The 72,089-nt window shown below is 38.3% G+C and overlaps 2 long non-coding RNA genes across 2 annotated transcripts; one reads left to right on the forward strand and one right to left on the reverse strand.

The window, feature by feature from the left end:
• The first annotated feature begins 1,585 nt into the window (after positions 1-1,585).
• LOC147994894 (uncharacterized) lies at positions 1,586-2,568 on the forward strand. Its single transcript, XR_015686663.1, has 2 exons — positions 1,586-1,672; positions 2,330-2,568. It is a non-coding gene; the product is annotated as an uncharacterized LOC147994894 (long non-coding RNA).
• Positions 2,569-29,438: 26,870 nt separating this feature from the next.
• Positions 29,439-36,880, reverse strand: LOC147994895 (uncharacterized). The gene is made up of 3 exons (XR_015686664.1): positions 36,495-36,880; positions 35,809-35,954; positions 29,439-32,113 (listed from the first exon to the last, which is right to left on the reverse strand). It is a non-coding gene; the product is annotated as an uncharacterized LOC147994895 (long non-coding RNA).
• Positions 36,881-72,089: the final 35,209 nt, after the last annotated feature.

A 72,089-nucleotide genomic window follows, 5' to 3' on the forward strand; every position in this document is an offset into this window, starting at 1 on the left:
CTTTCTCAGATGGAGTGAAGCATTGCACTTTGGTCATCCTTCTTTTTGAGCTTCATGTATTCTGTGACTTTAATCTTGGGTAATTAGAGCTTTTGGTCTAATATCCATTTATCAGTGAATGCATATCCTGTGCTTTTTTCTGTGATTTTGTTACCTCACTCAGGATGATATTTTCCATGAGCATGAGATGTATGTCCATCTTCTGAGATCCTCTTCAATTTCCCATGATCTTCCTTATGGATCCCTTTCTTTGCTAGGACTAAAGGTCAAATAAGATACTATGAAATAGATTTCTTGACAAATAATTATATATTAATAAGGTGCTAAATTCCCATCAATATCTTGACTTGCTGTGATGGCAACACTTTCTCCTAGAAGTGCACAAATGGAGGATGTTAACTGTTTCTCTGAATTTTATACCATGCAACTTAAATTGTAAAATTATTAATAAAATGTTACATAATTATTCCTGTTATCATTAAATGTAATTTAAATTTGAATACAATGTAATACATTTTAATGTAATTGTACACTTAAATATTTTCAATAATATCTTTTCTGTATTTAGAATGATAAAATTTCCTTTTTCATTTAATTATTGACAATAAGGTATACACAAATGTGTATATGGTTCCATAGATAGATAGATAGATAGACAGATAGATAGATAGATAAGTAGATAGATACATAGACAGATAGATAGAAAGATAGATAAATGATAGATAGATAAAAATAATGTCTATGTATTAGTTCTCTGTTATCCAAATTGTTTATTAGCAGAGTATTTCAATTATTTGTCATGAGAATAGAAAGATAATATGCATGACAGTCAACAGTTTGTTATGTTTTGTTTTGTTTTTGGAGGGAAAATCATTTCAAGCACATATTAACAAGAAAACAGGGCAATGTAGTGAAAAAGAAGGTCCCTTAATAAAAATCAGAAGACACATTAGGATGGATACTACTTTGTGTAGGATAACAACAGCAGTGTACTTTGAAGAAGTGACCATCCTGAAGAAAAACCACCTACCAAGAAGGCCCTAAAACCATTAAAAGAAGCAGAAATTTGATGTGAAGTTTCGTCGGGACCACCACTAAAATTGCCTTCCACAATCAGAACAAAAATCGAGACTAAATAAAGACAAGCAAAGTAGATTATTTGAGAACAGCACTGAAGTACAGTGGAATATTATGGAGATAATTATCCAGAGATGCGAATGACATTATAATGCAGTACACCCTGTGTAGACTGCAAAGTCCTGGCCACATTTTATCTCCAGGAGGAAGTCACTGGGCCCTAAGGGGTTAGAAGGTTTTTGTTCAAGTCTGTATCACTGTGTGGGTGGGTAACTACTTCCCTGCTGACAGTAATAAGTGGCAGCATCTTCAGTCTCCATAGAGTTGATTGTGAGAGAATAAGATGTCCCAGAACCACTGCCACTGAAGCGATTTGGAACTCCAGAAGCCAGCTTGGATGTTTCATAAATCCAGAGTTTGGGGGAGGCGCCTGACCTCTGCTGGTACCAGTGCATGTAGCTTACACTGGAGCTGGCACGGCAGGTGAGGGTGACCTTCTCCCCCAGAGATGCAGCCATGGTTGTTGGAGACTGAGTGAGCACAATTTCTCCACTGGACACTGTGACTAGGAAAAAGTGACATAGACAGGAGCAAGGTTAGTAGACATAGAGATACAAAAATAATTTCATATGATCCAACATTTAGAATAAATAAAAAATGTATATTTTAGACTCAAATTCCCCAGGGAGAAGAATTTTCATTGGATTCTTAGCTCATACTCCATGACCTCGTTACCTGTGATACTGATTAGCAGGAAGCTAAAAATCTGCACCCGAAAATCCATTGTGTGCTTGAAGTTTGGTCTCTGGCTAATTGCTGCTATTCTCATAAGTACATCTCTTTAAAACGACTGTGAGAAGTTTGTGGTTTCTGAAAATGAATATGCAAATAGCAGGATATAATCTGGGCAGTTGTTGGCTTATAAACATGTGGTCTGTTAAGCCAAAGCAAGTTAAACCAGGACAATATGTATTTATCTGTAGTTACAACAATGATAAAAACGGAAATTTCTGTTTTCTCTTTCCTCTATTTTAGGGAGAAAAGCTCTGTTCTATAGTATTACCCATATGTTTCCCAAAACATAGTGACCCATTAAACAGTGGATGTTCAGTTGAGTAGTTTGAGGTATATTACTCTCATAATAAAGGTATAATGAGAATGACTGTAATGATCACAGAAGGCATTATCTGCTTCTTGTTTTTTTCTGAATACTGCTCATTATATATCTAACCTACTGTTTTAATCTGTTCAGATGATGATTCACACAAAGCTAATGGAAAAATATCCTCCAAATGTCATATGGAGCCCAGGTGAGCTAGAGACATTTCTGCAGTTGTCATGTACTGAGGCCATTCTGAGGAAGATGGAAAAAGAACTCTCCCAATGAAATCAACGGAAACACTAGTACTGCTGGATTTAAGAGCACATGAGGTGGAGATTCAGGAAGATGCACTCAACTAAAACTACTCTGAACAATCTCCATTCTCAGTATCCATTGTGCTGTGTAACTGATTCATTCATAATCTATTTATTAACTAAAATATATGAAAGCACATTTCAAATAAATTACATTTTAGTTATTAAAAATTGTCAGCTCCTTAATCTGCAAAATCATGTATAATTTTGATCAAGAGTTTTACTTATAGCAAAGACTGAGTGAGCATGGAAGGACTTGCATAAGGAGGTACTGAGAGGAGAGGAGTGGCTGATATAGGGTTAGAAAGTGAATAAATATATTTATTTTTTTCTCTCTTTTATTGGATGTATTTCTTTATTTATATTTCAAATGTTTTCCCCTTTCTTGGTTTCCTGTCCATAAGCCTCCTATACCCTCCCCCTCCCCCATAAGTGTGTACCCCCCCAAACCTCCTCCCCTTCATTCCCCTGCAGTTTGGGTCCAACCTTAGCAGGAACAAGGGCTTTCTCTTCCACTGGTGCCCCAACAAGGTGATTCTTGATACATATTCAGTTGGAACCCTGGGTCAGTCCATATATCATCTTCAAGTAGTGGTTTAGACCCTGGAAGCTCTGTTTGGTTGGCATTGTTGTTCTTTTAGGGTTGCAAATCCCTTAAACTCTTTCAATCCTTCCTCTAATTCTCCCAAAGGGGGTCCCATTCTCAGTTCAGTGGTTTGCTGCTAGCATTCACCTCTATACTGGACATGCTCTGGAAGTGTCTCTCAGGAGAGATCTATATCCAGTCAATTTCAGCATGCACTTTTTAGCACCCTCAATCTTATCTAGTTTTGGTGGCTGTGTGTGTGTGTGTGTGTGTGTGTGTGTGTGTGTGTGTGTGTATGTGTGTGTGTGTGTGTGTATATATATATATATATATATATATATATATGTATATGTATCACATGTGGGGCAGGCTCTGAATGGCTGTTATTTCACTCTCTGCTCTAAACTTTGCCTCCATATACCCTCCTATGGACATTTTTGTTCCCCCTTTTAAGAAGGACTGGAAACATTCATACTTTAGTCATCCTTCTTAAGCTTCCTGTGGTTTGTTGTTTGCATCTTGGGTAATTCGCCCTTTTGGGGAATACATACTTATCAATGAGTGCATACCATGTGGGTTTTTCTGTGATTGGGTTACCTCACTCAGAATGATATTTTCTAGGTCATTCCATTTGCCTATGAATTTCATGAAGTCATTGTTTTGGATTTCTGAGTAGTACTCTATTGTGTAGATGTACCATATTTTTTTTATCCATTCCTCTGTTGAAGGGCATCTGGGTTCTTTCCAGCTTCTGGCTCTTATAAATAAGGGTGCTATGAACATAGTGGAGTATGTGTCCTTGTTTTATTTTGGAATATCTTTTGGGTATATCCCCAGGAGAGGAATAGCTGGGTACTCAGGTAGTAGGTAGTAGAATGTCCAATTTTCTGAGAAACCTCCAGACTGATTTCCAGAGTGGTTGTAGCAATTTACAATCCCACCAACAATGGAGGAGTGTTTCTCTTTCTCCACATCCTCTCCAGCATCTGATGTTACCTGAGTTTTTTATCTTAGCCATTCTGACTGGTGTGAGGTGGATTCTCAGGGTTGTTTGTATTTGCATTTCCCTGATGACTAAGGATGTTGAAGATTTCTTTAGGTGCTTCGTAGCCATTCAATATTCCTTAGCTGAGAATTTTTTGTTTAGCTCTGTGCCCATTTAATAGGTTTATGTGGCTCTCTGGAATCTAACTTTTTGAGTTCTTTATTTTGGGATATTAGCCCTATGTCAGATGTAGGATTGAAAATATATTCTCTCAATCTATTGATTGTTGTTTTGTCCTAATGACAGTGTCTTTTGCCTTACAGAAGTTTGCAGTGTTATGAGGTCCTATTTGTCAATTCTCGATCTTGGAGCATAAGCCATTGGTCTTTTGTTCAGGAATATTTCCCCAGTGCCCATGTGTTGGAAACTCTATCCTACATTTTTATCTATTACTGTCACTATATCTGGTTTGATGTAGAGGTCATTGATCCACTTGGACTTATGCTGTGTACAGGGTGATAAGAATGGATTGATTTGTATTCTTGTACATGTTGACCTCCAGTTGAACCGGCACTATTTGTTGAAAATGCTATTCTTTTTCCATTGTATGGTTTTGGCTCCTGTGTCGAAGATCAAGTGACCATAGGTATGTGGGTTCATTTCTGAGTCTTCAATTCTGTTCCACTGATCTGTCTGCCTGTCTCTGTACCAATACCATACAGTTTTCACTACTATTGCTCTGTATCAGTGCTTGGGGTCAGGGATGGTGATTTCTCCAGACGTTCTTTCCTTGTTGAGTATAGTTTTTGCTATCCTACGTTTTTTCTTATTCCAAATGAATTTGCAATTTGCTCTTTCTATCTCTATAAAGAATTGAGTAGGAATTTTGATGGGAATTTCATTGAATCTGTAGATTCCTTTTGGCACAATAGCCATTTTTACTATATTAATCCTGACAATCCACATGCCTGGGAGATCTTTCCATCTTCTGAGATCTTCAAATTTTTTTCTTCAGAGACCTAAAGTTCTTGTCATAAAGATCTTTCACTTGCTTGGATAAAATCACACCATGATATTTTATATTATTTGGGTGATTTGTGAAGGATATCATTTCCCTAATTTCTTTCTCAGCTTGTTTATACTTTGAATAGAGGGAGGCTACTTTTTTTTTTTTTTGAGTTAATTTTATACCCAAACACTTTGATGAAATTTTATTTTTATTTTTTTTAAAAAACTGTTTCACATTACCTTAAAAAAAGGTCAAATATCTTTCTATATCTTTGAAATTAGCATAGCCATGATGGTGCATGGCTGTCTCTAGATCTTCCTTAAGACTGCCTTCTCATTTCTCTCTTCATGATGAACTTCTTCTGTTTTTATCAACAATTATGAAAAAAACAAATTAAGGATTCTGTCAAAAAATAGAAATATTGAGAGAGTCACCAAGAATTATTTAGTTCAAGGTAATTATTAAGTGTGCTTTTGTGAGAACACAGTTGTAACAAAATGGCTATCCTCCTTCCAAATAATGCATGGTCTATCTTTCCTAGCATTTAGTAGCTAGTTGCTAGTCATATTCTTGTTACTTCAGAATGAAAACTCTTTTGTTCTTTTCTGTGAATATTGGTTTTATATTTCACGAGTTAAAGATACTAAATCATCCTTGTTGTTTTGGAATACAAATAAATTACCATATTTGTCAATGAACCACATTGTGGATAAAGAAAAGAAGGCATTCATTACCATCACAATAAACCTGAAATTAGTGTTGAAAGCTGAGGAAAATTTATAAATCAAAATAATGATTATGTCTTTATTCTATTGAGATAGAAGGATATGTAATCTTTTTTAAATTTATTTAGTTTTTTCTGTGTTTATGAGTAGTTTACCTGCATGAATGTATATGCATAACATACTTTTTTCATACCCAAGGAAGTGAAAAGAATTACTAAGGTACCTAAGATACCCCAATATTGGAGAAATGAAGGGCTATACGCCATCATGTAAATATGACCAATTTGGTAGGTGTCTTCTACAAAAGCAAGAAATGCTCTTAATGCTAAGAGATCTCCTGGTCCCTCAGAAATTATTAATACTTCAGTTTCCTCCAAGAACCATTAATATTATGACTACAATGACCTTTATCTGAAGTAGGAGGAGATTGGAGACCTCCTTGGGTGAAAAGAAAATCAAGAGCTTGGGAAATTCTTTTTTTCCTTTCTTTATTAAATTTAGTTGAATTATTTTATTTTACTTATTCACTGTGCAGAGGGCTGTCTGTCCCCTCTTGCTACCCTTGCCACAAACCTTCCACCACTACACTTTAACTTTTCCTCTAAGCTTGTGGGAACTGGTAGGTATCCCAAATGTACTGATACTTCAAGACTGTGTGACATTAAGCAAGACAGCCCAACTAGTAGAACATATCCCATGTACCAGCAAGAGTTTTTGGAAAGTCTTCACTTCAGTTGAGGTTAAATCTTACATCTATCAGAATGACTAAGATTGAAAATCCAGAAATATCACATGCTGACAATGATTTGGGGCAAGAGAAACACTCCTTTATTTGTGGTGTGAGTTCAAACTTGTACAGCCATTTTGGAAATCGATTTTGCGTTTTCTCAGAAAACTGGGAACAGTTCTACTTCCAGATTCAGGTATACCACACATGGGAATATACCCAAAAGATGCTCCAACATTTCACAAAAATGCTTAACTACCTTTATATAGCAACTTTATTCATAATACCTAGCAACTGGAGACACCCTAGATGTTCTTCAAATGAAGAATGAATAAAGAAAATGTTAATATACACAAGGAAACACTGTTAAACTATTAAAAACCAAGACATCATGAATTTTCCAGGTAAATGGATGAAACTTGAATATATCATCCTAAATGAGGTAACACTTTTCTAATACAACATGCATATTATATACTCACCTATAAGCAGATATTAGCCAGTAAATACAGGTATCATGTTACAGTCCACAGACCCAAAGAAGCAAAACAATAAAGAAGACCAAACAAGGAAAATTGAATCTTAATTAGGAATGGGGTGGGGGGGGTTAAACAGTCTTAAGAGGCAGATGGAGCAAGAGATCTGGGACAAAAGGGTTAGGGAAGGAAATAGTCATTCAGGAACACATATGAGGAAGGATAGAACAGATGGCTAGATGGCCTAGAAATTGATTTGAAATCTACCATTGAGAAGGGTGAAAAAGTCGGGGGCTTTCCCAGAGACATGAAATAAAGGAGGTGCCCAAGAATCAATGGAAGTGACCTTCGTTTCTTCCTTCCAAATAAAAATCTTGGAAGCCAGAATTCTCAATGATGTGTCACAAGGACATTTGCATATTTTTTAATTTGACAGGGAGAGAATCTAGATTTATTGTTTTCTAGCACCAGCACATCAATGGGAAAAAATCTTGCCCTGATTCGAACCAACAACCAACAAGGTGGTTATTTCCAGCAGCACTATCACTATTTTGACATAGCTATTTGTAACTGTGCCTCTGTAAGAGTCATGGGTTTCAGTGTTTCATTCATATGATGCTTATGAATTATGGTCACCTTGAAATTATTTGCAGTAACCCAAATATATAATCTCTTGGCACAGCAGTGAGATATCCGCAGTTGAGGTGGATTTTAGACAAGCTTGGGAGATAGTAGCTTGGTTATTTTTTTTTCTTTTTTTTTTTTATTAACTTGAGTATTTCTTATATACATTTCGAGTGTTATTCCCTTTCCCGGTTTCCGGGCAAACATCTCCCTCCCCCCTCCCCTTCCTTATGGGTGTTCCCCTCCCAACCCTCCCCCCATTGCCGCCCTCCCCCCATAGACTAGTTCACTGGGGGTTCAGTCTTAGCAGGACCCAGGGCTTCCCCTTCCACTGGTGCTCTTACTAGGATATTCATTGCTACCTATGGGGTCAGAGTCCAGGGTCAGTCCATGTATAGTCTTTAGGTAGTGGCTTAGTCCCTGGAAGCTCTGGTTGCTTGGCATTGTTGTACTTTTGGGGTCTCGAGCCCCTTCAAGCTCTTCCAGTTCTTTCTCTGATTCCTTCAATAGGGGACCTATTCTCAGTTCAGTGGTTTGCTGCTGGCATTCGCCTCTATATTTGCTGTATTCTGGCTGTGTCTCTCAGGAGCGATCTACATCCGGCTCCTGTCGGTCTGCACTTCTTTGCTTCATCCATCTTGTCTAATTGGGTGGCTGTATATGTATGGGCCACATGTGGGGCAGGCTCTGAATGGGTGTTCCTTCAGTCTCTGTTTTAATCTTTGCCTCTCCCTTCCCTGCCAAGGGTATTCTTTTTCCTCATTTAAAGAAGGAGTGAAGCATTCACATTTTGATCATCCGTCTTGAGTTTCGTTTGTTCTAGGGATCTAGGGTAATTCAAGCATTTGGGCTAATAGCCACTTATCAATGAGTGCATACCATGTATGTCTTTCTGTGATTGGGTTAGCTCACTCAGGATGATATTTTCCAGTTCCAACCATTTGCCTACGAATTTCATAAACTCGTTGTTTTTGATAGCTGAGTAATATTCCATTGTGTAGATGTACCACATTTTCTGTATCCATTCCTCTGTTGAAGGGCATCTGGGTTCTTTCCATTTTCTGGCTATTATAAATAAGGCTGCGATGAACATAGTGGAGCACGTGTCTCTTTTATATGTTGAGGCATCTTTTGGGTATATGCCCAAGAGAGGTATAGCTGGATCCTCAGGCAGTTCAATGTCCAATTTTCTGAGGAACCTCCAGACTGATTTCCAGAATGGTTTTACCAGTCTGCAATCCCACCAACAATGGAGGAGTGTTCCTCTTTCTCCACATCCTCGCCAGCATCTGCTGTCACCTGAGTTTTTGATCTTAGCCAATCGCACTGGTGTGAGGTGAAATCTCAGGGTTGTTTTGATTTGCATTTCCCTTATGACTAAAGATGTTGAACATTTCTTTAGGTGTTTCTCAGCCATTCGGCATTCCTCAGCTGTGAATTCTTTGTTTAGCTCTGAACCCCATTTTTTAATAGGGTTATTTGTTTCCCTGCGGTCTAACTTCTTGAGTTCTTTGTATATTTTGGATATAAGGCCTCTATCTGTTGTAGGATTGGTAAAGATCTTTTCCCAATCTGTTGGTTGCCGTTTTGTCCTAACCACAGTGTCCTTTGCCTTACAGAAGCTTTGCAGTTTTATGAGATCCCATTTGTCGATTCTTGATCTTAGGCTTAAGCCATTGGTGTTTTGTTCAGGAAATTTTTTCCAGTGCCCATGTGTTCCAGATGCTTCCCTAGTTTTTCTTCTATTAGTTTGAGTGTGTCTGGTTTGATGTGGAGGTCCTTGATCCACTTGGACTTAAGCTTTGTACAGGGTGATAAGCATGGATCGATCTGCATTCTTCTACATGTTGCCCTCCAGTTGAACCAGCACCATTTGCTGAAAATGCTATCTTTTTTCCATTGGATGGTTTTGGCTCCTTTGTCAAAAATCAAGTGACCATAGGTGTGTGGGTTCATTTCTGGGTCTTCAATTCTATTCCATTGGTCTATCTGTCTGTCTCTGTACCAATACCATGCAGTTTTTATCACTATTGCTCTGTAATACTGCTTGAGTTCAGGGATAGTGATTCCCCCTGAAGTCCTTTTATTGTTGAGGATAGCTTTAGCTATCCTGGGTTTTTTGTTATTCCAGATGAATTTGCAAATTGTTCTGTCTAACTCTTTGAAGAATTGGATTGGTATTTTGATGGGGATTGCATTGAATCTGTAGATTGCTTTTGGTAAAATGGCAATTTTTACTATATTAATCCTGCCAATCCATGAGCATGGGAGATCTTTCCATCTTCTGAGGTCTTCTTCAATTTCTTTCCTCAGTGTCTTGAAGTTCTTATTGTACACATCTTTTACTTGCTTGGTTAAAGTCACACCGAGGTACTTTATATTATTTGGGTCTATTATGAAGGGTGTCGTTTCCCTAATTTCTTTCTCGGCTAGTTTCTCTTTTGTATAGAGGAAGGCAACTGATTTATTTGAGTTAATTTTATACCCAGCCACTTTGCTGAAGTTGTTTATCAGCTTTAGTAGTTCTCTGGTGGAACTTTTGGGATCACTTAAATATACTATCATGTCATCTGCAAATAGTGATATTTTGACCTCTTCTTTTCCGATCTGTATCCCTTTGATCTCCTTTTGTTGTCTGATTGCTCTGGCTAGAACTTCAAGAACTATATTGAATAAGTAGGGAGAGAGTGGGCAGCCTTGTCTAGTCCCTGATTTTAGTGGGATTGCTTCAAGTTTCTCTCCATTTAGTTTAATGTTAGCAACTGGTTTGCTGTATATGGCTTTTACTATGTTTAGGTATGGGCCTTGAATTCCTATTCTTTTCAGGACTTTTATCATGAAGGAGTGTTGAATTTTGTCAAATGCTTTCTCAGCATCTAATGAAATGATCATGTGGTTCTGTTCTTTCAGTTTGTTTATATAATGGATCACGTTGATGGTTTTCCGTATATTAAACCATCCCTGCATGCCTGGGATGAAGCCTACTTGATCATGGTGGATCATTGTTTTGATGTGCTCTTGAATTCGGTTTGCCAGAATTTTATTGAGTATTTTTGCGTCGATATTCATAAGGGAAATTGGTCTGAAGTTCTCTTTCTTTGTTGTGTCTTTGTGTGGTTTAGGTATAAGAGTAATTGTGGCTTCGTAGAAGGAATTCGGTAGGGCTCCATCTGTTTCAATTTTGTGGAATAGTTTGGATAATATTGGTATGAGGTCTTCTATGAAGGTTTGATAGAATTCTGCACTAAACCCGTCTGGACCTGGGCTCTTTTTGGTTGGGAGACCTTTAATGACTGCTTCTATTTCCTTAGGAGTTATGGGGTTGTTTAACTGGTTTATCTGTTCCTCATTTAACTTCGATACCTGGTATCTGTCTAGGAAATTGTCCATTTCCTGAAGATTTTCAAATTTTGTTGAATATAGGTTTTTATAGTAAGATCTGATGATTTTTTGAATTTCCTCCGAATCTGTAGTTATGTATCCCTTTTCATTTCTGATTTTGTTAATTTGGACACACTCTCTGTGTCCTCTCGTTAGTCTGGCTAAGGGTTTATCTATCTTGTTGATTTTCTCAAAGAACCAACTTTTGGTTCTGTTGATTCTTTCTATGGTCCTTTTTGTTTCTACTTGGTTGATTTCAGCTCTGAGTTTGATTATTTCCTGCCTTCTACTCCTCCTGGGTGTATTTGCTTCTTTTTGTTCTAGAGCTTTTAGGTGTGCTGTCAAGCTGCTGACATATGCTCTTTCCTGTTTCTTTCTGCAGGCACTCAGCGCTATGAGTTTTCCTCTTAGCACAGCTTTCATTGTGTCCCATAAGTTTGAGTATGTTGTATCTTCATTTTCATTAAATTCTAAAAAGTTTTTAATTTCTTTCTTTATTTCTTCCTTGACCAGGTTATCATTGAGTAGAGCATTGTTCAATTTCCACGTATATGTGGGCATTCTTCCCTTATTGTTATTGAAGACCAGTTTTAGGCCGTGGTGTTCCGATAGCACGCATGGGATTATTTCTATCTTTCTGTACCTGTTGAGGCCCGTTTTTTGACCAATTATATGGTCAATTTTGGAGAAAGTACCATGAGGAGCTGAGAAGAAGGTATATCCTTTTGCTTTAGGATAGAATGTTCTATAAATATTCGTTAAGTCCATTTGGCTCATGACTTCTCTTAGTCTGTCTATATCACTGTTTAATTTCTGTTTCCATGATCTGTCCATTGATGAGAGTGGGGTGTTGAAATCTCCCACTATTATTGTGTGAGGTGCAATGTGTGTTTTGAGCTTTAGTAAGGTTTCTTTTACGTATGTAGGTGCCCTTGTATTTGGGGCATAGATATTTAGGATTGAGAGTTCATCTTGGTTGATTTTTCCTTTGATGAATATGAAGTGTCCTTCCTTATCTTTTTTGATGACTTTTAGTTGGAAATTGATTTTATTTGATATTAGAATGGCTACTCCAGCTTGCTTCTTCTGACCATTTGCTTGGAAAGTTGTTTTCCAGCCTTTCACTCTGAGGTAGTGTCTGTCTTTGTCTCTGAGGTGTGTTTCCTGTAGGCAGCAGAATGCAGGGTCCTCGTTGCGTATCCAGTTTGTTAATCTATGTCTTTTTATTGGGGAGTTGAGGCCATTGATATTGAGAGATATTAAGGAATAGTGATTATTGCTTCCCGTTATATTCATATTTGGATGTGAGGTTATGTTTGTGTGCTTTCATTCTCTTTGTTTTGTTGCCAAGACGATTAGTTTCTTGCTTCTTCTAGGGTATAGCTTGCCTCCTTATGTTGGGCTTTACCATTTATTATCCTTTGTAGTGCTGGATTTGTAGAAAGATATTGTGTAAATTTGGATTTGTCATGGAATATCTTGGTTTCTCCATCAATATTAATTGAGAGTTTTGCTGGATACAGTAACCTGGGCTGGCATTTTTGTTCTCTTAGGGTCTGTATAACATCAGTCCAGGATCTTCTGGCCTTCATAGTTTCTGGCGAGAAGTCTGGTGTGATTCTGATAGGTCTCCCTTTATATGTTACTTGACCTTTTTCCCTTACTGCTTTTAATATTCTTTCTTTATTTTGTGCGTTTGGTGTTTTGACAATTATGTGACGGGAGGTGTTTCTTTTCTGGTCCAATCTATTTGGAGTTCTTTAGGCTTCTTGTATGTCTATGGGTATCTCTTTTTTTAGGTTAGGGAAGTTTTCTTCTATGATTTTGTTGAAGATATTTACTGGTCCTTTGAGCTGGGAGTCTTCACTCTCTTCTATACCTATTATCCTTAGGTTTGATCTTCTCATTGAGTCCTGGATTTCCTGTATGTTTTGGACCAGTAGCTTTTTCCGCTTTACATTATCTTTGACAGTTGAGTCAATGATTTCTATGGAATCTTCTGCTCCTGAGATTCTCTCTTCTATCTCTTGTATTCTGTTGGTGATGCTTGTCTGTATGGCTCCTTGTCTCTTCCTTTGGATCTCTATATCCAGGGGTGTTTCCATGTGTTCTTTCTTGATTGCTTCTATTTCCATTTTTAATTCCTTCAACTGTTTGATTGTGTTTTCCTGGAATTCTTTCAGGGATTTTTGCGATTCCTCTCTGTAGGCTTTTACTTGTTTATTAATGTTTTCCTGTGCTTCCCTAAGTGTGTTCATGTCTTTCTTGAAGTCCTCCAGCATCATGATCAAATATGATTTTGAAACTAGATCTTGCTTTTCTGGTGTGTTTGGATATTCCATGTTTGTTTTGGTGGGAGAATTGGGCTCCGATGATGGCATGTAGTCTTGGTTTCTGTTGCTTGGGTTCCTGCGCTTGCCTCTCGCCATCAGATTATCTCTAGTGTTACTTTGTTCTGCTATTTCTGACTGTGGCTAGACTGTCCTATAAGCCTGTGTGTCAGGAGTGCTGTAGACCTGTTTTCCTCTCTTTCAGTCAGTTATGGGGACAGAGTGTTCTGCTTTCGGGCGTGTAGTTTTTCCTCTCTACAGGTCTTCAGCTGTTCCTGTGGGCCTGTGTCTTGAGTTCATCAGGCAGCTTTCTCGCAGCAGAAAATTTGGTCTTACCTGTGGTCCCGAGGCTCAGGTTTGCTCGTGGGGTGCTGCCCAGGGGCTCTCTGCAGCTGCAGCAACCAGGAAGACCTGTGCCGCCCCTTCCGGGAGCTTCAGTGCACCAGGGTTCCAGATGGTCTTTGGCTTTTTCCTCTGGCGTCCGAGATGTGTATGCAGGGAGCAGTCTCTTCTGGTTTCCCAGGCTTGTCTGCCTCTCTGAAGGTTTAGCTCTCCCTCCCACGGGATTTGGGTGCAGAGAACTGTTTATCCGGTCTGTTTCCTTCATGGTCTGGCGGTGTCTCTGGCAGGGGTCCTGCCGCTCCTGGGCCCTCCCCCACGGGAGCCCAGAGGCCTTATACAGTTTCCTCTTGGGCCAGGGATGTGGGCAGGGGTGAGCAGTGTTGGTGGTCTCTTCCGCTCTGCAGCCTCAGGAGTGCCCACCTGACCAGGCGGTTGGGTCTCTCTCTCACCGGGTCTGGGAGCAGAGAGCTGCTGCGGGCCGGGATTTGCGGGTGTGGGACTTCCGGTAAACACAGATCGTGCCCGGTCCTAGAGAAATTCTGCTTCCGTGTGTCCCAAGCTCACCAGGCAGCTTTCTTGCAGCAGAAAATTTGGTCTTACCTGTGGTCCCGAGGCTCAGGTTCGCTCGTGGGGTGCTGCCCAGGGGCTCTCTGCAGCGGCAGCCTTTTTATTTTTTTTTATTAACTTGAGTATTTCTTATATACATTTCGAGTGTTATTCCCTTTCCCGGTTTCCGGGCAAAAATCCCCCTCCCCCTCCCCCCTCCCCTTCCTTATGGGTATTTCCCTCTCAACCCTCCCCCCATTGCCGCCCTCCCCCCACCAGTCTAGTTCACTGGGGGTTCAGTCTTGGCAGGACCCAGGGCTTCCCCTTCCACTGGTGCTCTTACTAGAATATTCATTGCTACCTATGAGGTCATAGTCCAGGGTCAGTCCATGTATAGTCTTTAGGTAGTGGCTTAGTCCCTGGAAGCTCTGGTTGCTTGGCATTGTTGTACATATGGGGTCTCGAGCCCCTTCAAGCTCTTCCAGTTCTTTCTCTGATTCCTTCAACGGGGGTCCTATTCTCAGTTCAGTGGTTTGCTGCTGGCATTCGCCTCTGTATTTGCTGAATTCTGGCTGTGTCTTTCAGGAACGATCTACATCCGGCTCCTGTCGGTCTGCACTTCTTTGCTTCGTCCATCTTGTCTAATTGGGTGGCTGTATATGTATGGGCCACATGTGGGGCAGGCTCTGAATGGGAGTTCCTTCAGTCTCTGTTTTAATCTTTGCCTCTCTCTTCCCTGCCAAGGGTATTCTTGTTCCCCTTTTAAAGACGGAGTGAAGCATTCACATTTTGATCATCTGTCTTGAGTTTCATTTGTTCTAGGCATCTAGGGTAATTCAAGCATTTGGGCTAATAGCCACTTATCAATGAGTGCATACCATGTATTTCTTTCTGTGATTGGGTTAGCTCACTCAGGATGATATTTTCCAGTTCCAACCATTTGCCTACGAATTTCATAATGTCGTTGTTTTTGATAGCTGAGTAATATTCCATTGTGTAGATGTAGCACATTTTCTGTATCCATTCCTCTGTTGAAGGGCATCTGGGTTCTTTCCAGCTTCTGGCTATTATAAATAAGGCTGCAATGAACATAGTGGAGCACGTGTCTTTTTTATATGTTGGGGCATCTTTTGGGTATATGCCCAAGAGAGGTATAGCTGGATCCTCAGGCAGTTCAATGTCCAATTTTCTGAGGATCCTCCAGACTGATTTCCAGAATGGTTGTACCAGTATGCAATCCCACCAACAATGGAGGAGTGTTCCTCTTTCTCCACATCCTTGCCAGCATCTGTTGTCCCCTGTGTTTTTGATCTTAGCCATTCTCACTGGTGTGAGGTGAAATCTCAGGGTTGTTTTGATTTGCATTTCCCTTATGACTAAAGATGTTGAACATTTCTTTAGGTGTTTCTCGGCCATTCGGCATTCCTCAGCTGTGAATTCTTTGTTTAGCTCTGAACCCCATTTTTTTAATAGGCTTATTTGTTTCCCTGCGGTCCCAAAACCATCAAATGGAAAAAAGATAGCATTTTCAGCAAATGGTGCTGGTTCAACTGGAGGTCAACATGTAGAAGAATGCAGATCGATCCATGCTTATCACCCTGTACAAAGCTTAAGTCCAAGTGGATTAAGGACCTCCACATCAAAGCAGACACACTCAAACTAATAGAAGAAAAACTAGGGAAGCATCTGGAACACATGGGCACTGGAAAAAATTTCCTAAACAAAACACCAATGGCTTACGCTCTAAGATCAAGAATCGACAAATGGGATCTCATAAAACTGCAAAGCTTCTGTAAGGCAAAGGACACTGTGGTTAGAACAAAATGGCAACCAACAGATTGGGAAAAGATCTTTACCAATCCTACAACAGATAGAGGCCTTATAGCTTGGTTATTTTAACTGAAGTGGAACAACTCACCCTCCAACTAGAAGGCAAAGTCTGAAGTTTCTGAATGGAAAGGAGAAGGTTTTCCAAGATTGTATTTGCCTTCAAAACGTAAGGTTGAGATAATTTTGGACCTTCCTTTTTCTCTTTTTGCTTCTCTTGAGTTTTTTTTACACTGCCATAATCTTACTGCAGAGCTCATTAACTGCACTCCCTAATCTTTTATTGAGCTGATAATTTACCTCGTCTTTGACTTGATGCTGAATTCACCCACCACGTTGTTGTTACTGCATCTACCAATGGTGGATTATCCTTTGCTATCATCGGAATCCAGATTATTTTTATTCCACTTTTCTCCTCCTCTTCCTCCTCTTTTCTTCTGCTGCTTCTGCTTCTTCTGTTCTCCTGTTTTGTCCTCTTAATCTTCCTCCTCTACTTTTTCTTTCCTCCTCCACTGCTTCCTTTATTCTTCCTCTTCTTTATATTATTCATTACGTTCTTTGTCTTCTATAGTTTTTCCTTCTTCCCCACCTCACACCTTCTGCATGGCTACATCTTTTCTCAAGAATGTAAGTGAACACAGTACAGTTCTGACTATTCTCTTCAAGAATAAAGACATTCCCAAAGTATTCCTGGATTTTAGAGCTTGAGCTGAAATAGAATCTGTGATGCTAGAATATGGCAAGGAACACAGAATACACAATAGTTAAATGGAGAAAGGTTAGGGAACTTCATCCTTTCTGAAAAGAGTGGAAACGTTAAGATGGGGCAGAGAGCAGTATCTATTATCTGAGGCATCTGAGAAATACCATGGAGGAGAGTGTGAAATTGCAAGCTCACGCCATGGGACATAAGAAAGTTCCTCATCCTAGATGATTTTGATGGAACTATTTGGAAAGATCTTTGATAAATATAGAGTCAACTATAGCTAGATGACAGATACATATCTTCTCCATTGAAGATAATTTTTCCTTTTTAAAAAGTTTTCATGTTCCTCCCAAGTTAACATTGAATCAGTCCTAAAGTCAAGCAAATTTCTGCTTAATAAACCCATACCCACCCACCCCAAAAAATGAATACAATTTCATCAGATTTCTGAGATGATATCAGAAGGACAGGCACTACACTTAGTGGAAAAAATAATCAAAAGGCATGTAGAGAAAAAAGAAGTATTGCAACTTCCACTCTATTCTTCTTCGAGGATCCCACACTCATATTCTTTTTTTCTCCTTCTAATTTATTTTGTTTTTACACTACAGATTTTAATCTCCTCCCTGTCCACCCTCCAAATGTTCCACATTCCATACTTCCTTATTGCCCTCCTGCCCCGCGTCCTCACAAGGATATCCCTATCTCCCATGCCGTACCCCATCAGACTTCCTAACTCTCTGGGGCCTCCAGTCTCTTGAGGGTTAGGTGCATCTTCTCTGAAAGAACTTAAAACCAGCAGTTTTTTGTTATATTATGTTGGGGGCCTCATCTCAGCTAGTATATGCTGGCTGGTTGCTGATCCAGTATATAAGAGATCTCAGGGTTCCAGGTTAATTGAGACTGTGGGTCTTCCTACATGGTGGCCCTACTCTTCAGCTTCTTTCGGCTTTTCCCTATTTCAACCACAGGGGTCAGCAACTTCTGTCCATTGGTGGGGTGCAAATATGTGACTCTTTTAGCTGCTTCATGGGTCTTTCATAGGGCAATCATGATAAGTCCCTTTTTGCGAATACTGAATAGCCACAGTAATTATGTCAATCCTTTAGGTCTACCCTTGAGCTGGTTCCCATTTTGGGCCTGACCATGAAACTTCTTTTCCTCAGACTCAACTCCATTTCTATTCCTGTAGTTCTTTCAAACAGGAACAATTATGGGTCAGGGTTTTGACTGTGGGATGGCAACCCTATCTCTGAGTTAATGCCCTGTTTTTCTGCTGGGGACTGTCTCTATAAGTTAACTCTCCTTCACTGTAGGGCATTTCATGTAAGGTCCCTCCCTTTGAGTCCTGAAAGTTTCTCACTTCCCAGGTCTGTAGTACATTCTGAAAGTTTCCCCAACCCCCTACCACCTGAGGTAGCCTGTTTCAATTCTTTCTGCTGGCCCTCAGGACTTCAGTCCTTTTATTGACATAATATCAGATCATGTTCCCCTCTTTCCTCCCATCCCCTATCCCTCTAAGTTCCTTCCTGCCCCTAGAGTGATTGTTTTCTTCTCCCTTCCCAGTGGGAGTGAGCTGTCCGCCTTTGGTCCCTTCAGATTGTTGAACTTTTTGAGTTCTTTGGACTATATCTTGGGTATTCTCTCCTTTTATTTTGGCTAATATCCACCTATGTGTGAGTACATAGCATGCATGTATTTTGGGTTGAGTTACCTCTGTAAGAATAATATTCTATTCGTTCTATCCATTTACCTTCTAATTGTAGGATGCCCTCGTTTTTAATAGCTGAATTGTACTCATTAAATTTTTCTGTATCTATTCCTTATTGTGGGATATATGGGTTGTTTCTACTTCTGGATATCACGAGTAAGGCCACTATGACTATAGTGAAACATGTGCTCCTGTCGCATGATGGGGAATTTTTTGGGTATGTTCCCAAGAGTGGTATTGTTCAGTCATTATGTAGATCTATTTCCAATTTTCTGAAGAACCTTCAGATTGATTTCCAGAGTGCTTGTATCAGTTTACAATTCCACCAGCAATGGAGGAGTGTTTACTTTCTCCATGTCCTCACCAACAAGTGTTGTTACCTGGATTACTTAAGTTAACTATCTTATCATCTACAAATAGTGATATTTTGTCTTCTTCCTTTCCAATTTGTATCCCTTTGACCTCTATTGTTTGTCTAATTGGTCTGACTAGAACATCAAGTACTATATTGAATAGGTAGGGAGAGAGTGGGCAGCCTTGTATAATTCCTGATTTTAGTGGGATAGCTTCAAGTTTCCCTCCATTTAATTTGACTTTGGCTACTGGTTTGCTGTTTATTGTTTTATTATGTTTAGATACAGGCCTTGAGTTCCTAAGAATTTTCACATGAAAGTGGTGTTTAACTTCAACAAATACTTTCTCAGCATCTAATGAGATGATTATGTGTTTTTTTTCTTTGAGTTTGTTTATATAATGTATTACATTGTTGGATTTCTGTATATTTAACCATCCTTGCATCCCTGGGATGAAGCTTACTTGATCTTGATGAATGATCATTTTGATGTCTTTTAGGAATAGGTTTTCAAGAATTTTATTGAGTATTTTTGCACCATTATTCATGAGGGAAGTTGGTCTGAATTTCTCTGTCTTTGTAGGGTTATTTTGCGGTTTAGGTATAAGTGTAATTTTGGCTTCAAAGAATTAATTGGGTAGTGTTACTTCCTTTTCTATTTTGTGGAATAGTTGGAACGGGATTGTTATTAGGTCTTTTTCATTATTGGATATTTTTTATTTGCATTTCCAACATTATTTCTGTTCCTGGTTTCCCTTCCATAAGTTCCATATCCTCTCCCCTACCCCTCTTTTCTATGAGGCTGTTCCCCCTCCCCAAACACACACCCCTTCCTGCTTTCCCACATAGATATTCCCCTATGCTGAGAAGGTCCGGCCTTGGCAGTACCAAGGGCTTTTCCCCCCATTTGTGCCCAATAATGACATCTTCTGCTACATATGCAGCTGGAGACATGGGTCTGTCTATGTCTAAACTTTTGGTAATGATTTTGTTTCTGGGAGCTCTGGTTCATTGGTATTATTGTTCTTATGGTGTTGCAGACTCCTTCAGCTCCTTCAGCTCTTTCCCTAAATCCTCCAATGGGGTTCTCAGTTCAATGGTTTGCTGTTATAATTCATGTCTCCATTTGTCACGCTTTAGCTGAGTCTCTCAGGACATGGCTGTATCAGGCTCCTCTCAGCATTCACATCTTGATTCCATCATGACTGTCTAGTTTTGGTGACTGTATATGTATGTGTTGGAGGGGCCTGTATCTGCAAGTGGGGCAGGCTCTGACTAGCCATTCCTTTAGTCTGTGCTCCAAACTATTTCTCTATATCTCCACCTATGAATATTTTCCCCCTTTTAAGAGGTCTGAAGCATCTGCACTCTTCTTGAGATTCATGTGGTCTGTGGATTTTACCTTGGGTAATCTGAGCTTTTGTGCTAATATCCACTTATAGTGAGTGCATACCATGTGTACTTTTTTGGGCTTTTCTAACGTCACTCCAGATGATATTTTCTAGTTCCAACCATTTGCCTATGAATTTGGAGAAGACATTGTTTTTAATAACTGCACAGTAATTGCGTCTTTTTTGAAGAGGTGGGAGAATTCTGTACTAAATCCTTCTGGTTCTGTGCTTTTTATAATTTTTTTGGTTGGGAAAGTTTTAATGGTTGCTTCCATTTCTTAAGGTGTTATGAGACTGATTTTACTTGGTACATAGTATCTGTCTAGAAAATTGTCCATTTCCTCCAGATTTTGCAGTTTTGTTGAGTAGAGACTTTTGTAATAGAATCTGATGATTTTTTTGAATTTCCTCAGTTTCTTTTGTCTCCCTATTCATACCTTATTTTATTAATTTGTGTAATGTCCCAGTGCCTTCTGGTTAATCTGGCTAAAGGTTTATCTATCTTGTTGATTTTCTCAAAGAACCCTCTCCTGGTTTTCTTGATTCTTTGTATAGTTCTTTTTGTTTCTACTTGGTTGATTTCAGCCATGTTTTTGAACTGCTGTTTATTCCTCTTGGATGTATTTGTTCCTTTTATTTCTAGCGCTCCCAGGTGTGCTATCAAGTTGTTAGTGTATGTTCTCTCCAGTTTCTTTTTGGAGGCACTCACAGCTTAAGTATTCCTCATATCACTGCTTTCATTATGTCCTATCAGTTTGGGTATGATATGCCTTCATTTTCATTAAATTATGAAGAGTCTTTTAATCCTTTATTTATTTCCTCTTTTACCTAGTTATTGCTGAGTAGAGCATTGTTCAGTTTCTATGTATATTTGGGATTTCTGATGTTATTGTTGTTGTTAAAGCCTGAGTCTGATGAGATCTGATAAGATGCATGGGATTCCTTCTACCTTCTTCTTATGTTTTGAGGCCTGTTTTGTGACCAATTATATGGTCTGTTTTGGAGAAGATACCATGAGATGCTGAGAAAAGATATAATCCTTTGATTTTGGATAAAATATTCTGTAGATGCTTGTCACATCCATTTGGTTCAGAACTTCTGTTAGTTTCACCATGTCTCAGTTAATTTCTGTTTTCATTATCTGTCCATTGAGGAAAGTGGAATGTTGAAGTCTCTCACTATTATTGTGTGAGGTACATTGTGTGCTTTGATGTTTAGTAAAGTTTCTGTTTTTTTCCCCTTTGGCCCAGTTGATAAGATATAATTGCCCACCTAAACATACAAAGCCCAGTACCATCCATCCCTTAAGAACATTTGTAACAACCTGTATATGTACAGCATGGAATTTTAATGTCACCTGCCATATTTTCCTGCCATGGCTTTTCCTCTCCTGTCTCTTCTCCTCTCTATCCTTTCTAGTCTCCTCCTCTTCCTTCAAACTTCTCTCCCGCCCATCCTTCCTTTTCCTCCAATGACTGGCCTCCTTCTATCCTGTACCTGCCCCTCACCTGTACTCTACAAATTCAATGGGGAGAAGGTTCTGGTGAAGTCACCTGATTCCTGAGTATATTACTAGGCAGCTGTCCTTGGGGCAGTGGAATTAGCATCAAAATACAGATAACTTCAGGGCAAACCATAACATTTCCCCCTTTTTGTCCAGTTAAAAAGCCTTTTTACTTATATATAAATTGAGTACAATTATTACCATTCGACAATTTATAAAGCATATGATATACTCAGCACCCAGTCCATCACTATATCAGTTAAACAGAGCATTTGGTTATCCATTCCAGCTTAAGAAAGGCTTAAAATCTATATTATATCTTGGCTACCTTGTATACTATCTGATAACTAACCAATAAAATATGTATATTTAGAGTTAAACAGCCTGATAAGCTATGAGACTATAATGTCTTCAACCCTGTCAGAAATCTGGGAATGACCAAATATACACATAGGAAGTCTAACACGGCTTCCAGAACTGAGAGGTTGTAGAGACAAATCTCCACTAACACAGTCCCCTGTTAGCAACATGTGAGGGCAAGTCTTCAGCCTTCTGGCACAAAATCAACTGACAGACTCTTGAAATGTAGATTTTGAAGGACTGATCACCCTGTCTTGGCAGAGTTTATCAGTCAACTATTCTGCATAATTTGTCTGCAGATAAAACAGGCAGTTTTGTCTAGTCGCTGCCTAGCCACAAAGTATTGCCTCCCCTGGAGGTAGGGATGTCAAATTCTTCATTAAGTCCGCCAAAGGGCAATTGTTAGGACCAGATATGTCTCAACAAAAGAAAATTGACTTTTAATCAGAAATTTTGTGGATTTCTGACGTTTTTGAAAACCATCTACCTGTATAAGACAATCTGTACTGTTGTCTTTATATGTTAATAATATCATGAAAGCACTCTTACAAAGTCAGCAATATATTTGCTATTTGGCCCCTAACTCACATGTGTAATCAACTCAAAATTTTGTAATGACATCAGTAGGACTGGCTCTAAACCTTGTACTTTTAAACTTTTAACAAATAAATTCTATATCAGAACAAAGATATGATTTTAGTTTAGTTACCATATGAGATTATGACTGTATACCTCAGTCTAGCTAATTCCTCCCTGTTAAATTGCAACCAAGTTTAAATTCCTCATAAAAACAACTTTAGAATAACCACTTCCAGCCCCCCAAAAGACCAGGGAATTGGGACAACGACTCCTCCATAACTTCTTCAAGCTGTACATGGACGTTGAGATATCCTTGTGGGTAACGGGGTACAAAGAATGAAGCAAATGTTGTAGCCGACGTGTCCTGACTGGACCCAGCTGAAAGTCCTTGAGACCAGGAATCCAAGTAGGTACATTCTGCAAAATGCAACTCTCAAGACAAAAGTTTAGAATTGAGATATCTTGTTTGATTCTCCTGAATCAATTTTTTCAGGCAGTCTACCTCTGATCAGTATGACTCTGTGAGGTTTCCAGAGCCTAATCACACTTTTTAAAAACACAAAGACAAAATCTTTCTCCCAAAATACTGTGTTCCTTAGTCTGAAAACAGAAAAGCTTGTATCTTGCACTCTTTCCCAGAGTAATAATATAACCATAAAACTCAAAGTCACACCCATCATGAAGACTAAACAATTTTTTAAAAAGGAAGTAAGCTAAACAACGATAGGATTTTGTACTCTGTGATATCAGTAAATTAACCCAAAATTCCCATGGAGCCCACGTTAAGAGAATCCGAACTTCCTGTTGTGGTAAATATCAAAAGTAACCACAAACCCTGGCTAGCTGGCATCAACGAGCCATTATGGCCTTTAGCAGTGCAATTCATAAAACAAACCAAATACTTTCTATCAATTCCAATATCAATAAGCAACATATCAAACCATGACTTTAGCCCAAAATAATCTCAATCTGTCAAGCTCTCTACACGGAGCCACAGATTTTTATTTACCCTTAGTAACTTCTATAATATATGTCTGTAATCACTCTCCCTGGTGTTAAAGACATTTATCATAACTCTCTACTTGGAGTTAGTGACCAATTTTTCCCTATCTAAGTTCTGAACCATAGATGAAAATCATCACGTGATTCGGGTAATCTCTTTACTCTCCTTAAAACAAACTTAAACACCTATCAATTCTAAAACCAATAAGCAACTTAAAACTCAGGACTTTAACCCAAAATATATCCATCTGTTAAGTTCTCTACCTGAAGCCACAGATTTTTCTTTAACCTTAATAACTTCTATAACATATGTCTGCATTCACTCTCCCTGGTGTTACAGACATTTATCACAACTCTCCACTTGGAGGTAATGACTAATTTTTCCCTATCTCAGTTCTGAACCTTGGATGAAAATCCCCACTGATTCAGGTAATCTCTTTACTCTCTTCTTTCTAAAACCAAACTTAATCCCTTTTAATAATACCTGTAATTAAGAAGTAGCTTGTCTAAATAGGATTTCAACCCAAAATCCCCGTGGAGCCCATGGTAAAAAGAATATGAGTATCTTGAAAGACTTTCTATCTTTAAAAAGAGGCTTTTAATCTCTAACTCTCCAAGCTGTCATTACTTATCACACAGTAGGGGACCTTCAGCCTGTCAGCCCAGGCTGCTTCCCTGTTTCTTTGTTTTAATTCCCACCCTTAAGATATCACATGACTTAACATGGTGCCTGCCTCCTCTTAGAAAATAAAATCTTTCTCTCTTAGGATTACTAGTGGACTCTTGACCATTACATTGATTCGCCATCTGTTGTTGTAAAAATATAGAAAATAAAAAAGGTATAGTTTGTCTTTTACCCCGCTTGGTCTGCACCACGGTGCCCCAAGATATCTGCTAGATATCTTGGCGAAAACACATCCGAACTCCTCGGCGGCCCAGAGTCTCTTTTCGCCACACACTTTCCTACACTCAAACCGTCACATAAAAGAACACACAACACAATAATCTTTGGCCCAACTGATAAGATATAATTGCCCACCTAAACATCCAAAGCCCAGTACCATCCATCCCTTAAAAACATTTATAACAACCTGTAAAGATACAGCATGGAATCTTAATGTCACCCACCATATTGTCCTGCCATGGCTTCTTCCCTCTCCTGTCTCTTCTCCTCTCTCTCTAGTAAAGTTTCTTTTATGAATGTGGGTGACTTTGCATTTAGAGACTAGATATTCAGAAATCTTGTAGATTTACCTTTGATGAGCGTGAAGTGTTTTTATTCAATTTTCAATAGCTTTTGATTGAAATTCTATTTTATTTGATATTATAATAGCTTCTATACCTTATTTCTTGCGACCATTTGCTTGGAAAAAATTTTCCCAGACTTTTAGTCTAAGGTAGTGTATGTCTTTGTCAGTGGGGCATCATTCTTATATGCAGCAAAATACTGGGTCCTGTTTATATATCCCATTTGGTAATCTATGTCTTTTTAATTAATAAATTGATTTCATTGATTTCAATCAGTATTATGGAAAAATGAATTCTGTTTCCTATTATTTTTGTTGATGTAGGCAGAATTATGTTTGTGTGGGTATCTTCTTTTTTGTTAGTTGAAAGATTACTTTGTTGCTTTTTCGATAGTGTAGTTTCCCTCCTTGTGCTGGAGTTTTCCACCTTTATCCTTTGTAGGGATGGATTTGTAGAAAGATAATGTGGAAATTTGGTTTTGTCATGGAATATCTTGGTTTCTCCATGTATACTAATTGAGAGTTTAACTGGATATAGTAGCTGGGGCTGGCATTTTTGTTCTCTTAGGGTCTGTATGACATCTCTCCAGGATCTTCTATCTTTCATTGTCTCTCTTGAGAAGTCTCATATTTCTGATAGGTCTGCCTTAATATGTTACTTGGCTTTTCCCCTTACTTCTTTTAATATTCTCTTTATTTTGTGCATTTGCTGCTTTGACTATTATGTGATGGGAGGAATTTCCTTTCTGGTCAAATTTATGTGGAGTTCTGGAGGCTTCTTGTATGATTGTGGGCATCTTTTTCTTTAGGTTAGGAAAGTTCCCTTCTACAGTTTTGTTAAAGATATTTATTGTCCTATTAATTGCCAATATTCACTCACTTCTTTACCTATTACCTTAGCTTTGATCTTCTCATTGTGTCCTGTATTTTCTGGATGTTTTGGAATAGGAACGTTTTGCATTTTGCATTTTCTTTGACTGTTGTTTCATTGTTTTCTATGGTATTTTCTGTCCCTGAGATTCTCTCTTCTACTCCTGTATTCTCAGGTGTAGTTTTTCTGACTCTTGATCTCTTTCCTAGGTTTTCTGTGTCCAGGGTTATCTTCCTTTGTGATTTCTTTATTGTTTCTATTTCCATTTTTAGACCCTGGACAGTTTTGTTCAATTCCTTCACTTGTTTGATTTTGTTTTCCTATAATTCTCTAAGAAATATTAGTGATTCCTTTTTAAGGGCTTTAATCTGTTTACACGTGTTGTCCTGTATTTCTTTAAGAGAATTATTTATTCCCTTCTTGAAGTCCTCTACCATCATGATGAGATCTGCTTTTAAATCCCATCTTGCTTTTTTGGTGTGTTGGTTTATCCAGGACTAGCTGTGTTGGGAGAACTTATTTTCTGAAGATACCAAGAAGCCTTGGTTTCTGTTGCTTATATTCTTGCACATGTCTCTCACCGTATGATTATATCTGGTGAGAGCTGGTTTTGTTGTCATTGACAGTTGCTTTTCCACCCTTTAAGCCTGTGTGTCAGCAGTCCAGGGAGAACAGCTCTCTGGTGGGATTAGTGTATAGAGAACGTGGCACTGGGTCAGCTCAGGCACAGATGGAAACCCGAAAGATCCTTCCCAGATTACTTTGCAATCATGTGTCTTGAGTGTTTTGGGCAGATACCCCTGAACAGAAGTGGCGGTTCCACCTGTACTGTCAGTTTTGCCAGCATTCTTGGGAGAACAGCTCTGTCCTTGTGGGATTAGAGTACATAAATCTATAGCACAGGGTCAGCTTCAGGACCTGATGGAAACTGGAAGGATCCTACAAGACTGCTCCTAGGTTTCTCTGTCCTGAGTTGTTGGGGCAGGTCCTTCTGAGCAGAAATGGTGGTTTTACCTGTGTTCTTAGGTTTGTCCGCACCCTTGGAGACCAGCTCTCTCCTGGTGGGATTTTGATACAGAGAGCTGTGGCAAAGGGTCACCTCTGGGCACAGACCATTATTTTTCCTTTTTATCTTAAAGTGGACTTATTTCGTGGAGACTTAGTTTCCCCACTTCTCAGAGCTCCTAAGTTTGGATCCCGAGGAAAGAGACAGATTGTGAAGTATGGATTGTGGTTCTAAAATACTTATGATTGTCTTTTATGTATTTTAATCTGATTTTTATTATGATATTGACAATTTTATCATCCTTTTGATCTCGAAGAAGATGTAAGAAATCAGTTCACTGCTATTATAACATTTTTGCAAATTATAATATAATAACATAATTTCCCAACTTTCTTTTCATCCCTGCAGATATTTGGACCTATGCTGCTTGTGTGTATACAATTTGCTTTGTGAAAATTAATTTCTTTTTCTACTAAACCTTTTCTATTGCCCTACATCTCATATTAATGTATATCCACTTTGTCATTTCTAGTCCTTGGTTTTATCCCACGTGTGAGATGTGTATATGTGCTTCAACAGTAAAACACATCCGGTTCCATGAGAGAAATGCAAGAGAGTTGGACCTCTTTCACATAATCATGCTGTTTCACAAGTTTCTTGAAACCATAAACTACCATCTGTCTTTCACTGAATTCCTTATTAGTTCATGCTTTTTTACTCTGGGACCACCATTGGACCTCCTTAAATATCCCATGGAACTCCCTTACCTTATCTTACAGCATAAGCATACAATGAAGCTCAGAGCCTGGTGTCTGGTCCTTAAAATCATATGCATAGCTGCCTGTCTCATGAAGTGTGAAAATGAACCCAGTATTTATACTGCTTTTCCAGTATGAAGGCATTCCCAATTAGTTCCTGCATTAAGAATTTTATTCTATTGGGTACCTGAACAGATTTTGTGATGGTAAAATATGATAAAGAACATATGGTTTCCAATGTTTAAATGGCCACACCTTAAACAGTTTTTTCATATTCCATTAGGTGCCTGAACAGAGTCTGTTATGGTAACATATAATAAAGAACATATGATATTCAAATGGTTAAATTGATACGTCTTAAAAAGATTCTTCATTTCTGAATAGAATGACTATTCCAAGAGTGGACTAAGAGCAGAATTAGTAAACCAAGGGATCTATGAGGCATCAGGATTAGGTTTGTGCAATTATCCATGTCATGATATTTTGATGAAAAGTGGGAAAGTTCCTGATCTTGGATTGGTTTGATCAATCTAATTTGGCAGAGCATTGACAAACATAATCAGGTTTAGCTGGATAACAGATTTGTCCCTTCAGTCATATTGATAATTGCTCAATTTGCATTTTCATCTCCTTTTAATATTCATCCCAAAGTACCACTGAAAAATCCTAATAGCAAGGAATTGTTTGCTTAATTAATTCATACCCACCAATGAAAAAAGAGACTAAGATTTCATCATATTTTGGGAATTGTATGAGAAAGGCAGTCACTGCCAACAATAGACAAATTACTGTCAAGAGAAGGTAGAGTATAGAAATTTTCTTTCTACCACATAAAGCAACATGTTTGTGTGTGTGTGTGTGTGTGTGTGTGTGTGTGTGTGTGTGTGTTTGTTTGTTTGATTGTTTTGGTAAGTAAACCTGATCTACTCTTTGTTTTGGGAGCCATCTTGAATGCTTCAGTATGTTCTAAGCCACAGAGATGAACATAGGGAATGCCAAATCTGAAAAAAAAGACATGTTCTTTTTCTACATATTTGCATTTGTCCATGACACATTCCAGTGCCATGACGATTTCTTAATAGCATGTCCCTACTGTCTGTAGGACTCAGTGCTAGCCAGAACACACCACAGATATAAGTGACTTTGCTTAGTCATTGGACACCTACTGCTCAGATTTTCAGGTAGAAAAGAAATGAAATGTACTAGAGAATTTTGCATTCTGGTACCATATGTGCTGTTTGTGTATTCAGGGATTAGTCATGTGTATTTGTGATACATTTACTATATCAGATGTGAGATGTTACATCCTGATAATCTACTCTTCCATCATACCTCTCCATTACTCTGAAACATAGTCCCAATCACTTCTTGGGCCTAGTCTGGTATTAACAAAAACTCAAAGGAGATTCTAAGTGTCTCCATTCCAAGGCATTCCAATTTTAAACTTTTTATAACTTGAGCCAGATTCAGTGGCAGTCCATCTCAAACAGATTTTACTCCTATGATAATCAGCATGGAATCTGAGGACATTGCAACACAATATCACTCTCACTGAGGGTCAGTAGATAGAAGCCACCATATTCAAACTAGAAGTGTTCTCCAGTTGTCAAACACTCAAAGAAAATTCATTTTCTCTGAAGTCTTACTGGGTACATAAAGCACAATTAAGGGTAGGCTAATTGTGCAACAGTAGATAGCCAAACAAAATTAACTCAAGATGTTCTGTCTCATAAAGCTTTGTTTGTTTGCTTGTTTTCTTAAATGTCTTGTAGTTACATATTATGATTTATGATGATGTACTTTGGTTATATAATTTTTGTGTGCATGTCTGTATGTCTCTCCATGCATATGTGCTTCTTCTATTTTAGTTTTGTTTTTTGTTTTGTTTTGTTTTGTTTTTGTCTCTCTAAGAATTTTGGTAGTTTCTGGAAAGTATAGACTGAGAAAACAATTCATAGGGAAAAGATATTTGACTTAATATGATCCTTGGCCATTTTTTTCTTGTTCTGTCCTTCTGAACCCAATAAGAAGCATTAGATGCCACTCTTTTGGTGGACTGAAACCTCTAAAAATGTCAGCCAATGAATACTGTACTAGAGAAATATTCTTGTCAAATATATGCACCAGTAGGAACAATTGGGACAGCACAGTGTTATGCTATTGCCTAGCTTGGTGTTTTATGTATGACTTGTCTCACTGTGTCTGTCAATCATGTTGACAATAGTAATTAATAGCATCCTCAGACTCTACACTGTTGATAGTGAGAGACTACCCCACACCAGATCTAGGCAACTCCATTTGCCAAGCATGATGCCTCATACATTTGGAGATTGGTAATCTTCTCTGATTTCTGCTGATACCATACTAATGAGCTATCAGTCTAATATGAGACCATAGTATGGGAAATTATGGTGACTTTTTCACCCAGAAATGCAGAGAGGGAAGTTCTAGTCTGGGTTGTCTGCACATCACATATGATATCAAGCATTTAAAAATACAAAAAAAATAGCCCACATGATTGAGCATATATTTTTTATAAAAGACATTATCTGAAGAGCTGGAAAAAGTGACCTAAGGTAAGCAAATACCTAACTGCTGTTCTTTCTTAACTGGGAGCCAGAACAATAGCAGTCCCCTAGCAAAGTTAATGCAGTATCCTGAGTCCAGATGATTCCTGTAAGATTGTGACCATGCAAATATATAGGGACTAGGCACAGCTTCTAGCCCAGCTCATTTCACTAAGGACTCAGCGAAGGGTCCACAGTCCACAATTGTCTCCCACCACAACCAGGATATTAAAGTTTTTCTACCAAAACTAATTGAGTTTCTGGTGGCAGAGAAGAAGGACCCTCATGTTCTAAGAGAACCACATTTTTGAATAGTTCTAGGTTTAGTTTATACTCTCCCTGTTATTTCCTAGAAATATGGCACATTCAGCATGGCATGAATATAAAATTATAAGGGGCTTTCTTTCTACTGTTCCATTTAAGACAGCCACTGTTCATTATAGAACAATGTTAGAATTTATGCAAGTTAGAGGCTTCCTTCATGGTTGTCTGTCAAGACTCTTGGTCACTCTCCCTTTTTATTTTTACTCTATCTTCCCATATGCTTGAAGAGAAATATAAACACTAATAACCACCAGAAACCTAAACAGCACAGCGACACATGGTTAACACAGAAGAATAGTATTCATTATAGTCATAAGTTTTATCCAAATTTGTATTACTCCACATGTTATTTTTCTCACAAGCTGCTTCCACTGAGGTCAATAAAATTCAGGAATTTTCTTCTTTCCTTTCAGTTTCTAAACAGGATATTTTGTGGAGCCCAGAAGCCATTGCTTCTGCTCTCTATCCAGTCTGAATATAAATCTTTGTCTTCTGGGGTAGAGATCTTACAAATCCATGAAGATACTCTGTTCTCTAAACCTGAATATTTGTGACACCTCAAAATACCTTTCAACTAAGAGAAATAAAATATCAATTTGAGTCACTAGGAGTTAGGTCCCAAATGTTGTGAAGAGAGAAAAATACGGCATGAATATGGGTGCTTTTTATAAGGAAGTGCAGATTCATGGGTACAGGGTATTTCCTCACATAGAAATACAAAAAATTCTGGAGTGTGATTAAGAAGTATGGGCCTAGAAGAATATTGACATGGGTGGTTGCAATAGCCATGGTTCTTCTTAGTCACAGATTCATAGAATGAAACTCTCTCTGTGTCTCTGTCTCTCTCTCTCTTTCTCTCTCTCTCTCTCTCTCTCTCTCTCTCTATGTGTGTGTGTGTGTGTGTGTGTGTGTGTGTGTGTGTGTGTGTGTGTGTGTATGTGTGTGTAGTTGCTGAGTTCTAAACCTGAATTTCTTGGGTATTCTTCAGTATATACTAGAATCCAAAAATAGAAGGTTTCCATGTCATTGAAAGATTGGATATACTACCAAGACAAGGATAAGCAAGCCAAGAGCAAAGAGAAACTTGTTTCATATGCTTAGACTTCCAGCGAAAGAGATAGCCCAAATTAAATATATGTTATTCTTATTTCGATATCTAGATCAAAGTAATGTCTTTTCCTGTTTCAAAAGTCTACACTGGAAGTAGATTCTTCCAACTTTTCTGTATTAACATCCCAAATGCTGTTTCCTTGAAATATCACCCCCAACCCCGCCAGAGGCTCTCTTCCTTCCCACTCTGAGAGGGTGGGATGCCCTGGGTACCTCCCACCCTGGAATCTCAAGCTTCTGCAAGATTTGATGCATACTTTCTGACTTAGGCCAAACAATGCAGCCTTGTTGGGGAACTAGTACTAAAGTCAGGCTACAGATTTAGGGAGAGTGTCTATTCCAGTTGTTAGAATTCCCATGTGGAGACTGAGTTTCACTTCTTTTCCTGAGGTTCCATTCCAGGCCTTGTGTGTTCTTTGGTTTGTGGCTTAGTCTCTGAGAGATTTCATTGGTCCAGTGGAAATGACACTTTTGGTTTTCCTGTGGAGTTCCTGTCCCCATCAGGGTCTTCATTCCTTCCTCCAGGTCTTTCATAAAAGCACATGACCTCTGTCTAATGTTTGGCTGTGGGTATCTGCAAATAGAAGTTAGAATCAAACAAATCAAATCACCAAATTTAAAAGTAGCATACATAAGTCCTATACTGGATGTCGGGTTTGTGAAGATCTTTTCTCAAAGAATAAGCTACTGTTTAATCTTGTTGAAAATGTCTTTTGACTTACAGAAACTTTTCAGTTTCAAGAAGTCCCATTTATCAATTGTTGGTCATAGGCCTTAGCCATTGGTGTGCTGTTAAGGAAATTTTTCCCTCTGCCAATGAATTCAAGGTCATTTCCCACTTTCTCTTATATTAGATTCAGTGCAACTGGTTTTATGTTGAGTTCATTGATCCACTTGGACTTAAGCTTTGTGCAGGGTGACAAATAAGGATCACTTTGTATTTTTTTAATTGCATACTGCTAAAACTGCTAGTTCGACTACCCATTTTTTTGAAGATATTTTCTTACCCACTGTTTGACTTTAGCTTCTTTGTAAAAGCTCAAATATCAGTACATGTATGGATTTATTTTTGTGTCTTCTATTCTATGTCATTTATCAAAATGTCAATCTCTATATCAAGACCATGCAATTTTGATCACCATTGCTCTGTAGTACAGCTTGAGGTCAGGGATACTGTTTTCTCCAGAAGTTCTTTTATTGTTCAAAATAGTTGTGGCTATCCTGTTTCTGTTGTTGTTAGTAGTGGTGGTGGTGGTGTTGGAACTGGAGGTGGTGGCAGTGGCTTTGTGTGAGCTTGTGTGTGTGTGTGTGTGTGTGTGTGTGTGTGTGTGTGTGTGTGATCCACCATCGGACCACAAGAATTTAAACAGGAAGGAAACCCCAAGTAAGAATGCCTAATCCCACTTTGAAGTGGAATATAATTGTGGGATGCAGAGGGAGGTAAATGTACGGGAAAAGGGATGGAAAGTTGGGCCAGATCAATAGAGAGACCCAGAGGGTCAGGGAATTGGAAGGAATTATATAGCTGCCTGGGATCAGAGCTGGGAAAAAATCTTGAACATCCCAGAGACCTGGGATGGGGGAGGCTCTCAGAAGTCAATATAGACAATCTTAGTTGAAATGACCAACAGTTGCTATATGGAACTTGAAGAGACAACCTCTAGTAGTTAGACAGGCTCCCCAGTGAAAGGAGACAGAAACCAGCCTTCTAAATTTTTCACCCCAATTTTTCCCATCTAAAAGACATACAGGGACAAAAGGGGAGCAGAGACTGAATGAATGGCCAACCATGACCGACTCAGTTTGAGATACAACCTGTGGGTGGGTATAAAATCTTGACACTGTTACTGATGTTTTGTTGTGCTTGCAGACAGGAGATTAGCCTAGCTGATCTCTGAGAGGGTCTATCAGCAGCTGACTGAGACTGATGCAGATACAGTCAATCATTGAACTGAGGTCAGGGAACACATTGGACTTTATTGGAAGGATTGAATGAACTGAAGTAGGGGGCAACCACACAAGATGAGCAAAAATGTCAACTAACTTGGACCCCTGGGAGTTCCCAGCAACATAGCCATCAACCAAAGATCATACAGAGGATGCGCCAAGACCCCTGGCACATATGTACCAGAGTACTCTCCTGTCTCGCATAATGGGAGAAAATGTGCCTTATCCTGTAGAGATGTGATACCTCAGGGAAGGAGGGTTGTCATGGGAACATAGTCTCAATGGCATTGCGGAGACAAGATCAGGGGAAATGTCTATTATGGGAGCCTGGAATGGGGAAACATCTTTTTGGATGTTAATTAATTAATTAAGTAATTAAGTAATCTTTCACTAGAGAAATGAAAATCACAATGACCTTGAGATTCTACCTTACACCAACCAGAATGTTTAAATAAAAAACTCAAGTAAGCGCTCATGCTCATATTGTCAAGGCTGTGGAGAAAGGGGAACATCCTCTATTACTAGGAGGATTGCAAACTTGTACAACTAGTCTGGAAATCAATCTGACATTTTCTCAGAAAATTGGAAATAGTTCTTCCTGAAGAACCAGCTCACTGATACATTCTATTGGGTTTAGGTTACTTCACTCAGTATATTTTTTAGTTCCATCCATTTGCCTACAAAATTCATGATGTTTTTGTTTTTAATAGTTGAATAGTGTTCCATTAAGTAAATGAACCACATTCTCTATCTATTCTTTGGTTGAGGGACGTCTGGATGACTTCCAGTTTCTGACTACTATAACTAATACCACTTCTGGTGATATACTAAACAAATTGCCCCCACCATATCCCAAGGACTGGTGATAATTGATTTCTTATACCAATTTTTGTCCTCAGCTTTTTGATATTAATAAAAATTACAGAGTAGATGTGCATTCTGAGGTTCTAAAGTAGATATAACTGATTTTTATATGAAAGCCTAGAGTTCTGATTCTTCTAAGATCCTTGTAAGAATACTTATAAAAATGACATATAAAATAATTTATCCTCTCTTTGTAACTGCAAATTGCTGCCTGCTTTTAAGAGAAACTGGTCGAGAAGTCTACATTGCTTTCTCACATTTTATAACTCTATAACAAGTTTCTTATAATCAAATGTATGTGGGTTCATGGAAATAGTTTTTTTCTTTATCTGTATTACATAATAGCTTTTCATAAATAAGTATTGGGAAACACACTGCTTTTTTTTTGTTTTGTTTTGTTTTGTTTTGTTTTTTTCCGGAGCTGAGCTGGGGACCGAACCCAGGGCCTTGCACTTGCTAAGCAAGCGCTCTACCACTGAGCTAAATCCCCAACCCAACACACTGTTTTTGTCATAGTCATTTGCTAGAGAATTCAATCACATTATAATTTTATACTGCTTGAAAAAAATTCTGCAATATATAATCTATGGAAAAGTTATTGTTGTTTGGAGTATGTTCTGTCACCAACTGTATATATACACATATACATGTACATTAATGTACATATATATGGGTATATGTATGTATATATATATATGTATCTATTTATATGCTTATGTAGGTATATAGTAATTAATATTTGTTTATATGTGAAATGCATGAAGCCTTCTTGTAGCATCTCTGCTCCATCCATATACCAGGTATGCATTTATTTCTTTATGTATGTGTACACACACACACACACACACACACACACACACACACACACACATACACACTCACACACGCAATGCTTGGAGACTGATTTTTGCAACTTTGTTCCATCCATCCTCCTTGGATTTCTATATATGTGTACATATGTATATATGTATAAATGTATAAGTATATTGAAAAAGCCAGAGTTGGCCCCAATCTGAGACCAGTGGGGAGATTCCGACCACAAACTTGAGAGCACAAGGACCCCTCCCTTCCAGGAAAAAACACGCTGGTTTAGTTCCTAGAACAGCTGCATGCTAAACTGTCACACAAATCTACTTGTACCTTCCAATCAACCCCCACTTGGGAAATTCTTGATCAGTACACTGAGTCCAATCTGAAAGTTGTTTTTCTCCACCGAATATACATAGTACACTGCTTAGTTACCAGTGTACAAATTTGGCCCCAATTGTTTGCAATTTATATAACTCTCTGTGAGTTCTGCTCAGCGTCATCTCCCCTTGAAGTGGGATGACTCTGACATGTCAGAATTAAACTCCTCTTGCTTTCACATTGATCTCTGCCTCCATGAGTCTCATTCAAGATGTCCTGGAAGAAGTTCAGATCAGACCTCACATTTCATGCATTGTCCAGGAAACTTACATCTTATATAGGTCCCGTGGGAGAGTGGTGAATCAAAGCAGTGACAGCTAGAGAAAGGCACCAAGGCTGTCTGTGTTTCCTTTCTTTGTTTGAATTCTGCTTTCAGTTTGGTTCATCCTTGGAATTGTCAGGAATGCTTAGAGAACCTGTGTGTAACAAGAGAAAGGCTAGGATGATGCTTCAGCCTTTCAAACTCCAGTTACAGTGTGAGCTGACAGGGTCACCATAGTAACTAAGGAGGGGCTTGGAAGAGCTCCAGCCTCACTGGCCTGGTTCTGGCCTGAGCTGCTAGGACTTTGATCCAGTGGGATGCTGACAAAGTCACCAGAATCTATGGGCATCTTGCTCTTGACAGGAGCAGATAGCCTGCGTACCACCATCTACCTGTGTTCATCTCCTTGCTCATGGCAGGAGCAGGGAGATGGTATCTGAGTCATCCCATCTGTGGCAGGGACAGGCTGGTCTGTGCTTTCCAGCTCGGAGCTGGCAAGGTCAAGAGAATCTGTGTGAATTTTGGCTGTGACCAGAGCAGGTTGTCTGACTTATTTCGTCTGTGGGATGGGCCAGTCCATGTACTTCTCCTGCAGAAGGGGGCAAATGGTTTGTGTGTTTCTGCATGTGGGGTGATATGAGTTGTTTCATTCATGGCAGGGACAGATTGTCTGTTTCTTAGACTGTTTTCTCACCTTAATATTGTTCTGTAGTTAAGACTCAGGACCACGTTATACAGCTTGGAGTGACCTGCTTTTGATGTTAAATGGCCTCTGGAGGGAGACCCTTTACGTTTCCACACTGCTGTCATCAACAATAGAGGATAAAATGTTTCAGAAGTTTTCCCTCCTCCTCCTTGTTAACACTTCTTTGTCAACAGGAACAAAAGCTGACTCCAACCTAGCAGCCAGCTCCATACTTGTTGAAAGCATTTGCTTTAGGGCTGGAGAGATGACTCCTTTGGTAAGAGTACTGACTGCTCTTCCAGAGATCCTGAGTTCAATTTCCAGTTCAGTTTCTTTGTTTGAATTCTGCTTTCAGTTTGGTTCATCCTTGGAACTGTCAGGAATGCTTAGAGAGCCTGTGTGTAACCAGAGAAAGGCTAGGAGGATGCTTCAGCCTTTCAAATTCCAGTTACAGTATGAACTGACAGGGTCACCATAGTAACTAAGGAGGGTCTTGGAGGAGCTAGCCTCACTGGCCTGGTTCTGGCCTGAGCCAACTGGGTTGCTAGGACTTTGATCCAGTGGGATGCTGACAAAGTCACCAGAATCTATGGGCATCTTGCTCTTGGCAGGAGCAGATAGCCTGAGTACCACCTACTATCTATCTGTGTGTATCTTGCTCGTGGCAGGAGGAGATATCTGAGTCATCCCATCTGTGGCAGGGACAGGCTGGTCTATGCTTTTCAGCTTGAAGATGGCAAGGTCACCAGAATCTGTGTGAATTTTGCCTGTGACAGGAGCAAGTTATCTAACTTATTTAGTCTGTGGGATGGGCCAGTCCACATGTACTCTGCCTGCAGAAGGGGGCAAATGGTTTGTGTGTTTTGCATGTCGGGGGATATGAGTTGTTTCGTTCATGGCAGGGACGGATTGTCTGTTTGTTTCTTAGACTGTTTTCTCACCTTAATATTGTTCTGTAGTTAATACTCAGGACCACTTTATTTTTTTTTAATCTTTATTAACTTGAGTATTTCTTACTTACATTTTGATTGTTATTCCCCTTCCCAGGTTTCCAGGCCATCATCCCCCTAACCCCTTCCCTCCCCTTCTATAGGACCACTTTATACAACTTGGAGTGACCTGCTTTTGATGTTAAATGGCCTCTGGAGGGAGATCTTTTATGTTTCCACACTGCTGTCTTCAACAGTAGAGGATAAAATGTTTCAGAAGTTTTCCCTCCTCCCCCTTGTTAACACTTCTTTGTCAACAGGAACAAAAGCTGACTCCAACCTAGCAGCCAGCTCCATCCTTGTTGACAGCTTTTGCTTTATGGCTGGAGAGATGGCTCCTTTGGTAAGAGTACTGACTGCTCTTCCAGAGATCCTGAGTTCAATTCCCAGCAGTCACTCGGTGATTTCTTTTTTTTTCTCAAGACTGACTCTGGATTTTACAGCTCATACTGGTTTATCCCCTCCTCCCCTGCCTTTCTGCTTAGTGCAGACACAGTAGACACTGGCATCCAGGGTCCCTGGCAGAAGTGGTATATGTATCCCTCAACAGAACTTGCAACAGTCTCCTGGCCCTGCAGGGAACACACCTAGATTAGGGCTTGAATGTAGTAAAAGGTGGGGAACATCTCCAGATTTACCAACTGGCTCTGTAAATAGATCACAACAATAATTTGGTCGAGGTTTAGACATGATATTTGATAAGAGAAAACAGAGAATTCTAGTAAGGTAGTGTTGCCTTAACCCCTCCAACCGGAATATGCCTGTGCCAAAAAAACACGACTCGATCAATTAAACACAAACTCGCACCTGATTGGGCAGATCTACCACTACACTATCCTATTCCCCAGTTCTGAAATCCCTCATCACTAGCAGTTTCTCCATGCCATGACCTTCAGCTCCCCCTTCCTCCTTCTCCTGCTACCCCTTTCTCCTCCTTCCAACTTCCCTCTCCACGCCCCAGCACCAGCTCTCACTTTTATTTTACATATTAAATAGGAGAAGCTTCAGATAAAGTCACCTGAGTCCAGAGTAGGTGACTATGCAGCCTTAGCTTGGGGCAGTGGAATTAGCATCAAAATACAAATAACTCCAGGGAAAACCACAGCAAGGTAGCCTTGGCTTTCATCAATTAGTTAATGCCAAATATTAGAGAAAAGTTATAGATTCAAGCTAAAGAAAGTTGCAGGGAGAGTGGAGAGAGTGCAGATTAAGACCAGAAAATTTTAATTAAACCGTTCAGGCCAAGAAATCTTCAGATAGAGGAAAAAAGAAATTCCAAGCTTCAATAAGTTAACTTTGTGACCTATAACTACCTGACTGCACCATCCTCTGCATGATACTGAAAGACCACCAGGGTGGGGAAGACCCCTACTCAAATCTCGAGACGACGCACTAACCCCCCCCCCACCCCCGACAAGAACTCAGGAGAGACCGGTCTTGGTGTAATAAACAAGAGGTGTATTTGAGGAACCAGAGCTCTGGGGAAGACAAGTATCTCACACAGGAGACAGAGGAGTTGACCCTGAGCCCAATTAGGGGAAGGTATTTGTAGGGAAAATTGGTTTGTAACTTGGGCTCAGTTCAACTATAGGCCACCCTGCTTCTGGGGCAAGCTGACCCTAATTCTTGTTTTTCTCAGTACTGTTCAGTCAGGCCTTATCAAGGCGAGATGGTTTGTGGTGACTATAGCCAGGCTACATCCCCAAAACATGTTATGTTATTCTTTGCTGTGAGGTGCACTTGTCCTCACAGCAGGGTCAGTAGGGGATAGTTTAAAATCTTTATTCTTTCAATACAATTCTTTGTCTCTGCTACTGAATCTGATTGGAATTAAATATACCAAACAATGCACAGATGTGAAACGATAAATAGAAGAAATTTCCTAAAATATTAGTTGGAGCACAAAGTTTGCATAATGTGCCACAAGCCATTCAAATTGATTTGAACAACTACTACTATTTTATTTTATCTTTCAGGGTTTGTTTGTTAACAATAGGCTAGTGACTAAATGTTGTTGTGGTTCCATAGTTGGTACCATAGGTTTAGAATTTGGGAGTAATGAGAGTGTCCTTGAAGTTGCTGTGGTTCCAGCTTGCTAAATGTTTTAGTGTGGGCCATGATGTTATTGTTGTTGGTAATATACAGTCAACATAGTAGAGTCTGAATTGCAAGAAATTAATCTATTCCTGAACTTGCCTGCTTTTCTCTGACCCTGTCATTACCTGTAGTATTATATTTTGCAAGTCTGACTTGCCTTCTTAGTAAGCAAAGAAATGAATCAACATTTAAAAGAGTAAAGCCTCCTTTCTTTTTACACTCAACTGTGAGAGCCAATACTAAAAGAGACAGAAAGGAGAAACATGAAAACACCAAGAAAATGTTTATCTAAAATGTCTTCAGCAACACATTCCTCCACGATGAAACAGAATACTCTGTCTACTGTCAAAAGATGCACATAGACAAGAAGGTAGAATCTTTTCAGAGAACAGAGGAAATCAGCCATTTCCTGTGATTAAAACCAATCTCAATCCTTAGATAAACCTCATTTTGCTCTTCTAACTAGTTCCTATAATATCAGTAGAATCAAGGAATACAAGTTGAATATCTCAATATTCTAAGGTGAGAATTCTTATTGAGGTAAAATCAAGGAGTAAAAACTACTATGTTCCTCCAGAGAGTCAGAATAAGTAATCAAAATACTGATTTTACATGAGTATTTTACTCTGTATATTCCCTACTCAAAGTCCCTTCCTTTTCTCTAGCACATTCTTTATTGCCTTGTCCTTTCTGATTATGGTCCCCAGTTAATGGCAGAATATTATGATTATATTTATTCTACTATATTATTTCAGTATGATCTTCACATATCAAAATCCCTAGCTGATCACAGTTGCCAAATCCCATTTGCCACATAATAAACATAGAATTCAAGAATTAGGATATTTTGGCTGGTGAACTGTTTTGCAGCAGGCAGTGAAAAGTACCCTGATTTCTGGGACAGATAGGTCAAATCCCTGGGAGACTCTACATGGGAGAGCAGGTGCATTCCCATTCTCACAGAATATCAGGACCACATGCTCTGCCTCCCAAAGGCCACTGTAGAGAAGTTTCAGACAGATCAGTCATGGAGGGCAATGCCTCAAGCCCCTCCTCTACAGGAGAGGTCATGCTCACAGGTTACATAGGCCCAAGACAGATCAGTCACAGATTAAAATGCCTCAACCCCTCCTCCACAGTGAGGGCATTACCACAGGTCATGTAGGCTCAAGACAGATCATAGAAACAGGATCATGCCCTCGAATATGTAGATGAGGTCTGACCCATCTAAAAACCTATTTAACTTTCGTATTTAGAAATAAAGGTGTGCAGGAATTATTCTGTCTTCCGAGAGTTTCTGTCATAAGAGCTGTAAAACTATAGTTGGGGAAGAGATCTGCTCTTTCAGAAATTGCTGCCAGAAGCTTCCCTGCACTAATCTCCTGCTAGTCAGTCTCCTGCAGGCTCAGCCAGGCCAAGCAACCAAAGCAGCAGGCAGCAGCTAAAAGGAGAAGGACCAGAAGTTAGGGGTGAAAAAAGTTGTTTCCCCCCCTGACAAGGCTCTCTCCCTGCTGCCCAAACCCAAACTACTAGATGGGCAAGAGATAGAAGTGAGGAATACCAGGAGTCGGAGCCCTACAGTGAAATACTATTTATGTGCCATCAACTTTAATCATATGGTATCAGCATTGTTCCTAAACTGTCTTCCAGTTAGGAGAAATAAATCTCTTAACAGCAGATTTATGATAGAATAAATGATGGGAGAAATCCTAGTCTTAGAGACATCTGCTAAGTGAGAGTAAGGACTGGAAAAGCTTCTGATATGTGTAACATAGACTTCATGTTTCACCTGATAGTGAAACCTGTTAGAGAATCCTGTCATTTTATGTGATTGGATGGAATGCTGAGGGAGAGTTGTTGCTTCATTCTATCTGACTTTCCAGGGCAGTTATGTATTTACTAATTTTTTTATTTCTTACTTAAAAAATAAAGCAAACAATCAAAACACCAGCAACAAAACAATGAACAAATTAACCAAATAAAAGTAATTTCATACATCATGATATATCCTTGGGTTAGAGCCTGAGGTTATCTTGAGCCATCCTTATGACTTCACTTCAGAAAAAAATGGAGCTAATGAGAAAAGAAAACAAAAGATAAAAAAATGAAAAAGTAAAGAAAGGAAGAAAGGAAGAAAAAACAGAAGGAAGAAAGAAAGTATTAGTCATTTTAGCAGTGTAAACAGGAACATAAGAATTCCTCCATTCTCCAGGGAACAAACTACAGAGGGCATTACTTTGCTTCATGAAACAAAGGTGGGTATTTACTAACCGTAAATAATTAGTTTTATTATGGCCCTTAGTCTTTACAGATCTAACAATATAGATTTATCATTGGGAGAAATTGCCCAAATTGTTAACATTAGACTCAAAGAGCTTTATGTACAAAAATTGGACAGGTTGCATGGGGGCATTCAGACAAGGGTTTGTTGATTGTATGATGCTTCCCTAGAAATCAGATTCTTTATCTAGAGTGGAACAACCTCTCCCCAAATTTTCCACATCAATGTTTGCATGTATTTTTGAGTTATCTTTGTTCAGGTCTTGTTTAGGCAGCTGTCATTAGCCAAGAGGAAGGCAGCTTCTCGGACATGTCTAAGAAAGATAGGAAGCACCATCAGGGGACTACTACAATTAAACCCTTGTCCACACCTCATCTCTAGAGGAAGTAACTGAGCTCTAGGGAGTTAAAGAGTTCTTATTCTAGTCTGTATCACTGTGTGGGTGGGGTACTACAACACTGCTGGCAGTAATAAGTTGCAACATCTTCAGTCTCCATGGAGCTGATTATGAGAGAATAAGAGGTCCCAGACCCACTGCCACTGAAGCGATTTGGGACTCCAGAAGCCAGCTTGGATGTGCCATAAATCCAGAGTTTGGGGGAGGCACCTGGCTTCTGCTGATACCAGTTCATGTAACTTACACTTGAGCTGGCACGGCAGGTGAGGGTGACCTTCTCCCCCGGAGATGCAGCCATGGTTGTTGGAGACTGGGTGAGAACAATATCTCCATTGGACACTATGACAATGGAAAGGCAAGAGAGGGAGGGAGAGAGAGAGAGAGAGAGAGAGAGAGAGAGAGAGAGAGAGAGAGAGAGAGAGAGAGAGAGAGAGAGATTAGTATACTAATATATACACAAAAATAATTTCATTTCATTCAATACTCAGAGGACATAAAAGTTTATCTTAATTTACCGAATTTCCCCAGGTTTCTGAACTCAAACTCCTATCCGTCACTTACCTGTGACACTGAGTAGCAGGAAGCTGAAAATCTGCACGTGAAAATACATTGTGTTTTTAATCTGTCTCTGGCAAATTATTGCTCCTTCTATAAGTACACCCCTTGAGAGGAACTGTGAGACATTTGTGGTTTCTGCAGTTGAATTATGCAAATTTTAAGATGTAGTCCTGTGAGTTCTCCATTTATAAACACATGTAGTCTGTTAACAAGGGCAAATCTGAATAATCCAGGACAATGACTACTTATTTGTTGTCACTACATTTACAAGGAAGAAAATTTCTGCTTTTCTTTTCCTCCTTTGTGTTATATAACTCTGTCATAAAGTATTACTCATGTATTTGAGGACCAGCTTGATTTGTTCAATTGAGTAATTTAAGTTAAATTTTTCTTGTGACAAAGTTGGTTCAAGGATGACTGTTTATAATGTTGTCAGAGAATCTTATCTGCACCTACCAACAGTGAATGACAACCCTTCTTTTTTTGTTGTTGCTCTCAGATTCTTGGCTATCTTGGTGGCCTCGCAATTACCATTTTTCTTTCTTTTTTTTTTTTGGATTTTTTATTAACATTTCAATTGTTATTCCCTTTCCCATTTTCTAGTCCATAAATTCCCTATTTAGTCCTTCCCTGTCCCCCTTCTTTTATAATGGTGTTTGCTCTTCTGAACCACACGACCCTTTCTGACTATCCACCCTGACATTCCCCTACACTAGGGAGTCCAGACTTGGCAGTACCATAGGCTTTGCCTCTCATTGGTGTCCAAACAGGCCATTCTTTGCTACATATGCAGCTGGTGCCATGGGTCTCTCCATGGGTGCATGTGAGCTCTTGTTGATTAATATTGCTCCTCCTATGGGGCTGCAAATTCAGCTCCTTCAATCCTTTCTCTAATTCCTCCATTGAGGACACCATTCTCAGTTCAATGGTTGACTGCCAGCATTCACCTCTGTATTTGTCCGGCTCTGGCAGAGCCTCTCAGTAGACAGCTGTATATTTCAAGCTTCTGTCAACATGTACTTCTTGGCATCAGCAGTATTGTTCAGGTTTGGTTGCCGTGTATGAGCTGGAAACCATAGGTGGGGCAGTTTCTGGATGACTTTCCTTTAGTCTCAGTTCCAAACTTTGCCTTCATATTTCCTCCTATGAATATTTTTGTTTGCCCTTCAAGGAAGGAATGAAGCATTCACACTATGGTAGTATTTCTTGAGCTTCACATGGTCTGTAGATTGTATCATGGATAATCTTTTGGGCTAATATCCCCTTATCAGTGAGTGCATACAGTGTGTGTTTTTTTTGGGGGGGTTGTGATAGGGTTACCTCATTCACGATATTTTCTAGTTCCATCCATTTACCCATGAATATCAGGAACTCTTTACTTTTAATAGCTGACCAGTACTCAGTTGTGCAAATGCACCACATTTCTCTATCTATTCCTCTGTTGAGGGACATCTGAATTGTTTTCAGCTTCTGGCTGCTATGGATAAGGCTGCTATGAACATAATGGAGCATGGCTCCTGATTATGTGTTGGAACATCTTTTCTGTATAAGCCCAGGATTGTTACAGCTGGGTGCTCAGATAATACTATGCCCAATTTTCTAAGGTAGTGCCAGACTAATTTCCAGAGTGGCTGTATCAGCTTGCAATACCAACAATAATGGAGGAGTATTCCTCTTTCTTCACATTCTTCCCAGCAACTATTGTCAGTTAAGTTTTTGATCTTAGCCATTCTGACTGGTCTTAGGTGGATTCTCCGGGTTGTTTTGATTTGCATTTCCCTGATTACTAAGAACTTTGAATATTTTGTTAGGTGCTTCTCCTCCATTTTATATTCCTTGGTTGCAAATTCTTCTTTAATCTCTGTACTCCACTTTTAATAGGATAATATAATTGTCTACATTCTAACTTCTTTAGTTTTTGAATATATTTGATATTAGCCCTCTATTTGAGGTAGGATTGGTAAAGATAATTTCCCAATCTGTTGGATGCCTTTTGTACTAAGCGAACTATCCTTTGCCATACAAAAGCTTTGCAATTTTATGAAGTTCCATATTTTGATTCTTAATCTTAGTGCATAAACTCTTGGTGTTCTGCTCAGGAATTTCTACCAGTGACCATGTAGTCAAGGCTCTTCATGACTTTTTTTTTCTATTAGATTGAGAGTATCTGATTTTATGTGGAGATCATCAATCTACTTGGACTTGCACTTTGTATAGGTCAATAGTAATGGATTGATTTGCATTCTTCTACATGCTCACCTCCAGTTGAACCAGTACCATTTTTTTAAAAGTATCTTTTTCTTCCAGAGTATGGTTTTAGCTCATTTGTCAAAGACCAAGTGACCATAGGTGTCTGGGTTGATTTCTGGGTCTTTAATTCTACTCCATTCATCTACCTGCCTGTTCTGTACCAATACCATACAGTTTTTATCACTACTGGTGTGTAATACAGCTTGAGGTCAGGGATGGTTATTCCCCAAGAAGTTCTTTTATTGTTAAGGGTAGTTTTCTCTATCTTGGGTTTTTTATTATTCCAAATAAATTTGTGAATTGCTCTCTTTAACTGCATGAAGAATTGACTTGGAATTTTATGAGGATTGCATTGTATCTGTAAATTGCTGTTGACAAAATGGCCATTTTTACTATATTATTCCAGTCTGAGCATGGGCAGTTTATCGATCTTCTGAGATCTTCAATTTCTTTCTTCACAGACTGGAAGGTCTTGACATACAGATCTTTCACTTACCTGTTTAGAGTCACATTGATGTATTTCATATTATTTATGACTGTTGCAAAGGGTGTTGTTTCCCTAATTTCTTTATTCATCAAGTATAGGAAGGCTACTCACTAGTTTGAGTCATTTTGCTATCCAGGCTCTCTGCTGAATTGATTATAAGGTGTAACAGTTCTTTTGTATAAATTTGGGGTTACTTAAATATACAGTCATATCATCTGCAAATAGTGATATTTTGACTTTTTCCTTTTCAATTTGGATCACTTTGACCTCCTTTTCTTGTCTGATTGCTCTAGCTAGTACTTCAAGTACTATACTTTCTGGGACTGCTTCAATTTTCTCTCCATTTAGTATGATGTTATCTACTGTTACACTGTGTATTTCTTTTACTATGGGCCTTAAATTCCTGATTTTTCCAAGACTTTTAAGATGAAGGGGTTTTGAATTTTAATAGCTAATGAGATGATAATGTGTTTTTTCTTTCAATTTGTTCATATAGTGGATTTTGTTGATGAATTTCTGTATATTGAAACATTCCTGCATCCCTGGGATGAAGCTTACTTGGTCATGATGGATATTGTTTTGATATGTTCTTTGACTCAGTTTTCAAGAGTTATATTGAGTATTTTCGCATCGATATTCATAAGGGAATTTGGTCCAAAATTCTCTTTCTTTGTTGGGTCTTTGTGTGGTTTAGGTATATGTGTAATTGTGGCTTTGTAGAAGGTATTGGGTAGTTTTTCTTCTGTGTCTATTTTTTGGAAGAGTTTGAGCACTATTGGTATGAGATCTTTTATGAATTCTCCACCAAACTCATCTGGTACTGGGTTTTTTGTTTGTTTGTTTGTGTGTTTATTTCTTTTTGTTGTGTTTTATTTTTGTTTGGGAGACTTTTAATAACTGCTTCCATTTCTATGATTTATGGGAATGTTTAGATGTTTTTCTGATGGTGATTTAACTTTGGTATCTGGTATCTGTCTAGAAAACTGTTCATTTCATCCAAATCTTCCAGGAATTTTGAATATACCTTTTTTTTTAAAGTAGGATCTGATGCTTTTTTTAAAATTTCCTCAGTTTCTGTAGTTATGTCTCCTCTTTCATTTCAGATTTTGTTAATTTGGGTACTGTCTCTGTGCCCATTGGTTAGTCTGGATAAGTATTTAATCAATCTTGTTGATTTTCTCAAAGAACCGTCTCCTGGTTTTGTTGATTTTTTTCTATAGTTCTTTTTGTTTTTACTTGGTTGATTTCAGCTATGAGCTTGATTGTTTCCTGTTATGTACTTCTCTTGCATGTATCTGATTTTTTTGGTCTAGAGCTTTTTGATACATTGTCAAGCTGCTAGTGTATGCTCTCTCTAGTTTCTGTGGGAGGCACTCAGAACTATGGTTTTCCTCTTAGCACTGCTTTCATTGTTTTCTATAAGTTTGAGTATGTTGTGCCTTCATTTTCACTTAATTCTAAAAAGTCTTTAATTATTTTTTCTTTATTTCTTCCTTGAACAATATATCATGGAATAAAGCATTGTTCACTTTCCATATGCATGTGGGCTTTCTGCAATTTTGTTTTTATTGAAGACCAGCCTTAATCTGTGGTGATCTGATAAGATGCATGGGATTATTTCAATCTTCCGGTATCTGTTGAGGCCTCTTTTGTGACCAATTATATGGTCAATTTTGGAGAATGTAACATGAGATGCTGGGAAGAATTTGTATTATTTTGTTTTGGATGAAATGTTTATACAACTGTTAAAACTATTTGGTTTATAACTTCTTTCAATTTCTCTATGTCTCTTTTCAGTTTCTGTTTCTGTTATCAATCCATTGATGAGAGTGGAGTGTTGGAGTTTACCCCTATTATTGTGCGGTATGTAAAGTGAATTATTAAATATGCTTTTCTGAGCACACTATTCTAAATAAATGGATACTTTCAATTCAAGGTAAACCATGGTCTCATCCCTGCTTGTGTGTGGTCAGCAGGTAGCTGTTAGTCGTATACTTGTTCCTTTAGAATAAACTGGTCTTTCATTATTTTGTGAATTTTTTTTTTACATTTCCAATTGTTTTAAAAATTTTTTTCATTTTTATGAAATTGGGTATTTCTTATTTACATTTCAAATGTTAATCCCTTTCCTTGTTTACTGTCCACAAGCCCCCAAACTCCTTGCTCTCCCCTTCTATTTGGGTGTTCCACTCCCTATCTACCCCCATTACTGCCCCCCCAATAATCTCCCTACACTGGTGGTCCAACCTGGGGACCCTTTGTTTTCTTGGATTTCCATGAAGAGGACTTTTATATTGTACTAGTAACGATACTAAATCATCCTTCGTGTTATATTATATTAATAGTCCAGCACATTGGTCAATGTTCATAAAAAATATGTCTATTATTCTAATTTAATGAGTAACAAAAAGGAATGTGTTTAAGGGAAGACAAAGAGCAAAAAGCAAAAACAAATGCAAAAATAAAACAAAAAACCCAAAACAAACAAAACAAAACAAAAACAAACAAAGAAAAAAAAACAAATAAGGTGACTTTTAAAAGCCATGATTGGAGTGATTCTTTCCTTCCAGTGGTTTCAGACATAATGAAAAATAATGTTCATACAGTCAGACACATTCACACATATACCTCAATTCATGTCATCCTGAAATGAAGAAATAGTAGTGTGAAATTGTTAAATACATCTATGAAAGTATCTAAAGTACATGAATTTTTATAAGTACATTAAGTCCATATTAATAGATATGACCTACTCTCTGTTTCACAGTAAAGTTAAAAATGGCCAAAATAACATAGAACTACTTATGACTTATGAAGTCATTTAATATAAAGTCATAATATAACAGATAGTAGAATACAAATGTAGTTTTAGAGACACGAAATACTGTGATATGATCTTATGATCATGTGGCTGTCTTTGAGTTATAGATTGTTACTACTACTTGAAATCAAGGCAGAGTAGTGATACCATAAACCATGATATAGTAAATGACATGTACTTGCAATTTGAAACCAGGTTTCCACTGAAAATGCAATTCTGGAGGGGGTGGAAGGGGGCAGTTATAAATGCAAAATGTTACTCAGTTAAACCACAGAATGTATTATCAGTAAGGTAAGAACCATGAAATCCAACAGAGGACAGCAAGACACTGGTTGTTGTGGGGTTAATATTGATGGGTTTTATCGAAAATAACATATGAGTTGTGGTTTGCAAACCATTTTCATCCTAAGATATTTAAGAATGGATGAGAAAATATTCCGTGAACCTTTTTGTTAATTTAATTGGGATTGAATTACATGTATTGAAGACAAGATTAGGAAGAATAGAGTAATACAGTATTCTACGCTTTTTTTCCACAGCTTCTAGGCACTGTGTTGTTTCAAGAAAGAGAATAGAAACAAAACATCTCTTTTGAATGTCTCTACCATATCTATTCTAATTAAACATGCTAAACCCGCCCTGAGATGCCCCTCCTATCATAGCTGCTATTTGTTTTTTGATTCTTAGACAGGACACAAATGACCAAAAGGGAAATATGGTACAAAATCAATGCAGGTTTTTTCATATTTAAATATGAACCTCTTTTATTACTTTATTGGTAATTTTTGTCACCTCTTTGATCTTGAATTTGATGTAAGAATTAAGTTGAATTGTTTTAAATCTTTCTTTTATATTTTGAAATTATAACTGCATAACATTTACCACTCTCTTTTTCTCCATCAAATCCATGTACACTCCTTGCTCTTTCTCATATTCTTGGCCTTCTGAGATAGAAATCATTATTAAAATTACACAATTTATCAAAATGCAGAGATTAGGATATCATGTGGGATCCAGTCCCAAATGATCCAACTACAGCACAGTTTCTAAACCTGCACCTCGGGACCATTGCAAAGTGGTAAGAAACATTTTAAGAGCAAGAAAAACAGAAGATTTGCTCTAAGATTATGTCTCCTGGAACCATCAGAGAAGTTCCATCCATGAGGTCTAAGGTCAGCTGTCTAAACAAGACTTCAACAAGGATGACTAGAGCATACATACAAATATTGAAATATAGTTACTCATGAATTAGTGCTAATGGTAAATTGACAATAACCTGTTATCATGGCAAGTCTGAGATTCCCATATTATAAACAGAACACATAAGAATTTAAATAATATGTAGCAAATTTTAATGAGTAAAGAAATAAGGAGCAACACTTCTTTCCTGAAAGGTAACAAGGTCCTAAACTTAGTAGGCCCTCAGACATTATTGCAACTATCTCTATGGGAGAAATGCCATTCAGGGTTGTAAACACTCAGCTTGAAGTGGGAAGTCTACATCAAATCTGTCTCCAGAGAGTTCAACGAACTATTTGTAAGGTGACAGAAAGATGTAAGCAGAAGAAAAGAAGAGGGACACCAGAAAACAAGGCCCTCTTAACATGAGCAAGTTCACATGAGCTCCTAGAGAATGAAGGAACATGCACAGGGACTTCACAGGACTGTACCACATTGTCTGCATTTTTATTATGGCTTCCCCTTTTGTGTATTTATGGGATTCCTAAAGTTTGCAAACAAGTGGCTCTCTGACTCTTATGTCTTCTCTTGGGATTTTTTTTCTACTTTTCCATTGTTTTATCCAATTTAAGCATGATAGTTCATCTCGTAATTACTTTAGTGTATTTTATTCATGATGATACAAATGAATTGATAATGAAGTTTTAATTTACCATTAAGTCCTCATATCAAGCCCTCTGTTCTGACACTCTGAATTTGGATACTATACTACTTATTTTGGTATATATTTACAGGGAATAGAGATATAGTACACCAATTAAGAGCACTCGTTGTTCTTATACTAGAACCAGGTTTGATTCCCTTCACCACATGGTTTCTCACTACCATGTGTAACTCTAGTTCAGGAGGATCTGTCACATTCTACTCTCCTCCATAGGTACCAGACATAGACATCGTATACAGATATACATGTTGGCAATTACATATATACATATACATATGATGAAAAATGAATACTTTCAAAATATTTAAGTATAATTTCTGTGTGACAAAGTGTTTGTGCACACATATTTTTTGTGGGGGTAGGTCTGAGAAACACTTGACTATCTATCTAGTCTTTGATGTTTTTATTTCTAACAGTTACCTATATCAAAATGCTTCTTGTGACTTCTGGACTCCATTCAGAAAGACATACATACATACATACATACATACATACATACACACACACACACACACACACACACAAACCCTTTAATCCTCTCTAGCTCTTTATACAACCTGTTAATTAAAGTTTTCTCCATTATATCTACAAGGTGAGGTTATAAAGCCTTTTCCACCTACTGGCAAGTACATGAAAAAAGTGAGGACTACCTTAAATTCAGAGTAAAGCTACAGGAAACACCAGTACCATAATACTGTGTTAATGAAACAAGTCTCAAGACCTCAGGCTGAGATAACTCATCTTTGAAGAAAGCTGAGTTATGGTTTATGAATAAACACTGGAGGATTCCCTGTCTTAAGTATCAATTTTGATGACCACCTTCTTTTCACATATCAAAAGTCAGTCAATATCTCTATTGTACATTTCAATTTCCTATTCAATAAATAGTGTTTGGGACACCTAGAATGACATTTGTTTCACTATGTGAATTCTAACTGAGGCTATCACCAAGATGCTTCTGGTAGATTGAATCCACCAGCTCATGAAGCTTAGAGACTCAAAAATGTCTGTATTGATCAGTAATTAAAAATAAAAAACCAAACAAACAACAAGCTAAGTAAAAAAACAAACAAACACCAAAGCTATTGTGGTAGAGCATAGCCTCTTAGGCTCCCTAGGCTAAAACATTCCAGTGTCCTTCAATGCCTGGCTTCATCTGAAACATTCTGTCTGCAGGTTGAGGAACGAGGAAAAGCAACTGTTAAATACTAGTTCACATTTCTACATCTCTGTGCTATTTATTTATTTATTTATTTATTTATTTATTTATATTCATTTATTCATTTATTTATTTACATGCCCAAAGCTGCACCCTCTTCAGGTCTACAACTCACAGAATTCCTCCTGCATCACTTGTTTCTTCTCTAAGTGGGTGGGGCTTCATTGAATATTACCCCACCCTAGTATATCCAGTCTCTTCAGGCTTAAGCTTGTCCTCTCCAACTGAAGTCAGAAAAGTCAGACTTGGTGTGGAATGGATATCAGATATTCTCCATTTCAAATGTTTGGGGACCTGCATGAAGATTCAGCTGCGTTTCTGTGTAATTTATATTATGATTTGAATTTCTAGGCTGCTAGTGGTAAGAGTGAAATCTGATAGATCCACTGACTCTGAAAGAATATATATATAAAAAAAAAACATACAAAAGCATCACCAAGAGAATACTAGAAATAATCTCATAGGTAGTAAATACAGTATAACAAATTGATACATCAGTCCAAAGAAATGCCAAATTGAATCCTTTTCTAACACAAAAGATCCAGGAAACTTGGGACTATGAAAAGATAAAACCAAAAAATAGTATAAAGATGAAAAAAATGTTACCCAACTCAAAGGTCCATAAAATATTTTCAACAAAATAAAAAAAATACCTAACTTATGAAAGAGATGGCTATAAAAATACAAAAAGCTTACAAACGGTCCTATACAATAATCACAAATAAAAAAAGATCATTGGTGTAACTCTAACCAAACAAGGGATAGACATGCATGATAAGACTTCAGGTATCTGGAAAAAGAAATTGAAGACAGCCAAAGATAAAACTATGTCCAATGTTTATGGATCAGTAAGAATGACATACTGAAAATGGCCATCTTACTACAAAGTAATCTACAGATTCAATGTAATCTCCACTGAAATTCCAACATAATTTTTTACAGACCTTGAATGAGCAATTCTCACCTTCTTATGGAAAAACAAGCAAACAAACAATAAAAACAACAAAAAAATTGAACTTTTGGAAGGATCACCATCCCTGACTTCAAAATGTACAACAAATTAACAGTAACAAAAACTACATGGTTTTGGTATAGATATAGACATATTGATAATAGAATCTAATTGAAGATGCTGAAATAAACACATACACTTATGGATACTTGATTTTTTTTTACCAAGAACCCAAAAGCACACAGTGAAAACAAGTATCTTGAACAAATAGCGCTGGTCTTACTAAATAAATAAATAAATAAGCAAAATAAATCCAGATTTATTACCCTGAACAAAACACAAGTCCAAGTGGATCGAAGACATCAACACACACACAGATACACTGAATCAGTAGAAGAAATAGCCATAACACATTGGTACAGGAGACAGTTTCTTGAACAGAACATCAGTGGTTCTGGCTCTAAGATTAAAAATTGGCAAATGGGATCTAATGACTTTGTAAGGTTTCTATAAGGCAACTTATGCTGTCAGATACAAAATAGCAGCCTACAGGTTGGGAAAGGATCTTCATTCCTACATCTGACAGAGAGACAATATAATATATATATTTACTTTCTTGAATATATATATATATATGCATATATGTATAAATATATATATTCAAGAAAGTAATCACCAACAAACTGAAGAGGAATTCTCAAGAGAAGACTATCTAATGAACAATAAGCACTTAAATACATGTTCAAAGTCATCATGTTTAGTCATCAAATAAATGCAAATGAAAACAACCTTGAAAATCTTATAGACATCAGAATAGCTAATATTGAAAACTCAAGCAGCAACACATATTTGCGATGATGTGGAGCAATGGGAATATTCTTCCATTGCTGGTGCGAGTGAGAACTTGTACAACCACCCACAAAATCAATCTGACAGTTTCTCAAAAACTGGAAACAGTCATGCTTAAGAATTAGCTATAACGCATAAGCAACACCCCATGAGCAAACTTGAGCCTCGGGACCACAGGTAAGACCAACTTTTCTGCTGCAAGCGACCTGCCTGGTGAACTCAGGACACACAGAGGCAAAATTCCTCTAGGACCTGACACTTCCGGTATTTAGTGGGAGTCCCAAACCTGTGGATCCCTGCCCGCAGCAGCTCTCTGGTCCCAAACCCCATGGGAGAGAGCCCTCACCGCCTGGTCAGGTGGGCACTCCTGAGACTGCAGAGTCGAAGAGACCGCCAACACTGCCCACCCCTGCCAACATCCCTGGCCCAAGAGGAAACTGTATACGGCCTCTGGGTTCCCATAGAGGAGGGCCCAGGAGCAGCAGGTCCACTGCTTCTGAGACACCGCCGGACATGAAGGGACCGACCAAATAAACAATTCTCTACACCCAAATCCCATGGGAGGGAGAGCTAAATCTTCAGAGAGGCAGACACTCCAGGGAAACCAGAAGAGACTGCACTCTGTACACATTACTGATTCCAGAGGAAAACACCAAACGCCATCTGGAACCCTGGTGCATGGAAGCTCCCGAAAAGGGCATCGCAGATCTTGCTTGTTGCTGCGGCCGCAGAGAGCTCATAAGCAACACCCCATGAGCAAACATGAGCCTCTGGACCACAGGTAAGACCAACTTTTCTGCTGCAAGTGCCCTGCCTGGTGAACTAAAGACACAGGCCCACAGGAACAGCTGAAGACCTGTAGATAGGAAAAACTCCATGCCCGAAAGCAGAACACTCTGTCCCCAAAACTGGCTGAAAGGAAACAGGAAAACAGGTCTACAGCACTCCTGACACACAGGCTTATAGGACAGTCTAGCCACTGTCAGAAATAAAAGAACAAAGTAACACTAGAGATAATCTGATGGCAAGAGGCAAGCGCAGGAAAAAAAGCAACAAAAACAAAGACTACATGGCATCATCTGAGCCCAATTCTCCCACCAAAGCAAACACGGAATATCCAAACACACCAGAAAAGCAAGATCAAGTTTCAAAAACATATTTGATCATGATGGTGGAGTACTTCAAGAAAGACGTGAAGAACTCCCTTAGAGAACAAGTAGAAGCCTACAGAGAGGAATCGCAAAATTCCCTAAAAGAATTCCAGGAAAACATAAATAAACAAGTAGAAGCCCATAGAGAGGAGTCACAAAAATCCCTTAAAGAATTCCAGGAAAACACAATCAAACAGTAGAAGGAATTAAAAATGGAAATAGAAGCAATCAAGGAAGAACACATGGAAACAACCCTGGACATAGAAAACCAAAAGAAGAGACAAGGAGCTGTAGATATGAGCTTTACCAACAGAATACAAGAGATGGAAGAGAGAATCTCAGGAGCAGAAGATTCCATAGAAATCATCGACTCAACTGCCAAAGATAATGTAAAGCAGAAAAAGCTACTCGTCCAAAATATACAGGAAATCCAGGACTCAATGAGAAGATCAAACCTAAGGACAATAGGTATAGAAGAGAGTGAAGACTCCCAGCCAAAGGACCAGTATATATCTTCAACAAAATCATAGAAGAAAACTTCCCTAACCTAAAGAAAGAGATACCCATAAGCATACAGAACTCCAAATAGATTGGAACAAAAAAGAAACTCCTACAGTCACATAATAGTCAAAACACCAAACACACAAAATAAAAAAAGAATATTAAAAGCAGTGAGGGAAAAAGGTCAGTAACATATGAAGGCAGACATATCAGAATCATACCAGACTTTTCGCCAGAAACTATGAAAGCCAGAAGACACTGGACAGATGTCATACAGACACTAAGAGAACTCAAATGCCAGCCCAGGTTACTGTATCCTGCAAAACTCTCAATTAACATAGATGGAGAAACCAAGATATTCCATGACAAAAACAAATTTACACAATATCTTTCTACAAATCCAGCACTACAAAGGATAATAAATGGTAAAGCCCAACATGAGGAGGCAAGCTATACCCTAGAAGAAGCAAGAAACTAATCGCCTAGGCAACAAAACAAAGAGAAGAAAAGCACACGAACATAACCTCTCATCCAAATATGAATATAACAGGAAGCAATAATCACTATTCCTTAATATCTCTCAACATCAATGGTCTCAACTCCCCAACAAAAAGACATAGATTAACAAACTGGATACCCAACGAGGACCCTGCATTATGCTGCCTACAGGAAACACACCTCAGAGACAAAGACAGACACTACCTCAGAGTGAAAGGCTTGGAAACAACTTTCCAAGCAAATGGTTGGAAGAAGCAAGCTGGAGTAGCCATTCTAATATCAAATAAAATCAATTTTCAACTAGAAGTCATCAAAAAAGTTAAGGAAGGACACTTCATATTCATCAAAGGAAAAATCCACCAAGATGAACTCCCAATCTTAAATATCTATGCCCCAAATACAAGGGCACCTACATATATAAAAGAAACCTTACTAAAGCTCAAAACACACATTGCACCTCACACAATAATAGTGGGAGACTTCAACACCCCACTCTCATCAATGGACAGATCATGGAAACAGAAATTAAACAGAGACGTAGACAGACTAAGAGAAGTCATGAGCCAAATGGACTTAACGGATATTTATAGAACATTCTATCCTAAAGCAAAAGGATATACCTTCTTCTCAGCTCCTCATGGTACTTTCTCCAAAAGTGACCATATAATTGGTCAAAAAACGGGCCTCAACAGGTACAGAAATATAGAAATAATCCCATGCGTGCTATCAGACCACCACGGCCTAAAGCTGGTCTTCAATAAAAATAAGGGAAAAATGCCCACATATAAGTGAAAAGTTAACAATGATCTACTCAATGATAACCTGGTCAAGGAAGAAATAAAGAAAGAAATTAAAGACTTTTTAGAATTTAATGAAAATGAAGGTACAACATACCCAAACTTATGGGACACAATGAAAGCTGTGCTAAGAGGAAAACTCATAGCGCTGAGTGCCTGCAGAAAGAAACAGGAAAGAGCATATGTCAGCAGCTTGATAGCACACTTAAAAGCTCTAGAACAAAAAGAAGCAAATACATCCAGGAGGAGTAGAAGGCAGGAAATAATCAAACTCAGAGCTGAAATCAACCAAGTAGAAACAAAAAGGACCATAGAAAGAATCAACAGAACCAAAAGTTGGTTCTTTGAGAAAATCAACAAGATAGATAAACCCTTAGCCAGACTAACGAGAGGACCCAGAGAGTGTGTCCAAATTAATAAAATCAGCAACTAAAAGGGAGACATAACTGCACATTCAGAGGAAATTCAAAATGTCATCAGATCTTACTATAAAAGCCTATATTCAACAAAACTTGAAAATCTGCAGGAAATGGACAATTTCCTAGACAGATACCAGGTATCGAAGTTAAATCAGGAACAGATAAACCAGTTAAACAACCCCATAACTCCTAAGGAAATAGAAGCAGTCATTAAAGGTCTCCCAACCAAAAAGAGCCCAGGTCCAGACGGGTTTAGTGCAGAATCCTATCAGTCCTTCATAGAAGACCTCATACCAATATTATCCAAACTATTCCACAAAATTGAATCAGATGGAGCACTACCGAATTCCTTCTATGAAGCCACAATTACTCTTATACCTAAACCACAAAAAGACCCAACAAAGAAAGAGAAGTTCAGACCAATTTCCCTTATGAATATCGACGCAAAAATACTCAATAAAATTCTGGCAAACCGAATCAAAGAGCACATCAAAACAATCATCCAACATGATCAAGTAGGCTTCATCCCAGTCATGCAGGGATGGTTTAATATACGGAAAATCATCAACGTGATCCATTATATAAACAAACTGAAAGAACAAAATAACATGATCATTTCATTAGATGCTGAGAAAGCATTTGACAAAATTCAACACCCTTTCATGATAAAAGTCCTGGAAAGAATAGGAATTCAGGGCCCATACATAAACATAGTAAAAGCCATATACAGCAAACCAGTTGCTAACATTAAACTAAATGGAGAGAAACTTGAAGCAATCCCACTAAAATCAGGGACTAGACAAGGCTGCCCACTCTCTCCCTACTTATTCAATATAGTTCTTGAAGTTCTAGCCAGAGCAATCAGACAACAAAAGGAGGTCCAGGCGATACAAATCGGAAAAGAGGAAGTCAAAATATCACTATTTGCAGATGATATGATAGTATATTTAAGTGATCCCAAAAGTTCCACCAGAGAACTACTAAAGCTGATAAACAACTTCAGCAATGTGGCTGGGTATAAAATTAACTCAAATAAATCAGTAGCATTCCTCTACACAAGAGAGAAACAAGCCGAGAAAGAAATTGGGGAAACGACATCCTTCATAATAGACCCAAATAATATAAAGTACCTCGGTGTGACTTTAACCAAGCAAGTAAAAGATCTGTACAATAAGAACTTCAAGACTCTGAAGAAGGAAATTGAAGAAGACCTCAGAAGATGGAAAGATCTCCCATGCTCATGCATTGGCAGGATTAATATAGTAAAAATGGCCATTCTACCAAAAGCGATCTACAGATTCAATGCAATCCCCATCAAAATACCAATCCAATTCTTCAAAGAGTTAGACAGTAGAATTTGCAAATTCATCTGGAATAACAAAAAACCCAGGATAGCTAAAACTATCCTCAACAATAAAAGGACTTCAGGGGGAATCACTATCCCTGAACTCAAGCAGTATTACAGGGCAATAGTGATAAAAACTGCATGGCATTGGTACAGAGACAGACAGATAGACCAATGGAATAGAATTGAAGACCCAGAAATGAACCCACACACCTATGGTTACTTGATTTTTGACAAAGGAGCCAAAACCATCCAATGGATAAAAGATAGCATTTTCAGCAAATGGTGCTGGTTCAACTGGAGGTCAACATGAAGAAGAATACAGATCGATTCATGCTTATCACCCTGTACAAAGCTTAAGTCCAAGTGGATCAAGGACCTCCACATCAAAGCAGACACACTCAAACTAATAGAAGAAAAACTAGGGAAGCATCTGGAACACATGGGCACTGGAAAAAATTTCCTGAACAAAACACCAATGGCTTATGCTCTAAGATCAAGAATTGACAAATGGGATCTCATAAAACTGCAAAGCTTCTGTAAGGCAAAGGACACTGTGGTTAGGACAAAACGGCAACCAACAGATTGGGAAAAGATCTTTACCAATCCTACAACAGATAGAGGCCTTATATCCAAAATATATAAAGAACTCAAAAGTTAGACCGCAGGGAGACAAATAACCTTATTAAAAAATGGGGTTCAGAGGTAAACAAAGAATTCACAGCTGAGGAATGCCGAATGGCTGAGAAACACTTAAAGAAATGTTCAACATCTTTAGTCATAAGGGAAATGCATTTCAAAACAACCCTGAGATTTCACCTCACACCAATGAGAATGGCTAAGATCAAAATATTAGGTGACAACAAATGCTGGTGAGGATGCGGAGAAAGAGGAACACTCCTCCATTTTTGGTGGGATTGCAGACTGGTACAACCATTCTGGAAATCAGTCTGGAGGTTCCTCAGAAAATTGGACATTGAACTGCCTGAGAATCCAGCTATATCTGTCTTGGGCATATACCCAAAAAATGCCCCAACATATAAAAAAGACACGTGCTCCACTATGTTCATAGAAGCCCTATTTATAATAGCCAAAAGCTGGAAAGAACCCAGATGCCCTTCAACAAAGGAATGAATTCAGAAAATGTGTTACATCTACACAATGGAATATTACTCAGCTATCAAAAACAATGACTTTATGAAATTCGCAGGCAAATGGTTGGAACTGGAAAATATCATCCTGAGTGAGGTAACCCAATCACAGAAAAACACACATGGTATGCATTCATTGATAAGTGGCTATTAGCCCAAATGCTTTAATTACCCTAGATGCTAGAACAAATGAAACTCCAGACGGATGATCAAAATGTGAATGCTTCACTCAATCTTTAAAAGGGGAACAAGAATACCCTTGGCAAGGAATAGAGAGGTAAAGATTAAAACAGACACAGAAGGAACACCCATTCAGAGCCTGCCCCAAATGTGGCCCATACATATATAGCCATCCAATTAGACAAGATGGATGAAGCGAAGAAGTGCAGGCCGACAGGAGCCGGATGTAGATCGCTCCTGAGAGACACAGCCAGAATACAGCAAATACAGAGGTGAATGCCAGCAGCAAACCACTGAACTGAGAACGCGACCCCTTTTGAAGGAATCAGAGAAAGAACTGGAAGAGCTTGAAGGGGCTCGAGACCCCATTTGTACAACAATGCCAAGCAACCAGAGCTTCCAGGGACTAAGCCACTACCTAAAGACTATACATGGACTGACCCTGGACTCTGACCTCATAGGTAGCAATGAATATTCTAGTAAGATCACCAGTGGAAGGGGAAGCCCTGGGTCCTGCTAAGACTGAACCCCCAGTGAATGTTATTGTTGGGGTGATGGCAGCAATGGGTGGAGGATGGGGAGGGGAACAACCATAAAGAAGGGGATGGGGAGGGATTGGGGGGATATTTGACCGGAAACCGGGAAAAAGAATAACACTCAAAATGTAAATAAGAAATACTCAAGTTAATTAAAAAAAAAAAAAAGAATTAGCTATAACAGTCCTCGGCGTGTCCTCCAAAGATGCTCCACTCTTTCTTTTTTTGTTTGTTTGTTTGTTTTTTTGTTTTTTTTTTGTTTTTTTAGTAAAACTAGGAACCACAATCAACCACTCAGATGAGTTACCCGTTAATGGAAGAAATGATAGAAAAAAAAAACGTGATTCATTTTCACAATGGAACACTTTTCAGCTATTAAAAACAAGGACATTGTGGATTTTGTAAGCAAATGGATGGAACTAAAAAAATACATTCCTGAGTGAGGTAACAGAGAACCAATTAAATATACATTTTATCTACCCACATATAAATGGGTATCAGTTACAAAGTACAGGATAACTCATGATACAATCCACAGGCCTAAAGAGGTTAAATAGTAATGAAGGCCCAAGAAAGGATTGTTAAATCTCATTTAGAAGGTGAAATTAAATGGTCATAGTAGCCAGATGGTAGGCAGGAACCTGGGTGGGAATTCACGTGGGTTCAGAGACATTTCTGCAGTAGTCAAGCATGAGGAAAATAAGGTTGGAAAATCTATCACCGAAATGAATACAAACACAGGGACTGGTTTTGTATCAACTATCCAGGACTCTATTCCATACTTGATTTTTAGAGTTATCTGTATTGGAGGTTCAGAAGATGCATTCATCTGAACGACCACCTTTCTCACTATGTATCATGCTTTGATTTTTTAGTTCATGTCATATTATTATGCATCAATTGCTAAAGACCAACAGCTCCTAAGTCAGAAAACTCAAGTATAATTTTGATCAAAAATTTAATTTGTCTTACAGAGTACTATAACACGCCTTCTATTAACCTTAAAGTTAAGCAGAGACCAAGAGGAAGATTTGGCTGTCTCTAGCTTTTCCTCAAGAACAGCAGCCTTATTGAAAAAAATTTGTAAATAGATGGGCACATTGATAGACACTAACTTTAGAGTTGTTGAATTAAAATGAATTGTAAATTAAGCTTTTCTGAGCACTCAATTCTAAGTAAATGACTACTTTTTTCTTATTTTATCATTTGTGTTTACTAGATACTTGCTACTCTTATTCTTCCTTCAGAAGGAAAGATCTATTTTTCTTATGAAGATATTTTTCATATTTCAATAATATTGGCACTAAATTGTCCATTCTTATATAACACAAGCAAGTCATCACCTTGGTCAAAGAGTTCACTGTGGATAAAAGATGGAATATCTCCCTTAGGTCAGTCTTAAAATTACAGTTTTGTCCTCAGTAGACCTTCAAAAGCACATCATAATTACCTTGGACCAACTGAAAATGAAAGACATCCAATTTTTTCTTTTTAGTGTTATTAATATATCCTGTATATGATTCTTTTTTCTTCATATATATATATATATATGTGTGTGTGTGTGTGTGTGTGTGTGTGTGTGTGTGTGTGTGTGTATTTGTACCACATGTAATTGTGGTATTCAAGAAAGTGAAAAGAAGATTTTAGATGTATTGGGACTGCAGTTAGACATTGTTGTAAATCCCCATATTAGTGTAGGCAATTGAATACAGATCTTCTGCAAGAGCAACAAATGCTTTTATCTATTTCCCTATCTTTCTATCCCCTGGAACATACTGTTTTAACCTTCATGTTAATTCATTTCTCTCCAAACATCTCTGCCATGACTCCAACAAGCTTCCTGTGGGAATGAATTCTCCTGAACCAGTCTGTTGCAAGAAGCCAGAATTGTGAGAGAAGTCACTTTTCTGAAGACATTAGAATTCTTGGATAATCAAGAACAGTAGGTAACTGTGGGTGTAGTTACTTTCAAGAAAATAAACTAAAGAAAGTAAGCAGAAAAAGGACTGAAGCCCTGAAGTGAACAGAATAATGGCCACAGGAAAACTTAGGATGTAGGACATTGTGTATACATCTAGAATGTACCAGAGATATAGGAGGTGAGACACTCTCAGGACTCAAAGAGAGGGACCATAGATGAAATGTGCTACAGTGGGTAGAGGGAACTTGAAGGGCCCACCTCCAGCAGAAAAAAACAGGGTATCAAATGAGGGATGGGATTGCTATCCCACAGTCAAAACTCTGACCCATAATTTTTCCTGTGTGAAAGAATTTCAGAGACAGAAATGAAGAGGCTGAGGAAAAGGAGGTCCAGCAAGAAGCCTAAAGTGGGAACCAGCTCAAGGGTAGGCCCCAAGGTCTGTCACTAGTACTGAGGCTAAGGAGTGTTCACAAAAGGACCTGACATGACTGCCCTTTGAAAGACTCAGGAAGCAGATAAAAAGTCAGATGCAGGTATTTGTTTTCAAGCTATGAACAGAAGCTGCTGCCCCTCTGGTTGAATTGGAGAAAAGCTGGAAGAAGCTGAGGAGGAGGGCAACCTGTAGGAGGACCAGCAGTCTCAATCAACCTGGACGCCCTCATTGCTCAGACACTGGATCACGAAACAGGCAACATACATCAACTAATATGAGCCCCCCAATACATGTATAGCATAGGATTGCTAGGTCTGGGTTCAGTCAGAGAAGATGTATCTAAACTTCAAGAGACTGGAGGCCCCAGGGAATTAAGAGATCTTGTTGGGTGGCTGGGATGGAGACATCCTTGCAGACCATTGCAGACACAGATGGAGTGGGGAGGAGATATGGGACATAGAACATTTGAAGGATGGACCTGGATTGAAATAAAATCTGGAGCGGAAAAAAAAACAGGGAAATAAATGTCTAAAGGGTATTAGTTCTCTACATATTTCCCATCATACGATAAGATTACAATGTAGAAATTTTGAATAGTAACAATGGTACCAAAAATACCCAACTAAACAAAATGTTGAATATCATAAGTAGATTTAAAAGAATGGCACCCTGTTGGGGGTAGTGTTTCCTTTTGTTATCACATGGCTACCTGGGATTTGAACATTTCTGCTCCTACTCAGCATTCTTCAGGTAATAATACTAATTCTACACAACAAGTGTAGTAAAAGGTAAATACATGTAGTTGGAAATGAAGTTTCTGTTAAAAATGCAGTATTCAGGCACCTTGTGAAAGCAAAAAGATACTTGGCTGAACCACTGTATGTAGTAACAAAATAAGTTGAAGACCAAAAAATCCCACTGATGATATCAAGACACAGGCTGTTGGGACATAAATATTGACGATTTTACTTAAAATGACACTTTCATTGTAACAGCTTGCATCACGACTTCATTGTAACCTATTCAATAATGGATGGATGAGTAGCCTCTCTAAAGATAGATGGTCCTACAAATCACCTGATTAAATCAGATGACATTCTGGTTTTTATTGGTACTAAATTCTATGTAGCTAGGATGAGAAAACAATCAATCATCTTGTTAAGATTATCTATTTTGTTCCACAAGCTTCTGGACACTGTATTGTCACAAGAACAACAATGGAAACAACAGGTCTCTGTGGGATGTCTGTATATTCTAATTGAAATTAAACTTAACACTGAAGAGATTTTCCTGAGATTCTGCATCTACCCTAGCTGCTAGTTTTAGATTCCCAAAAAGGAGACAGATTCCTAAGAGGGGACTCAGGCTATAAAATTAACATGGAATTTGTTTTTACATGTTTAAATCTAGATCTCTATTATTATCTTACTGTCAGTTTTCATCATTCTTTTAATCTGCAGTAAGAATTGATTTTCATTCTACCTTATTTTTTGATATTTTAATATGATCATATAATTTTCTCATTTCCTTTTGGTCTTTCCAGTAAGTTATGACTTATTTTCCTTTTGTAGGCATACTACAGCCAACTCATTTATCATATTTTCTACTTCATGCTTTTTTAAAAATAACCCTGAGTGAAGTGTACAAGACGATAGACTCACATTAAATAACTGCCATGAAAATATGAACAGTACTATATTAGATAAGAATTGCCATTTATGTTATATTATAATAGTAAATTGAAATTATTTCCTAAAATTTCACTTGGAGTAGAGTTTACCTTATATACCCAAAACCAGTCAAGACTGGTATGAGCAGCTGCCACTATTTTATTATCTTTCTGGGAGCATTTGTTAACAAGAAAGTCAGTACATGTTGCTATGGAGTCAGAATTATCCATGATAAGGAATAATAAGCATGGGCTAGATACAGGTTTTGTTCCAGTTTGCTAAGTATTTTGGTGTGGGTAATCATATTGTTGTTGGTGGTGTATGTTCAAAATAAGACAGTCTGGATTCCAGGAAAATAATGAATCTATTCCTAACATGCCTGTGACACTCTGACTTAATCATTTCCTATAGTATTATAACATGTACGTTTGGCCTGCCTTCTTAATAAGTGAAGAAATAAACCAACATTTAACTGAAGAAAGCCTCCTATGTCCTTCAAGTCGAATTATGTGAGAACCAATGCCAAAATAGACAGAAATGACAACTGTGTGTCACCAAGAGACTGTTTCGCTAACATATCCTTGGCAGCACCTTTTTCCAGAATGAAATGCTCTATGTCTTCTACAAAAAGACATATGTACATAAGAAGCATGGAATATTTTTAGAGAGAAACCATTTTCTCCAATGTAAAAAACAATCCACATTCTTGAATGAAACCGATTTTGTTCTTCTATCTAGTTCCTACACTATCAGTGAAATCAGGCAATTCAACTTGAATATCTCAAAGTTCTGAAGGTGAGAATTCTGTTTTATTAATGTGATACTTTCATTATTTACATTTCAAATATTTTCCCCTATCTTGGTTTCTGCTCCTGAAACCACCTTTCCCATCCCCCCGTCTCTGCTTCTAGGAGGGTGGACCCACCCACCCATTTCTCCCACTGTGCCCTGGCATTTCCCTACACTGGAGCATCTAGCCTTCCCAGGACAAATTGCTCTCCTCCCATTGATGCCCAGAAAGGCAGTCCTCTGCAACATATGCAGCTGGAGCTCTGGGTTGCTCCATGTGTACTCGTACTCTTTGGTTGGTAGTTTAGTTCCTGGAAACTCTGAGGGATCTGATTGTTTGATATTGTTATTGTTGTTCTTCCTATTGGATTGCAAAGCCCTTCAACTACTCCAGTTCTTTCTCTGACTTCTCCTTTGGGGACCTCATTCTCAGTCCAGTAGTCAGCTGTGATCATGTGCTTCTGTGTTCGTCAGGCTCTGGCATAGCCTCTCAGAAGGTAAGAATTCTTACTGAGCTAAAATCAAGAGGTAAGAAGGGTTATGTTTTTCCAGAGAATCAGAGGATGTAATCAAAATACTGATTTTGCATCCATAAAATGCCCTTTACATTCTCTACTCAAACCCCTCTTCTTTCCCCCAGCATTCCCTTTATTATCATGCTCTTTCTGATTATGATTGCCATTCCATTTAAAGGTAGACCATTGTGATTGCGTTAATTTCACTATAACATTTCAATATGAACTCTACATATCAAAATCCCTAACTAACCATAGTTCTCAAATCCCATATGCCATGTAACATGTATATAACTAGGATGCTGTGGGGCATGAACCACCATATATGTGTCAAGAAATTTTTTTTCTTATTGTATCAACATAACTGATACACTGTCTTCCTTAGAAAGGAAATAAAACTCCGTTAGGGTAGATTTATGATAGAAGAAAAGGTGGGAGAAATATAAGTCTTAGAAATATCAGCTATGTTAAACTAAGCAATAAGGAAACTTCTGGTATGTGTAACATAGACTTCATGTTTCACATGAGAATGAAGACACAGAGAAATGCCTATGGTTTTCTGCAAAGAGGTCAAAGGAGTGAGGGAAATTGTGACTTCATTATAATAACCAGCTTTCTGAGGGTAATTAGGCATGTCATAAATCTTGTTTCCTGCTTAATAACCAAAACTAAAAACAAAAACAAACCAAAGTAATCCTACCAAACAAACAGAAATAAAAATTATGATTTCATACACCATCATTATACCTCCTTTGATTAGTGCCTTAAGGTATCCTGGGCATCCCTTTGACACCAATTCATGAAGAAAATAACCAATTAACAAAAAAAATTAAAATTTTACCATCAAACAGGAAAAGTAGAATTTCTCCATCCTTGATTGCATAGCCTAGATGTGACATTACCTCACTTCATAAAATCAAAGGGGGTGTCTAGTACCCCTCAGTAAATGGTTTTATTGTAGCACTTACTTGTTATAGATCTAATAACATACATTTATCACAGGAAAAAATTGTGCAAATTAGAATCTAAACTCTTAACATCTAAAGACTTGGTCATGTTTCATAGACATATGCATTCGAGAGTTGGTTGATTATTGGTGCTTCCCTAGAAGGTAAGTCTTACCTGAAACTGACAATGAGGGCTGAGTAACACATTCTCCCAACATTTCCTCAGAAGTTCCAGGTGAGATATTGATGTGTTTAGGTGTATACAGTATCTCTGTGTGTGGTTTTCTAGTCTTTTATCAAGTCCATATCTTCCTACAGGTTTCAATGAGCCTTGAATCCTCCTTTTCTGATTTTATATCTCATTGAAGGGTTGATCACTAATCATGTCTGTAGAAAACCAGATAAAGGAAAAAAGATCCTGACAAAGGTACTTCTAGAAGATATGACAGCAAGTGAGGAACTGGAGAACTGACTTGCTGTTTCACTGTTGCCTCACAACTCAAAATGTCTCAAGTTTCCACTATAGATATGTAGGTTTTTTGATTATATTATATTACTGTGGAGATACCATAACCACAAAACCTCTTATAAAGGAAAGCATTTATTTGTAACTTGCTTAGAATTTAGTTCATTACATTCATGTTGGGAGCATGGCTGTACAAAGGCAGACATAGAGATGAGAGTTTGACATCTGAATCAGCAAGCAACAAAAAAATAATAATAATGGTCCTGTATTAGGCTTTGAAAACATCACAGTTCAATCCCAGTATCACATATCCTCTAACAAAGCCAAAACTCAATATCCTATCAAATAGGGCTACTTCCTAAGCATTTAAATATATGAATCTATGGGGACTATTCTTATTCAAATAACCACAGATGGTATAACAGTAACCGGAAAATGTACAAAGCACAAAATTCTGTATAGTGTTTAGCAACACGTAAGTGTAAAAGTGTTTCCTTTTAGTTGAGACATGTACAGATTTTGCTTGAAGCAATGGAGTTCTGTGCAGTCAGAACTGCTCTCAGGCCCACAATCCTCTTTAGCCTTTTCTTTGCTAGGACTAAAGGTCGAACTACTGATTCTGAAAAAATTTTTCTAACAAATTATCATATATTAATAATGTATTAAATAATAATCAAAATCTTGACTTCCTGTGATTGTGACACATTCTCCTAGAGATGCAGACAGGGAGGCTTGTAACTGTGTCTCTGTATTTCATACCTTAAGTTGCAAAATTGAAAACAAAATGTTACATAATTTTTCCTGTTATTATTCAATGAAATTTAAATTTAACTAAAATGTAATTGAAATGCAAATGTAATTGTACACTTAAGTATTTTAAATAATTTCTGTTTTTACATTTAGGAAGATAAAATTTACTTCTGAATTTAATTATTCATAGTAAGGTATGCATACACAAAAGGATATATGTTTAGATAGATAGATAGATAGATAGATAGATAGATAGATAGATAGATTGATTGATTGATTGTTACAAAGAAAAACTAATGTCTATTTATTAGTTCTCTGTTCCTTTACTTGTTTCTTTATTAGTGAAGTGTTCCAATTACTTGTCATGGGAATAGAAAGATAATATGTATGACTGTCAATAGTTTTTTTTTTTGAGAGAAAAATCATTTCAAGCACATATTAAAAAGATAACAGGATAATGTAGTGAAAAAAAAGTCAGTTAATAAAAATAAAAGACACATTATGATGGATACTACTTTTTGTAGGATAACAACAGCAGTGACGATCCTGAAGAAAAACCACCTACCAAGAAGTTCCTAAAATCAGTCGCATAAACTTGATGTGAAGGTTCATGGGGTCCACCAGTTAAATAGCAGAGGAGAAGTGACTGGCACACATGCTTCCACAAACAGAACAAAAACTGAGAATAAATAAAGACAGGTAAAGTAGATTATTTGATAAGAGAACTTGAGTACAGAGGAATATTATGGAGACAGTTATCCACAGATGCAAATGACATTATAAAGCAGTACATCCTGTGTAAACTACTGCAATAAAAGCCCTGGCCACATTTTATCTCTAGGAGGAAGTAACTGGGCCCTACAGAGTTAGAAGGTTTTTGTTCAAGTCTGTATTACTGTGTGGACTGGCTACTACTCCAATACTGGCAGTAATAAGTGGCAGCATCTTCTGTCTCCATGGTGCTGATTGTGAGCAAAAAGTGGTCCCAGAACCACTGCCACTGAAGTGATCTGGGACTCCAGAAGCCAGGCTTGATGTGTAATAAATCAAGAGTTTGGGGGAAGTGCCTGACTTCTGCTGGTACCAGTGCATGTAACTTACACTTGAACTGGCACTGCAGGTGATGGTGACCTTCTCCCCATGGCACCCCAGATGCAGCCATGGTTGTTGGAGACTGAGTGAGCACAATTTCTCCACTGGACACTGTGAATAGTAAAAAGTAACATAGAGAGAAAGGGTTTAGTTGACATAGAGATACAAAAATACTTTCAATATTCAGAAGAAAAAGAAAAAATAGTTTAGATTCAAAACCCGCAAGGGAGAAAATTATCTAGATTCTGAGCTCAAACTCTCTACCCTCTGTTACCTGTGACACTGATTAGCAGGAAGTTGAAAATCTGCACCTGAAAATCCATTGTGTGAATTTTGGTTTTTGGCTAACTACTGCTACTCTCATAAGAACATCTCTTTAAAACAACTGTGAAAGGTTTGTGGTTTCTGAAAATGAAGTATGCAAATAGCAAGATATAGTCTGGGCAGTTCTTGGCTTATAAACATGTGGTCTGTTAACAAAGGCAAAGCACATTAAATCAGAACAATGTCTACTTATTTCTAGTCACAACAATTCTAAAAATTTATGTTTGCTCTTTCCTCCATTTTAGGAGGAAAAGACCTATTCTATAGTCTTATCCATATATTTCCATAAGGCAAGATTTATTTGATCCATTAAACAAGGGATGTTCAATTGAGTGGTTTGAGGTATATTTCTCTCATCATAAACTTGTATTGAGAATGACTGTCTGTAATGACCACAGAAAGCCTTATGTGCTTCCTATTTTCCTGAATGCTGCTCATTAGATACCTCACCTACTCATTCCAATTATTTCAGATGATTATTCACACAAAGCTAATTGAAAAATATCCTCGAAATATGATATGGAGCCCAGGTGTGCTTAGAGACATTTCTGCAATTGTCAAGCACTGATGTCCTTCCTAGAAGGACAGAAAAAGAACTTCCCCAATGAAATCCATGGAAACACTGTACTTAATGAAATCATGTACTTAACAGAACATGAGCTGGAGATTCATGAAGATGCACTCATTTAAAACTACTCTGAAGAATCACCATTCTCAGTATGAATTGTGCTGTGTAACTGATTAGTTCATGTTCTATTTATTATATGAGAATATCTCAGAGCACTTTTCAAATAAATTACATTTTAGTTATTAAAGATTGTCAGCACCTGAGTCTGTGCATTCATGTATAAATTTGATCAAAAGTTTTACTTATAGGAAAGACTGAGGGAATGTGAGAGGACTTGCATGAGGGGGTACTGGGAGGAGAGGAAGGACTGATATAGGGTTGCAAAGTGAATAAACTGATTTATTTTAAAAAGTAATTTTACTTTACCTTAGAGAAAGTTTCAATTTTGTTCCTCTAACTTTGAAGTTAGCATAGCCATGGTGAAGCATGGCTATGTTTCTAGATCTTCCTTAAAACTGACTTCTCTCAGTAACAAAGACTTCCACATTCCTAATAAGATAGCCCATTAAACACCATTTAAAGCTTTTGACTGCTTTCCAAATCCAAAGTCCCAAGTTCCACATTCTTCCTAACAAAAGCAGGATCAGACATATCACAACCATACCCCAGGGTCTGGTACCAAACTTTGTCTTAGTTAGGGTTTTATTGCTGTGAACAAATTCTTTGTTACTGAGAGTGATTTGAATTATGCAGGCCTGGCCCAAGAAGTTTCACAAGCAAAGAATTTTAATATATGCTGTAAAAACTGCTTTTGTGGTCTTCTGGTGAAGAATGTGGCTAGTTTTTTGCCCTTGTCTGAAGAGTCTGCCTGAGGCTAAGGTGAAAAGATTCAGATTAATTTCATTGACGAAGGTAGACTCAGAAATGCCCATCATAGACGTTTTTCTCTGATTGAGTCTCATGAAGAGCATTTTAACGAAACAAGGGAAGTTGAGAAAGGAAGAATACAAAATATATGTTTCAATAATTAAAGGGACTCCTGGAAGTGAAATGGAGCTGAGTCCTCTGTTCAAGTATATTAAATTGCATTAAGGGAGGACCTTAGAGCAAGATCCCATCCACCTAAGTTAGCTCCAGGCAATTTTGTATAAACTTTTAATCCCAGGAGGCAAAGACAGACAGATCACTGAGTTCAAAACCAGCCTAGAGGGGTTGGGGATTTAGCTCATTGGTAGAGCGCTTGCCTAGGAAGCACAAGGCCCTGGGTTCGATCCCCAGCTCCGAAAAAAAAAGAACCAAAAAAAAAAAAAAACCAGCCTAGAACAGAGCAAGTTCTAGGTGAAGAAAAAATTAAATCCAGGTGTGGTGATACACACTTTTAATCTCAGGAGAGTCATACAGAGCTCTAAATTCAAGGTCAATCTACAGAGCAAGAACCAGGACAGACAATCTTAGGAAGTGAATGAGTTAGAAATGTAATAGAAGAAGGGGGCCATGTTCTAGCTCCTGCAAGCAGCAAAATTCAGCAGGTTCAGTCATGTGTCTCTAGTTTTATATTCAGGAGGAGATGATGACTACAGGGACAATTGATGTTGGTTAGCTGGAGCTAAAAAGAAATCAGCATCACTGAGGTGAAATCTTCAGGGAAGTGATTTTTTGAGAGCTGTGTTCTACAAATGCCAAGGTTGTACTTACTGCTGTGACTGGACATGGTAGTGTATAAGAATTACCCAAGTGGTACTAGTTTTGAAGGTATGAAGGTGTCAAGAAGGGCAGATGTGGCTGGGCACTGTGAGAGGCCATGGAAGGCCGCTGGAGGGAGTGTACCCTCAGTTGCAAATGATGGCCTAGGACTTAAGCAGTCATGCAAAGGGGTTGAGGCTTGACACCATGACGAGAGCCTGCTGGTGAAGCCTAGTTGCAATGGAAGACCCCAGTGTGTTAGAGATGCCAGTACCATGGGTGATCACCAAGAACAGCTGAAGCAGTGGAGTGAATCAACGTCAGTGTTACAGAGGGCAGAGTTGAAGAAGTGAAGCCAGCCCTTTGGAGGATAATGTGTGGATCCCAGACATTGAAACAAGCTGTCTTGGGGACCCAAAGATGTTAAAGAGGCCAGATAAATGGGTTGTCTGCTGAGGAAAGTTACTACCAGGGAGTGGAACCAGCTCAGGAAAAAGAAGTTTATTGCAGTCAACAAGGTGAAAAAGGAGGTGAAGATCTGAAGACCACTTTGACATCAGACATAGAGATGGCAGAGTTTGAAGTTTGCCCAACTGGTTGCCTGTCTTAATCCGAGGATTACAGTTAAATGTTTAGATGAATCTCTGAAGAGACTTTGAACTTTAGACTTTTAACATTGTTGATACTTCTAAAGACTATGGGGAATTTGGAAGTTGGACTAAATATCCTTTTTTTTTAATTATACTACTTATTCAATATAGTTCTTGAAGTTCTAGCCAGAGCAATCAGACAACAAAAGGAGATCAAAGGGATACAGATTGGAAAGGAAGAAATCAAAATATCACTATTTGCAGATGATATGGTAGTATATTTAAGTGATCCCAAAAGTTAAAAAATGGAGTTCCGAGCTAAAGACAGAATTCACAGCTGATGAGTGCCTCATGGCTGAGAAACATCTAAAGAAATGTTCAGAGAGACCTCACCGCCTGGTCAGGTGGGCACACCTGAGGCTGCAGAGCAGAGGAGACCACCAACACTGCCCACCCCTGCCCACATCCCTGGCCC

The sequence above is a fragment of the Rattus norvegicus genome, chromosome 4 (assembly GCF_021556685.1).
Source record: "Rattus norvegicus strain SHRSP/BbbUtx chromosome 4, alternate assembly SHRSP_T2T, whole genome shotgun sequence".
In the NCBI taxonomy this organism is placed as follows: Eukaryota; Metazoa; Chordata; class Mammalia; order Rodentia; family Muridae; genus Rattus; species Rattus norvegicus.